The 71,408-nt window shown below is 42.7% G+C and overlaps 3 protein-coding genes and 1 pseudogene across 11 annotated transcripts; 2 read left to right on the forward strand and 2 right to left on the reverse strand.

Annotated features, from left to right (window-relative positions):
• Positions 1–2,788: 2,788 nt before the first annotated feature.
• On the reverse strand, positions 2,789–4,560 carry LOC107395613 (ammonium transporter Rh type B pseudogene; annotated as a pseudogene).
• Positions 4,561–6,846: 2,286 nt separating this feature from the next.
• arfgap1 (ADP-ribosylation factor GTPase activating protein 1) lies at positions 6,847–20,196 on the forward strand. 6 transcript variants are annotated; one of them, XM_015975022.3, is made up of 14 exons: positions 6,847–7,028; positions 9,222–9,292; positions 9,698–9,807; positions 10,353–10,524; positions 10,628–10,728; positions 10,792–10,878; positions 10,965–11,079; positions 11,158–11,214; positions 11,299–11,331; positions 11,471–11,500; positions 14,538–14,594; positions 16,276–16,335; positions 19,107–19,162; positions 19,237–20,196. In XM_015975022.3, exons 2-14 carry the CDS (start codon positions 9,233–9,235, stop codon positions 19,574–19,576), a joined length of 1,278 nt encoding a protein of 425 aa, XP_015830508.1. In that variant the 5' UTR covers positions 6,847–7,028; positions 9,222–9,232; the 3' UTR covers positions 19,577–20,196. The 6 variants fall into 6 exon arrangements, with proteins under 6 accessions (XP_015830508.1, XP_015830510.1, XP_015830509.1 ...); XM_015975024.3 differs by lacking the exon at positions 16,276–16,335 and having other exon boundaries at positions 19,113–19,162; XM_015975023.3 differs by lacking the exon at positions 11,471–11,500.
• Positions 20,197–23,095: 2,899 nt separating this feature from the next.
• elmo2 (engulfment and cell motility 2) lies at positions 23,096–57,500 on the forward strand. Of its 4 annotated transcripts, none has more exons than XM_015975018.3 (21): positions 23,096–23,234; positions 30,452–30,576; positions 30,713–30,753; positions 33,003–33,075; positions 33,165–33,215; positions 35,311–35,480; positions 35,610–35,709; positions 36,119–36,270; positions 38,151–38,229; positions 40,086–40,136; positions 42,184–42,306; positions 42,725–42,844; positions 42,944–43,048; positions 43,120–43,228; positions 44,415–44,551; positions 49,563–49,726; positions 49,929–50,041; positions 50,117–50,224; positions 50,370–50,452; positions 50,559–50,636; positions 57,160–57,500. In XM_015975018.3, the coding sequence occupies exons 2-21, from the start codon at positions 30,499–30,501 to the stop codon at positions 57,358–57,360; spliced, it is 2,136 nt and encodes a 711-aa protein (XP_015830504.3). In that variant the 5' UTR covers positions 23,096–23,234; positions 30,452–30,498; the 3' UTR covers positions 57,361–57,500. The 4 variants fall into 4 exon arrangements, with proteins under 4 accessions (XP_015830504.3, XP_015830506.3, XP_015830505.3 ...); XM_015975020.3 differs by having other exon boundaries at positions 36,119–36,264; XM_015975019.3 differs by having other exon boundaries at positions 23,176–23,234; positions 30,478–30,576.
• Positions 57,501–62,854: 5,354 nt separating this feature from the next.
• Positions 62,855–65,490, reverse strand: lrrn2 (leucine rich repeat neuronal 2). Its single transcript, XM_015975017.3, has one exon. It carries the CDS (start codon positions 65,342–65,344, stop codon positions 62,996–62,998), a length of 2,349 nt encoding a protein of 782 aa, XP_015830503.3. The 5' UTR covers positions 65,345–65,490; the 3' UTR covers positions 62,855–62,995.
• Between the last annotated feature and the right edge of the window lie 5,918 nt (positions 65,491–71,408).

Consider the following 71,408-nt stretch of genomic DNA (forward strand, 5'->3'; position numbering starts at 1 on the left):
AACAGGTCCTACTTACTACCGGCTATGCGGACCAAACTCACGCTCCTCTGGTAAAGGGACTGAATGGCCCTTAACAGAAAGCCACCCACCCCATACTCCTGGAGCGTCCCCCACAGGGTGCCCCTGGTGACACGGTCATAAGCCTTCTCCAAATCCACAAAACACATTGGTTGGGCAAACTCCCATACCCCCTGCATCACCCTTGCAAGGGTACAGAGCTGGTCCACAGTTCCACGGCCAGGATGAAAACCACATTGCTCCTCCTCAATCTGAGATTCAACTATCGATCGTATCCTCTTCTCCAGTACCTTGGAGTAGACCTTTCCAGGAAGGCTGAGAAGTGTGATCCCCCTATAGTTGGAACACACCCTCAGGTCATCCTTCTTAAAGATGGGGACCACCACCCCGGTCTGCCACTCCACAGGAACTGCCCCCGATGACCACGCAATGTTGCAGAGACGTGTCAACCATGACAGCCCTACAACATCCATAGCCTTGAGATACCCAGGACGAACCTCATCCGCCCCCGGGGCTCCGTCGCTGTGTAGTTGTTTAACTACCTCAGCAACTTCTGCCCCCGAGATCGGACAGTCCATCCCCAGGTCTCCCAGCTCTGGCTCCTCCTCGGAATGTGCGTAGGTGGGACTGAGGAGCTCCTCAAAGTATTCCTTCCACCGCCCGACTATAGCCCCAGTTGACGTCAGCAGCTCCCCATCCCCACTGTAAACAGTGTGAGCGAGTTGCTGCCTTCCTCTCCTGAGGCGCCGGACAGTTTGCCAGAACCTCTTTGGCGCCTATCGATAGTCTTTCTCCATGGCCTCACCAAACTCCTCCCACGCCCGAGATTTTGCCTCGGCAACTGCCACTGCTACACCCCGCTTGGCTATCCGGTACCCGTCTGCTGCCTCCAGAGACCCACCCTCCTTCTTCAGCCTGACAGCTCCCCGAACCTCTGGTGTCCACCAGCGGGTACGGGGGTTGCCACCACGACTGGCACCGGCCACCTTGCGACCACAGCTAGCAACAGCCGCCTCAACAATCGCAGAGTGGAACAAGGCCCACTCGGAGTCGATGTCCCCCACTGCTGTCGGGATGTGGTCAAAGCTCTGCCGGAGGTGGGAGTTGAAGACCGTCTCGACAGGTTCTTCAGCCAAGCGTTCCCAGCAGACCCTCACTATGCGTTTGGGTCTGCCAGGTCTACGCGGCATCTTCCCCTGCCATCTGATCCAACTCACCTCCAGGTGGTGATCAGTTGACAGCTCCGCTCCTCTCTTCACTCGGGTGTCCAAAACATACGGCCGCAGGTCAGATGATACGACTACAAAGTCTATCAGGTTAAAGATGCAACATGATTTTATATTTCTTCATCAAGTTGACGCAGTGATAGCTTGCTTCTGTTTTATTGTTGTGTGTCCCTTTTCTGCAGGTCTAGAAGCAGACTCTTGTTCATCACTGATGGTTTATTTTTGTGGAACCCCCCCTTTTGTCTCTTTTTTTCTCTTTCACCTCTGTCTCTGTGTCTGGTTGGAATTACAAGCATTCAAAAAACAATAACATTCATCCATCCATCCATTTTCTGAACCCGCGTTGTCCACACAGGGTGGTGGAGTGAATCTGTAAGGCTTGTCATCAGCATTCAGACATTAATTCTGTTTGCTTCACAGCCAGACAGGACACGGGGAAAAAATAAATAAATGAAAATTAAAAAAAATATGCAACGTGTAAGAGCTCTACAGTGCAGAAGTTCCTGTAAAACATATGTGGATATGTCTGAGCCAGGATGAGATTTTAATCCAAAATGATCATCCATCCATTGTCCATAACCACTTGTCTGTGCAGGGTCGCGGGGATGATCATCAGTGGCACAAACAAGAACTTTAGTCCTCTCCAGAATAATTCCTTCAAATGCTTTTGACACTATAGCAGCAAGAGCAGTAATTACTATATCCAAACTGCCAACATTTCTGGTTTTCCAGACTTCACAATCAATAACATGCTTATTTTTGACATTAACGACAATTTTAGACCTGCCCACTCCAGCTGCTTTGTTTCAGTCACATGACCCTGTGTTGTGTTTGCACCTGAACTGACCCGCTCAGTACCTACTCTGACTTGCTTCTGCTTCTGATCCTGATCCATAAAGATTGAATGAGTTTGTGACACAAAGGTTCCAGAGGGTAAAGCTTATTTGATTGTGTTAAAACACAAAATCAAACATTTTTCAGCTGTTAAAGTAATAAAGACAACACAGACTATTTACTGATTAGTTATTTTTGAAGAGATGAGTTTGATCACTTGACTTCAGTAAGAATCTGTTCGTGTTTAGATAAAAACATCAGTTTTACTTTTAGATCAAACAGCTGAAACTGCAAAAGACACAAGTGAAACCCAAATCTGTGCATAAAGGCTTTTCTCAACTAGGATGCATGTTTTTTTGTTTTTGTTACTTATTCTTATATTAAATGTATCTTCAATGATAACAGAACGTAAATATCTGCCATGCTAATCAAAACAGAACAGCATCATCTTGTTGTATCGTTGAAGCGGGAGTCTGAACACTTACGCCAGCTTCAGCTTCAGCACTAAGTTCCTCTGCTTTGTTATGAGATATGTCCAAGGATGCACCACATTTACACTGGATTTTAGAAACGGACACAAAGAAACTTAAAGAAAAGGCTGCTCTCAAATTGCGTGTGCTCCAACGAAAGAAAGCAACACGACTCGGTAGTTTGGTCAAGGTTAAATGGAAAACAGAAACGAGTAAAACAAAGCAAAGCCTGAGTAAAATAAGAGCAATGAAAAAACAAGACTGAAACCACATCCCTTGTACTTTAATTCTGGAGGATTAAAGCAAAGCAGCATTTTACAGAAAAACTCAGTATGTTTATTTCCTAAAACTAGAAAATTGCTAATTCTCCTCTGTAACATTTCAGAGATTAGGATTAAACATCCAAGTGCTTCAGACTTTGCTGTTCACAGAACCTGTTTTTTCTTTTTCCTCCATGCTTATAAAGTTCTTGAGCACCTGGACGCTCTCAAAGTCTGGGGGCATGTCAAAGAAAAGCTCGTCATCAAAGCAGTCTTCATCGGACGGCGACGCCATAAACGGCAGCTTCATGACCAGTCCAGTCAGCAGCCCGCCAACTGTGGAAGCTGCAATCGTGGAGAAGACAGCTGCGACCTGATAAAGAGCTTGTTCCTGTGCGGTGCGACCCAAGCCCGGCTTCAGCCCAGGAATCAGCTGCTGCAGCTCCAGCAGCTTTGGGTCTCCCGCAGGCGGCGCCCGGTGGGAGAAGATTTGATACATGCTGGGCCCGTAGGTCTCCTCTGAGGCCAGAAGGATGGCACAGATCCCTGCTGCGGACGATATGAGGCCTGTGAGGCCGTGGAGGTTGTGAATACCACACTGGTCCTGGATCCTCATGCGCTGAGCCAAAAAAGGGGTAAGGTACTTGTAACCGAAGAAGCAGGCAGTGCAGCCCATGACGCCCAAGGCGTACGCCGCCACAGGAGAGATCATCATGTCCACTGAAGCTCCAACAGTGACGCCTCCAGCCAGAGTGACGTTCTGAATGTCTGCCATTGTGAGCTTACCTCTTTTGTTGAATAACACAGAAAGCGCAAACGCTGTGATGGTGGACGAACTCAGGCCGATAAACGTGTGGAGGATTGCTCTGTGCTGGTCGTCACCTTTAAAGGTCAGAGCAGAGTTGAAAGAAGGCCAGAAGACCCAGAGGAAAAGCGTTCCCATCACAGACAGAATATCAGAGTGATAACTGGTGGTCTCCTTAGGATGTCCGTCGTTCAGAGTTGGACGATGGAGCACAAATGTCACCCCAAGGCCGAAGTAACAGGCAAACAGGTGAATAAGAATAGTGCCACCTGCGTCATTAATCCTGATGTATTTCAGGACCGCCCACTCCGTGACAGCAAAGACAGGGATCTCCAGCAAAGCCATGACCAGGAGCTGAACGGGACTGGTCTTCCCAAGCACCGCCCCAAATGAGATCAGCACCACAGCACAGGCGAACTCCGCGTTCAGCAGGTTGATTACCCCCAAGTGAATTTTTCCGTCGTGGTAAAACTGGAAGAATCCCTGAATCAGGATCGCCCACTGGATTGTGAACGTGGCTGTAAGAAAGTTGAAGACCATTCCGCCAAAGCCGTAGAAGCGAAAAAAGGCGAGGAGACAACCAAAGCCGATGAAGATCATCACCTGCACGTCTGCAAAGTACGGGTAGTCCTCATAGAGGGAGTTGTCCATTGGGTTGGTCTCATTGTTCTGCAGCTTGGCATCAGTGTTGTCATCATACGTGACAAACGCAGCATAGAGGGTTATCATCACAACCTCCAACACCAACACCAACACGGGTAACCGCAGCTTCAGATTGGTTGACGAGTTCATTTTGACGCACAAATCAAGGCGAGACTCCAGCTGCTGCATCAGCCGTCTTAAATAAGGCTCTTAGAGGAGATAAGAGCAGCCAACAGCATTGGTTCAACATCCTCCTCCTCTAGAAATAGGACAAAGTTATTTGACAGGTCAGCATGTCAGCAGAAATATACTTTAGTCCTCCGTGATAATCTTACCTTTTCTCAGGCTTTTAAAACTCCTGTTTGACATTCAGTCGCTTTAAAACGTTGGATTAGACGACAAAGAAGATCAAATCTGTGATTAAGTAAAAAAGTAAGTTTAAACTGACAATTTGGAGAAGTTCATCAACAACTCTGATGATGAAGTTCTCCAAATGAACCAAAAACAGGTAATAATTTCAAAATAAGAGTTTGTCAAAGTTATACGATAAGAGAAGAACACAGTAGGCTCTTTCATATGCTTAAGGAACAACGATGTGTTTAATGGGTAATATATTAAAAGTTGGGCTGCACAGTTGCGTAGCGGTTAGAGCTGTTGCTTTGCAGCAAGAAGGTCCTGGAGTCACATCCCAGCCTGGGGTCTTTCTGCATGGAGCTTGCATGTTCTCCCTGTACATGCGTGGGTTCTCTCACTTCCTCCCACTGTTCAAAAACATGACTATCAGGTTTATTGGTCAGTGTAAATTATCCTTAGGTGTGAGTGTGTGTGCATGGTTGTTTTTCCTGTGTGTCTTTGTGTTGCCCTGCGATGGACTTGCCACCTGTCCAGGGTGTATATACCCTGCCTGCTTTCCCGGAGTCTGCTGGAGGCAGGCACCAGCCCCCATGACCCGGCGTGGATGAGAGGGTATTGACAATAGATGGATGGATGAATATTAAAAGTTGATTTCCTAGTAAGTCAATGGCTGAAGCTAGCTTGAACAGACTCCTGAGCAAAATGAAAACCTGCATTTGACCAGATATTTTTGTAACCTTAATTCATGTTATATCTTCTCACCTGGAGTGTTGCAATGCGTAATCTGTTTTATGTGTCTTAGGCTTTCAAATTTTATGACTGTTTTTCAGTTTTTTTATTGCTTCTTTTATGCTTTGTGTCTTTTATGTTTGTGCATTGTTCTTATCTGTGCATCACTTTGAGGCAATGGCTGTTGCCATGAAAATGTGCTATATCAATAAAATTTGCCTTGACTTGACCTGACTTAATGACTTGTTTATTATGATCATCTTCTACTGTGTTATTCGTAATTATGTAAAAATGACATAAGTTCATAAGTTCATGTCTGCAGAGTTTATTTGAATGGATTGTGATTTCCATGGATTAGGCTCTGGTCAGTCATAGGTCATGAGAAGGATATAATCAATTTGTGTGCTTATGCTGATTGTTTTGCAGAAGATAATTAGAAAAAATGCTTCATCAAAAGAGTATTTCTTATGATATTTTGATAAAACAAAAACTTGAATTTGGTTCTACACTGACCAGGTTCAATGTTACAACTGAGTTTGCTATAGCTGACCTTATTTTGGCTCATCCTTACACCCAAACCCTCACCTGGTCAGGTATGGACTCAGCTAGACCTGTGAAGTTTTGTGCAATAAACCGCTATGTGCAGTGTGATTAAGCACTTGTCTATCAGAGGCAACATTAGGCCATTTAGCAATTTGAGCTGCAGCAGCATCTGTTGAGTCGGAAAAACTAGATCTCCTTCAATGAAACCTGACTTCCCATGCCCCGTCTCATTCTTTATTTATTTATTAGACACCTTGGGGGACATTGTGATTGTGGCAGGTGGACAGCATGCCACAAAAGCTGCAGTAAATCTCATTTCACATAATGCACTGTGTTCTGAATGTGTCTTATTTTGACTTTGACTTGGCTGTCTTTCATTTAACCTGCCGCTGTGTAAAGTTACATCCTGTTTCAGGTTCTTATCATTATCATCAGTCACAATCATTTTTCCTTTGAAACATAATGCAGTCGTTGCATGAAGCTGTGCTGTTATTATGTTGTAGCTATAGCTCCATATCAATGCACTGTAAAAAGAGTTTGCATTTGATTAGCAGTATCTAAATAGAGTAGTTTAGTAATGAAACAATCACATTTTGAAAAACTTGATGTTTAGTCACGTTTTTTATTCGAGCTCCAATCGTTTATTTCTTTCATTTCTGTATTGTCAGGTTTTCTTGATTTTAATTTTTTTAAAACCTTCATTGTTGTCTTTTCAATTATTCTAATGTGCTTGTGCAGCGCTTTGTGATTTTTATCTTGAAAAGTGCTTCACCATCATTATTGTCGCTACTATTACATCTATGACGTCTAATATCTGTTATTCTTGTGTTTTTTGTTTCAAGAGCAAAAGTAGTAACAATCTATCCTGACAGGGGGCAGTAGCGCGCACTTTAAACGCACTTCCGATGTAAAAGATCACAAAGAAAGCTTTACCCATGATGCATTTCTCTGCCAACGTATGCAAACAGGAACACGGCTACCGGCTTTTAACATCGGCGGTATTTTAATTACTCTTTTGTGGAGCCGATAGTCTCTGACAGCCCGACATCTGCAGCTCCGCGGCGACAGAAGAAAATCCTCCGGGGAGTTTATCAGCGGAGCCAACAGAGTCTGAAAGCGGCGTCCTTGTTGTTCACCAGTCTGTCAGGTAACACGGCTAGCGGCTAGCTTACATTAGCATCACGAATCTGCCAGCTCACTGAATTTTTATCAGTTTTGTGTCTATTACGAAGCCCCGCTTTTAAATATTACCCGAGATTAGGAGCATTAACCGCGTCACCAACTTATGTCAAGACGTTGCTTGATTTCAACATAACTTGTGAATAAAATCAAGACTACTAGTGAGAGGAAGCCTGACACGACTACAATTTACTGAGGAAAAATGGAATGTTACCATGACAGTCACCGAAATGAATTTTTCTGAAATTGGTGTTTTTTTACGGGTTACAGCAAGTACAAAAACATCTGTTGCGTTTTACATTTTAGTCTTGGTCGTTAAAAATTTTACAACAATAAATAGTGAAAGCTATTTTAACTAACCAAAAACTGTTTTCAATATGAATCTGAGAGGGAAACACGTCTGGAATAAGTAGTTTTCTGTAGAAAATCTGAATGTAAACTACATTTTTCAGTTTCAGCTGCTTTTTGAACGTTCTTAAATCACTGCTGAAAGGTTTATTATTTGACAGCCATTTGCGTTCTGATTCACTCCTGATAATCTGACTTCCCTCTCTGGCCTCTGGCACTTTAACATAAACCATAATCATTTGTGATATGTGGATATGCCATAAATTTGTAGCTTATATGTATTTTAATTTCGAGTAATCATAGTATTAATTAGCATCTGCCATTCACATTTTCATTTGTTTCTCGCTCCATCATTCTGTCATTCTTTGGAAAATCCTGTGGTATTCCGAGGCTCTACCAGGCTCTGGGAGATCTGTCGTTGGTCCAGCAGATTCTGGTTTTGTGTCCTCTTTAATGAGCTCCCCGCCTTATAGTTAAAGCTGAGGCCAGTAAAGCTGTTGACTAGAAAGCCAGTTTCACCACTTTGTTTATGGGATCTTGTTCTTTGAGTCATGATCCAAATCTCACAAGTAAAAATCACAAATGAAAACATGAATCTGGAGGGACCAGTAAATGGAAAGTTTAGCTTTTTGACTCAGCTTCTTCGTTACCACCACACGCTGGGGTAGAGTGTGTGTTTCTCCAGATGAAGCTCCATGCTATCATCACTTCTGAATAAGATATTGAGATATCGACCCCTTAATTTGAGAAATGTATCTTTTCCAACTTGGAGGAAGTTTTCCACCGAGTTCGTTGGAGACTTACTTGAGCTTACTTAACTCTTGGGTTTGTTTGTGTGTTGTGAAGCACAAGGTCAGATCTGTGCCAAAATCTAAATTTAAAGAAAGTTCATATTGGGTGCAGTGCTCAATGACAACACTTTGGCATTTACCTTCAGAGAAATGTACACACGGAGATGTATAGTGTGTCTGGTGAACACTGAGTAAGCCAGTAGCTTCAGGGTTGGGTGGAATTGACTGTTTGCCAAAAGTTGTTAATTTAGCCTGAAATCCACCTGGAAGAGGGCACCGTACGGTTGTGGCTCCTGGTTGAGTCTAAACTCTGACAACTCCTGTTGTGCCCCGAGGATATTATGATCCCATTCTCACTTAGCTGTTGCCAGTCTCTTCTTCCTCCTCTTTACCAGTCTTATTTTTGCCAGGGCGTTCCACTGACAGCGTGACAGGGAGCATCCCAGAATCAAGACTGCAATTAGTGAAACTAAGCTACTTCCTCTACAACTTATCAGTCCCTCCAGCACGTCAAAGCCTTATTATTATTATTATTGTTATTATTATTATTATTATTATTATTATTATTATTGTCCCAGCAGCTTAAAATAAGTGATGGGAGATCAGTGTTAGTCATCATATAATACCATTTGAAATCTGTCCGTGTTTGTTGGAAAAAAAACTCGATTTATTATATGTCAGCAGAACTCTTGAGTTATCTCCAAAAGCATGTGATCTGATGAGTGTTTAGGTGACTTATCTCCGGAAAGAATTAACCACGTTTTTTTAGCTGCAGCCAGCTGATCTCGTCTTCTTTCCAAGCAAGCAGCGATTAAATAGCAGCAAGTCTGCTGTCTGGAGTCGGTCCAGGTTTGTTTTAGGATGCAACGTCAAAACGAGAGTTTCTGTTTAGTGCCATCCAGCCGTTGAAGGCTTGTGGATCAATCACTTATAATTACAATTAGTGTGTGAAATACTATTGGTTTAAAAGTTACATTTTTTCCTTTGATGTTAATAAAAGATCTACAAAAATTCTCTTTCAGTGTGGGTGATCATGGCGAGTCCAAGGACCAGAAGAGTTCTGAAAGAAGTGAGAACACAGGATGAAAATAACGTAAGTGGCTTAAATTTGCCCCATCATGCCACCCTGCTGCTCTTCACACAGAGGGTAGCGTTTGGTTGGCAGACTTTCAGTAAAGCACCTTCTGCTAGCTCTTCAGAAACAGGTTCTTTCATTAACATTCAAATGAATGGAGAGTCATTTTGGACGGAAACATCTCTGCCAGGTGACATTTGGTTGGAGAACTTATCTGGTAGTTGTAGCAACTCATCTGTGTTAGATAACTCACTAAGAAAACAGCAATATTACCTTTTAACTTAGGAAAAGCTAAATATATTTTTGTAGAAATAATGGTTTTAATGCCAGTGTAATGCTAAATAGATTTTAAATAATGAGGTTATACAGGATCCGGGTGAAGGCTTCTAAACATCTGATTTACCGAATCTTTTCTCTTCTCAGTTGTGTTTTGAGTGCGGGGCTTTTAACCCTCAGTGGGTCAGTGTGACATACGGGATTTGGATCTGCCTCGAGTGTTCTGGAAAGCACAGGGGCCTGGGGGTGCATCTCAGGTAGGAGTGGTGGGAGGGTTCTTGGGTTCATTAGTCTGAAGCGACTGACGTGTTTTTTTTTTTGTGGTCGGCTAATGTTTTGACACATTCTGCTTTATTTTCCTGTTAAAATGCCAATGGTAGCAACTTTTCTAAACCCAATTGGTTTTTGATCTCAGAATTGAACAAACTCTTCATTTTGTGCTCAGTATTAAGATCAAACAATTAAGTAAGCTGTATAAAATGTACTAGACATTAAGCAGGTATTTTTAAGGAACATATATACACATTTAAATAAAATTCAAGAGCAACACTGGGCTACCCGCAGATGTGCCTAACTTAAAATCAGCTCTGCTAAAGAGGTATGGCAGCCGATGTATATAAAAAATGGTAAATATTGCTCAGCCAATATTTCTGTCAGTCGCTAATGCACAGAAGATATTTTGTCTTTATTAAAATATGAAAATGGCCTTAGTGTTTGCCAAAAACGAAAATAAATAAATAAATAAATAAATGTACAAACCGTAAACGAATTATGAAACGATTTTTATCTCCTTTCCTGTCAGCTTTGTGCGCTCGGTCACCATGGACAAGTGGAAAGATATTGAGCTGGAGAAAATGAAAGCGGGAGGAAATGGAAAATTTCGCCTGTTTCTTGAACTTCAAGATGATTATGACCCCAACTGGACTTTACAGGAGAAATACAACAGCAAATCTGCGGCGCTGTTCAGAGACAAGGTGGGACAGACTTGGTTTATTCAGTAAACTACGCTGCACAGCTGCGTTAGAAGGGAGATAAGTGCAGCATAGCTTCTGCTGAGAAGATATTTTTATATAACAGGTAGCAACTTTAGCAGAAGGGAAGGAATGGTCCATGGAGACATCTCCTGCTAAAAACTGGACTCCACCTCAGCCTAAGATGGGCCTTTCAACCGCTCACCGGTAAGAGAAAGCAGAATTTTGGACAGCAGTTGGAGATCAGCCATTAAAGCGTCTGTGTTTCAGTTCTGGAGGATCTGGACAGAACCCAGTAAGTTCTGGTGACAAAGCTTTTGAGGACTGGTTATCTGACGATGTTAACTCTTACCAGAGGTACGTTATTTTCTAAGACATTTTTACTATTTTTAATAATTGTTTATGAACTTATTTGATATTTATGTTTGTGTTTTCTTCTTCAGTGGTGGAGGTTACAGTGGAAACCAAGACAATCGTTACGTTGGTTTCGGCAACACGGTGACCCCAGAGAAGAAGGATGAGGACTTCATAAATAATGCCATGACCTCTATTTACTCAGTAGGTCATGGCCCAGATGTTTTAGTTGGGTTGGTCTTGTTGCAGAACCCCTCATGTTTAATGTTTTGTTCCTTTTAGGGCTGGAGCAGTTTTACAGTCGGAGCTAGCAAATTTGCTTCTATTGCTAAAGATAATGTGAGTGAATTCAACTGTAACCAAAGGTAATGTGATGAGTTTCTGTACTTGGTAAAACTCACTTGTGTGTTTTTTCAACCACAGACAACAAAACTGGCAAACCAGGCAACTTTAAAGGTAAGGCATCTCCTCGCACTTAAGTGTAAACGTTCACACGCAGTATGCTAGAGTGACTTTCTTTAAAAAATATGATGTAAACTTTGAACCTGTGATAACGTTGCTGCTACTAATATCTTTTTGCCTTCTCTGGATGTAGTTTAGGGGTTACAAAGCCCCTCCAGAACCGGTAAAGCAGCTCATAGTTGCATGGGGCTTCTCCATTTAAAGCTGTACCCATTGTTTTACTGTTATGTCAGCTAATTGTTCCTTTAATTGTGAACATTTTGCATCCTGCATGTGCATCTGGGGTCTCATTTATCAAACAATGCGTAGAATCCTTACTAAAATAAGCTCAGCTAAAAAAATGTACTTACGCCAAGTAGGTTTGTGATCTATCAAACATGGAGGACGCACAGCTGCACGCAATCTCCGCTTCATAAATCGGAGACTAACAAGAATGTTTTTCAGCTGCATTTTAGTCCCATCCCGCCCTCACCACGCCCACTTACTGCCATAAACAGTCAATGCAAAGTGCCTTGTGGATCTCATGCATATACATAAGCCGGCTGTTGCAGCGCTCCGCCAATGATGATGGCGACCGTAGATCAAGGCAGATCAAGGAAGCGCAATTTCACAGAAGCAGCAGTTGAGGTACTTGTGGGTGAGGTGGAGAAATGAAAGGAAGTGCTTTTGCAAAACAAATAAGAGAAAATGCACGGAGTGGCACAGCGTTGCTGAAGCCGTCAATGCTGTGAATTCTTCAGAGAGATCTGTGGCGGATATAAAAAAAATGGTTCAATCGGGATTCAATCCCCAGACTCCCAGGTGAAAGTCACGCGTGCTAACCAGTCACCCAAACAGAGATCTCCCCTGTACAAGTAGCCAGGGCGCATGATCAATCGGGTCACAGTGACAGGACACACACACTGTCACAGACGCATGACATTCTGTCTCAATCTGTCCACCTGCTGATGTTCTGCATTCCGTATTCTGCGCTTCAGGCTGTGTGTGCGCGTGTGTGTGTATGTGCACATGTGTGTGCGTGTGGGGGGGTCTTGTTCTGTGTGTGTATGAAGCAGTACAAGTGGTAATGCTGCAGGGTTTCGTAACTGTATCTTCTCAGCAGCAGCACCGCAGGTGCTCTCCATGTCCAGCATGTGCGTAAGCCAGGTCCTTAGTCAACTTAAAATTGCGCACATTTTTCTGCTAAGTTTTCTTTCATAAATCCCAAAGTTTGCTTGGAAAGTTGCTCACGCAGTTTTCCGACCCCGTTTTGTGCGTAAGCAAGCTTGATAAATGAGGCCCCTGGTTGTTAACACAACATAGTTTTGAGCTGGGAACTGTGATATAATTGTATAGTTGGCTGCTGTTCATTCTTATATGTTAAGGGTTATTCTTTCATGCATGGCTGTTTTTGTTTTATTGTTGCCAGTAGAGCTGAAGAGGTGTAATGGTTTGTGAAAATGTTCCAGCTTTGTCCACTGGATTCTGACTTTGGTTCAGTCATTTCCCACACAGTAGATTAAGAAGGAGAGAATAAAACATCAGTAATTTTAATGTTGCCGCCTGAAGTGAAAGAGGTTTGTTTCTGACGAAGTCCAGTGGTAAAGCAGCAGTAACACCGTCCTGGTTACAAAAGACAAACTGAATATTCTACCAAGTAATAAACCAGGGGGGGAATAAAATAGTTTGAAGGCACAACTTTAGAAGAGCTCCATCATGGTTCCTTATTATTAAAATGCAAGTTTGCCTTTATTTATTCATTTATTTTCTCAACTTTTTTCCTCAACTGTGGTCAAAGGTTTCCCCAAAGTTAGCATTTTTGCATTTTTAGATTTGACACGCATAAGTTTAAAGCCAAGGAATGTAGAAGTTGTTTATGACATGAAAGAAATGCAAAAAGTAATTATTTTTTAACTCCAAAGCCTTTTCAATTTATGTTGACATCATGTTAATCAACTCATGGTGCAAATTAGGGCTGCATGATAGTAGGAAAACCTGTATTTGCCACCAATATAGAATAGACGGGAAACTGTTTGAATTAGAAAAGCAACGCAGATCTACCTCGCACTGAACTGGCTTTCATGGACTGATCCATCTTGTCTCTCGATGGGGAAGACTGGTGTTGGTTTAGTGTCCAGGAAACAGAAAATCTTGGCTAGTAGAAGCTAACTGTTAGCATTAACAACTCCACCACACAGCAGAACTCCTTCAGGCTTGTGTTATTTGTGGAGGTAAAACATCAACGTTGCAAAGTATATGGAATCGGTGGTAGTCGTGTTGCTGTTAGCCAATCAGCGGTGAGAAATATCAGGAAATAATGGTGCGTTCGATTTGTCCTTGGAACTTGGAAATCCCGACTTCCAAGTAGAAAAAATTAAATGAAACGGCCCCAAAGTCGGACCTCCTAGTCGGAAACTGGGAAGAATTTCAGAACTTTGACCTAGACATCCTAAATGGCAGCTCTTCGTATCAACAACAGTTTTAGTTGAAATGTGTTTATTGTACAAGACACATAAGAGTTTGTTTAAAATCAATGGTACACGTAGCGCATGCAAGCTTTTCTCTTCAAATATGTTTTGTAGATTTATGTGTTTATTAGTCGTCTGCGTTCGTTGAGAACTGACAAAACAGCAGTTTTCCAGGATATCGCCATAATGAAATCTCGACCTTTCTGACTACGGCAACCAAAATGCGGTTTATTCGAGTGTGACGTCATTCCCAGTTCGGACTTCAGAGGTAAATCGAATGCACCATAAGACTCAAGTCTGCCATGTTCTGCTTCCTACTCTGAAACATGAGCGCCAGAGCTTTTTTTCCCACAGAGATCGTCTAACAAAGCATTCGTTTATGAGAGACCACTGCAATTGTGTTGAAAAACAAGTGAACTTGGTCTTTAACTCAGAACATTGACAAACTACACTGATTTATATTTGAGTCATTTTCACAACTTTTGGGAACAGTTGTAGAAAAAGGCTCTGATTTTATGTGAACCATAAAACCTGAAAGCCAGAGAATAATGAATGTTGATTCAGCGCTGTCCTTACAAAGTAATCTAATTAAAAGCTCTATCTTTTTGACCATTACACCCTCTAGAGGCTGATTTTCATTGTCTCTGTGAATAGAAATGTTCTTTCTCTTGATGCAGCTGAAGAACATCGTGCTGGAATGTGAACGTTAAAATGTTTTATTGAAGTAAACTCTCCTTTCTGACTCCCAACTAGGCCACAGAGTTAGGACAGACTTTAAATGAGAATGTTATCAAACCTACTCAAGAAAAGGTAACATTGATGTTTGAAGTTGTTGATTTGGTGGTGGGATGCAATGCTTTAGACAAGAAACAGCTTCAGATGTGAATGTGCTATTTTCTGCGTTGTGCTGCTCTTCATCTTTATCTCTGCTGTGCCAGCTTACATTAAAAGACAAAGTCTTCAGTCTTAAATGGGCCAAAAAAATTCTCCTGCCTGTCGGTGACTCAGCTGGTAGATTTGGGGCCAAATCCAGCTGTGAACGGTTTATCGGAGAACATCTGAGTCCATAAGTCATAACACAGTCCCTGGATTTAGCTTTAAATGGTTTTTGTCAGTTTTAAATACATTTTAATAACCGTTTTTAATTTTTACTTCTGAGAAAAAATCTGCTTTTTTATCATTTGAATGAGAGGCTGACCTGTATTTAAAGTAGAAAGTAATTTAGGTGTGGGATTATTTTATACTAAATGCTGTAAAAGGCTGATGTGTTTTAGGGCTTAATTTAGTTTTTCTATTGAACAGAGGAGATGGTTGATCTGAGCAGCTGTTCCACAGATCAACAAACCTCTTTTCCAGATCTGTTTTGGTTTATCCATGCTTTTGGTCCACACTTGTCTCATCTTACAGTTAATTTACTGTGAAACACGAGCTTTACAGTTCAGTGTTATTTACAAAGATACACTGGTGGCATTTAGCAAACATATTTTATTCAGGAATAAATTAACTGATAAGTTTTTCTAAATCAGGTTTAATCTTTAAATAATCTGCACCCTTAAGCCGGTCTTTATTGATCCCAAAAAATGGAAAATAATTTTTAGTTTTTGAGATTGTTTTTGTGAACTCTCTTTATATAAATAAACACAATCGGCAGCTCCTCGTTTGAAAATTGTACACTGATCGGCCGTAACGGTAAGGCCTCTGAGAGCTGAAGTCTGTTCGTTTCTGTGAGGGAAGACAAAGGTTGGTATTAACGCTGAAACATCTCTACAGGTTGATCACACCTCTGACATGGCACCAGCAATCCTCCATTTAAACAGCTACATGTATTTGCCCAACAGGGTGAAATGGGGTGGGTAGCAAACTGATCTATACTCCCAACAGTAGAGATCAGTACTCGGGGTGTTTTACATTCTGTCAGAGCCGGTTTGTCGGCAGCAGCGAGACACGGACACATGTCAGCTGATCTGTGTACATCTTTGCAGATGTTTTGACTTCAAACTTTCTCTACTTGGGTTCTTCTTTGACCTAAATATTACCTTACCATATAAGGTGATGGTAAATATTCTCTGAAATAAATACTTCTGCTTAACACCTTCAGTTTTAACTATCAAGTGAGAAGCTGCTGAGATGTGTTTAAATGGGAAAACAATGATTTTTTTTTAAATTAAACAAATACCGAAAAAGCACCTTAGAAGTGACTTCATGAAATTATGGAAAAAACAAAACAATCTCATTGGGTGCTTAGAAATCCAGAAAGATTAAGGCGAATAGATTTAGTCTTTTAATGTACAGCTGGCGTTGCTAACTAAACAAATGTGTGGTATGTGTGTGTCTACCTGTGTCACTTTTTGTCTTAATTAGTGCCGTTAAAACAAAATCACTTTCCTCATCTGAACAAGATAAATCTTCACAACAGAATATTTGTAGCAAACTTACTGACTATCAGCATTTGTGACTTTGAAAGATTTTAATCCTAATTTGGCTCATCCAGGTCAAAGATGGCAAATTGCTAGATGAAATGGCGGTCAGCATCACAGGGCTGGCAAACAAGGTAGGATGGGCAGATGTCTGCCACGCTGTACGGATGCAAATCCAGCCTCCTGAGTGAGAGGAGTCGGCACAGATTCAATACCATCTCACTTCACCCGGGCTTTAAATCTGCACCCGTGGTGTACCGATGGTTCTGCTCAGAGTTTTATTGGGCTTTCTTTACGGTATTTACTACCCTCTCAGGAGACTGGGTTTGTAGTGCTGATGATAATGAACAATGCTAATTAAATGTGATCTCTTGTGTTTTTGTGCTGCTGTTGATATTTTGGTGGTGAGTACAATGTTGAAGTGTCATGATTACCCTCCATTGAAGCAGAAATCAAAGAGTTTTTTGTCAGAAGGCACCATCTAGAGGTGGAAAATGCACCACACCTTTAAAGGGATACTTTGCAACTTTTTCATATGTTTACATGATTTTCTTGAGCCAGTATGTGCTAATATGAACATTTACAAGGTTAATGAAAGGCCACCCAGTTCCCATCGCCCCCTGTGGCCAAAATATTCCTTGTGCAGCATCACAGTTGCTGGTCTGGTCTGTTGTGACATAGGAAAAAATTGCACTGACATACCTGGCGCTGCAGTCATGCTCCAGCATGTTTTCTGCATGTTTTAGATCACGAACACAGCTAATTTGTTTAATTTAGTGATGAATCACTCCTGTAGACACTGAAGAATGCTGGGCAATGTTTCAGGGTTTAGATTAAGATGTTAAAAAGACGAACACACAGCAAGGAGATAAGTTTTGATTTTGGTTCTATAAACTGACACTAGGGGGTGCTAAAAGCAAGCCAAAACTGCCTAGTCTCTCTTTAAGTCCCTCTTCCTACTTCCATGATTAAAGCCTGATTCATGCTTCTCCGTCTGCGTCAGTGCGGACACACGCAACGCCATTATCCGTCCTTGCGTGCCTGACGGAGAGCTCCGCAAGGACGGACGGAGTCGAGCTCTCTTTTCTAAACATCCGTCAGTCGAGACGGACAACACAAGCTTGTGATTGGTCAGGACGCCGCTGTTGTTTACAGCACCGCCATTGCTCCCTCAAAAACATAAAGAGAGCCGAGGATCACAAGCGGCAGACACGGAGAAGCTTGAAGAATACCTCACGTAAAAAACTCTAAAAACATGAACGTTTAATTCCCCGTGACTGGAGGAGTGAAAAGATGCGCAGCAAGCGTTTTATTTGTGGACAGAAATGACAGGAAACATGGGTTTAGAGGTGGGGAGCGCTTGAAGAGGTGGAGAAGGATGAGAGACAAATTTGTCCGTGTTAAAAAGTCTCTCATATAAAAAAAAACACAATATAAACACACTATCTTGGACCGATACATGACAGGATACCACAGAACAGCGCTACACCCTCTGTTGTCCTGCCGGGCAATTGCTTTGCAACACTCTCCAGGAGACGAAGAAGTATGAGAGCAAAACTCTTCCGTCAATCCGTGCGTGTCTGTCCCTTGCGGAGCTGACGGAGAAGCATGAACCAGGCTTAAGGCTAGAAGCAACACCTTTCATACATCAATCTGCACCTCTAGCTGGCCAACAGAGATAAAATACACTGATTCACAATTATTCTCATTTATTTATTTATACTTAAAAGACCTGTCCATATGAAATGTCGCCAACTCTCCCGTTAGAGGAGAGGAGGAGGGAAAACGGTTAAGTTTAGCGCTCTTCAAATCCTTCAATCAGCAGGAAAGAACCACCATAAACCTAGCACAGCAGCTACGCTGGGGAGAGGAGATTCTGTGGGGATGTAAAATTAAGCAATGTGCCGACGTCTAATTTGTAGTCATAGTAATTCCGAACTTTTACAAACTGATAAATCTCAGAGTACGTGACTGGCCTGGTTGACACACTCCACTACTTCTCATTTAAATTGAAGTACAACATGTGTGATCCAGGGCGTAAGGCAAAGCGGATTAGAAAATGGCTCCTTTAGCCCCGTTGACTTGCATTTGTTTTTTCGTTCTTCCGGGGAGCCATGAGCCGACCAGAAAGGGAGGAGACTTAATGTACTTTCACATCTGGGCCAGCACGGACCATACTGGGTAGCTTTTAAAGTGTAGCCTTGTATTTCCAGCGCTCAACAAGTCAGTTTTTCAGCTCACATACTAAGGAGGTCTGTTTTGGGCTGAACAGGTCCAACACACCCACTACCAACTGATTGGCCGGCTCAAATACACACCTACAGTTAGGGGGAGCCTCTGATTGGTGAATAAAATAAAGCAGTGGGAGCTTCCCTCATGCACGAGTCACTATCATTCTGGATTCTGACTGAAGCTGCGTCTCTCCGGAGCCCACACACACATGCACGCACGCATGCACATGCGCACGTACCTTTCTGTGTGTATTTTGCCACGTGCAGGGAGATTTCCCCATTCCTGAGAAGCGTGTGTGAACTGAACCCAGACCAATGCCACCCAGTCTGGTCCGGTCCGGTCCGTGCTGGCCCAGATGTGAAAGCGCCATTAGGCTCCTTATGCTGAGCAGCACTCATTTCAAATTGCATGGGGCTCTACAGGAAAAACAATGTTTACATGTTGCCTACATTATACCAAAGTACTGGCCAAGACTATCTGGGCAAAACTCTGGATTACTGCTTTAATAAAATGGAATTGGCAAACTTTTGATTCAATGTGTTGCTAAAAATTGCATAGCAATAGTTTCACTTTTAAAACTCCTTTAGGCATCTACAATTGTATTTATTTTAGCTGATTGTGAGGTGTGAAGCAAAGTTTTTTTAAATATATTTATTATTTTTACATTTTTCAGATGCAGGGAGCGGGTTCAAAACTGACCAATCTGCTGTCCGGAAAACCACAAGATGGGTAAAAACAATTTAATCTAAAATAGCAAAATATTGTTTGTCACATTAATTAATTCCTTTGGGTTCCCTGTTCAGGTCTGGTGCAGAGAGCTACCAGAACATGGATGCCACTGAGGGGTATCAAGGCAGCTCCGGGCAGCCCATCTCCAGGGACTTCTGGGAAACGTTTGGCAGCAACAGCTCCTTAAAGGAAAAGAAATCTCCCAGCAGTGACAGCTGGACCATGGCAGATAATTCTGCAAAGAAGAGCTCTGACAGTTGGGACAATTGGGGCTCTGAAGGAGCGTCTAACAACAAACACAGCACAGGAGAGAGCTGGGAAGCCTGGGACAACAACTGGGAGAATGCAGATGGCAAGACAAAGAAGAGTCCCTCAAAACCTGTGAAGGAGAGCTGGGATGCTGCAGGCTGGTAGTGGTTTCACCAACATAGTCTCTCCTTCATTTTTCTCCTCCTCTGGCTTTTCCACTGCCTCTTTCTCTCCCACTGTTCATCTCATTAGCACTTTCTGGAATAGAGTTGCATTAGCTTAGTTCCTATTGATGCATTTAAATAGAATCTATTATTTACTCCCAAACCAGTCAATGACACCCAGAGATGAGTCCAGCTCATTAACACAACACCCTAAAAGTCTGTCTCCAGAGTTATATTTTATTATGAATTGCCTTCCTCACAAAGCATCGAGCATAATGAGTGTACATAAGAGGTGTGAATGACCCAAATATAAAAATGCTTGTAAAGGTGAGTCAGCGGTTTAGTGATGCTGATGAGTTTAAAACAGAAACTAACCATGCATGAGTGAATTATTCTGTAAATATCAATCATTGTAAAATGGACTGAACAGTCGGGTTAGGCCCCTAGAGCTTTTGCACGATTTGTAAAAGGAATTTATGAAGAGCATTTTTGACAGATTGCCTCCCATTACAAGCTACAGTCAGTGTTATGTTACATTATTATATAGGATCAAAGTTATTGTAACAAACTGACCTACGTTTATATGTATGGTGTAAACGAATTATCCAGTTTGTGACTACATGGCCTGCATATAGTGTTATTTGTTGTTAAAACTCTTGTTTTCCATAAAAACATACATGTGAATGAATTTGGGAAATCCCGAGAGCTGCTGAATGCATCAGCCTGATGAAAGGAAACGAGACGTTATCAGATCATCACTCACCATTTGGGTTGTACCAAAACTTTTTCGTTTTCCCAAACATAAAATTGTAGATTTGTATTTGACTTTAATTATATTTTTTTATTTGAAATTCAATTGAATCAACTATTTTCTTTCTGTATTTAATAAGCGTTCTGACCTGAATAAAATCCCCTCTCGTATATTATCCAATGCTAACTCTGGTTAGCACGTCTGGGCCGTTATTCTCGTTAATAACAGAACTAATTCACTGGTTTTGGTGATAGGTGTTGAGACTGTGCAGTCTGAATCCATCCATCCATCCATCCATTGTCTGAACCCGCTTGTCCATGTAGGGTCGCGGGGGGGGGGGGGGGGGGGGCTGGTGCCTATCTCCAGCGGTCAATGGGCAATCAGGCGGGGTACAACCTGGACAGAGAGCCAGTCCATCGCAGGGCAACACAGAGACACACAGGACAAACAATCACACACACACACCTGAGGACAATTTAGACAGACCAATTAACCTAACAGTCATGTTTTTGGACTGTGGGAGGAAGCTGGAGTACCCGGAGAGAACCCACGCATGCACAGGGAGAACATGCAAACTCCATGCAGAAAGATCCCAGGCTGGAAGCGAATCCAGGACCTTCTTGCTGCAAGGCAACTGCTCTAACCACTTCACCACTGCGCAGCCCCTGTGCAGTCTGAATGTGGAACTAAATAACTAACGGCGTGTTTCTGCAGAAACCTTCAGACCAATTCTCACCTTTATTTCAGCTCCACGTTTTTATTTTTACACTGAAACAAATTTCTTTCAGAATTATGTAATAAGGACTCTTATGTAGATGAATTAGATTTGTACCTATTTTTCAAATGCTTTCTTTTCGAGTTTGTAATGACGAATGCACACACACCTTATTACCATCAAAGGTTCTTTGGACATGGGACAGCTGCTTGAACTAGCTATCAGGATGTTCTATGAAAGCTAATTTGTGAATGTGGACAGGTGGTTATTGTAAACTTAGTTTAATCTGAAGCTGCAGGAATATTACTTCCTGGTCATATCTTTATAATTTAAACTTGGGCGATCTGAATGAGGACTAATGTTAATAAACTAAATGAACTTAATATTAGTACCTTTGATCTAAAAACAACCTCTGGTTTTACTCTGGTGAGTAAAAATCAACATTTCACACAGTAATGAAAACAGGGTTGTACTGTCCTTCGTGTTTAAAATCTGATCATTTGACCCTTGTTTAACTCTTGAGTTCATGTAAAAAACAAACAATCTTACAGCTCATTAATTCTCAAGACTGGTCAAAACTCCACGTTTTAATGTTTTATTCTGTGCTTTTATGCCTACATCTAAAGTCTTTGGTTTACTGTCTGGTTTGTCAGTGGAAACTGTTTACTCTAATTCCTCAGCGCTGTTTGATGCTGATCCCATTACTTTTGGTTGAACTTTTGTGTGGTTTTTGTGGGGTAAAACGCGCCAGCGAGACACCAAACTTGAGCCTACAGTGCTGATGTGTTTTCAGTGTCGACGCTGCGTGCCGTGGGGAACAAAAAAGATCACCCCTGTGACGTTTTGCTTGCTGAAGCTCTGCTGTTGTGTTCATAAATGGTGTTAAAGCCTTAAACAGCCTCGTTACCCTTCTGTTGATGCTGTCTGTGTATCTGTGTGTCTTTTATGCAGTGAGGTGTAAGTGTGGGTAAGCCTATTTACCCTCGACTTCCATTGTATTGTTGCCTCTATAAAGTGTGAGTTAATATTTGTTTTTGTTTACATACATTACATAAAACAGTAACGGTCCAGACATAAAGGGAAACATTTGTAATGTAAATTGTCAGTTTTATAAGGACAACCTTAATTTATTTAAAAATAAAGATAAAATCTAGTTCAACAAATCCAGGCCTGATTTATAAAAAGCGGGGCATGTCAACAAATCAACTGTCACTCATTATTTTTTTACAGCAACTGCCATCTCCGCCACATCTAAAACTTTAAACGGGTGATCTGAGTTTCTGTGCCTGTGCAACATTTGAGATGGTGCTTTTGTCTGTGGATCTAAATGTGTCAGATACTATTTTTGTGATGTTGTGCATGATATTTAAGATGGAAATGACCACAAGAAGTTGTTCCCTCTGTGAATTTAGGTACTGTTGTTTTCACCAGCAGCGTTCCTCTAAGATGAGCTTGTGTAATTAAGGCTGGACATTTTTCCCCTGTAAACATGGTTTTCTGTGTAAAATAAAACTGTCACGTGAATTTTTGTGTCTTTGGTGCATAAACTGATTGTTTTTTCCCACTTATGGTCAATGAGTACTTCATGAGGATATTTGGGCAAAAACTTGCCAAAGTTGACCAGATCATTTAATGGATGAATGTTTTTTTATTTGCTGTGTCTGTTGAAGAAACCCGGAAGGTTTTACTTTTTATTAGGGAGGTTATCCAGTAATCAGAGTCCAGAATCAACATTTTATTAAAATAAACATATGAAATTAAATGGTATTCTATAAAACGTGCATAATATTGAAAACCTACAACTAAGAATAAAGCATGAAAAGGTAGCAAAATGAAATAAGAATGCAACTAAACAAGATCTGAATCAAAATAATAAAACTATACATGTGCTAATTTGTTAAATTGGGTGACTAATTTTCGGACTTTGGTCTCAGATCTTGTCTGTTAATGCGCTCGTGTGCTTAGTTCTCACAGACCAACACATTCTCTCACCCTGACAGATGCAGTGTGATGTTCTAGGAGCAGAAACGCTTGCGTTGGGTCCACAGCTGGAGAGGGGAAGGGTCTGCCTCATTTGCAGACGGTGACATTTACATCGTGTCCCGCCTACAAGGCGTGGAGTCGTGCGTGCCTCATTTCCACTAGTCTCTCACCGGGGATAACGAGACCGACTATAGATGGCGCAGATACGGGGTGAGTAGCTCCTAATAATGACATTTGCCGGTTAGTGAGCTCTGATTAAACCACGCGGGTGAAGCTAGAAAGCATCGTCCCCCTCCGAGAGACGGGCTGCATCCTGTCTGCAATGGAGGAGCGGACAGGCTGAAATGGATGACTAACGAACGTCAACCCTCTTTGAAGGAACACCGCTGCTATCTGTTCTAATAGTTTTATGTATAATTTTCATAGACAGCATGATATAATGCAGCGTACTAACCACATATTTGACAGTGACAGGAGCAGTGATTGATTTCGCCACAGAAGCACCCAGCATCAACCTGTGAGCTCTTTCGTGGTTACCGTTTCAGTCCAACCTAATCGATCACTAGTAATCGATTCGAAGCATTTTTCTAACTTCAGAGTGTTTGTTAAGGCGCATTTATTTAGGCGCTGGTAACACAAATGCTAACAGGTACAGCCAACAAATGGTGTTTAAATGGGCGAGATGCTAACTGTTATCAAGATTTGGACATTAAATAGTCCTAAGCAGTTTTGATAAACCACTTTAATGTGAATAAGTGCAGCTAACAGGGATTAAATCTGTTCCCTGCCCAGAGCAGCAGTCTCATAATCAGCATCTTGTGACCGGTGGAGGCGCTGCTTATCCTAACCATGGTGAAAGTTCGGCGCTACGCAACAGTTTCTCTTGGTGGGATTTTTTATAGACGAGCTCCTGGAGGGGAGCCCCTCACCACATTTTTATAAAGGAGCACTAAAATGGCGTCAGAAACATCCGGGTCGTGATGAAAAGCAGCTGGTGGGGGACAAAACAAGTCTTTCTGAGTTGAGGCCACAGTGTTGGATTTCTTTTCACTCAGGACGTCCTTAACAGTTGTTGCTAAGCGACAGCGACGGCGCGTGCAGCCAAATTTGATGTTGACTGGCCCGAATTAAAGCCCCTCGCGAGGAAGAGAAACGGTTCCCCTCAACTAAATTACTCTGGAATTGTCCTCAGCACCTGCACCATGGTAAATGGAAAAGGAACAGAAGACATTTGGCATGCAGCAATACTACTACTACTACTACTACTACTACTACTACTACTAATAATAATAATAATCATATAGGCACCTTTCAACACACCCAAACTAACATAATAAAAATAGAATAAAATTAGAACAGCAATGTAAAACAGATATCTGTAATACTAAATTGTATAATAAAAGCACCTACTAAATTAATGAGAAAATGTTAACTGAGATTCATACACAGGAAGCGCTTTGAAAAGTGAGAATCAATAGTGCAGATGTCTGGAGGTAGACGGATTCATGAGATGATGGGCAGAGTGACAGTACAGAGGTACAGAAAGATGGATGGAGGAGGAATGTCGGTTGGAACGGGCAGGGATGAATCTGTAACAACTCACTGAGATTTGGTGGAGTGAGATTATAGATGGCCATGAATGTGAAGAGAAGGGTTTTTAAAGTTGATGTGAAGTATCACGAGGAGCCTGTGCAGATGATGCAAGACTGTGGATGTGGTTCAGGAGGATATGATGTGGGCAGTTGAGCTCTGGACTAACTGTAGTTTGGATTTCTAAAAGACAGACCAAAGTAGGGAAGGACAGGAATTAGGGGTGGGCAATATAAACGATATAAGGTTGAAACATACAAAATTGGGTAATGATAGAGTTTTTGGCTATATTACAATACCGCAATATCGCAATAACACATGACGTCACTAAGATGTGCAACCTGCTGACATTGGAACAACAGAATGGCAGTGACTGGAGGCCTATATGCCTCAAGTGGCATATATTTGCCACATGAGGATATTTTAAAGCATGTCATTTTGACATATATAAACAAAGAAAAAAATATATCGCAATATACCGTATATCGTTACCACACATGCTTCAGATTATATCGCAATATAGATTTGAGGCCATATCGCCCAGCCCTAACAGGAATCAATATGGAATGTTGATATGGAATGTGAGCAGTGTGTGTAGAACAACAACAGGTGTGAGGGATGGATGTAATCCATCGATGTATGCATCCTGAGAGATGTTTCTGAAATGATAATGAACTGTGAAGAATAAAATTCAGACTCTACTTGTAAAAGGGAAGCTATCAGATTTGGTTTGAAACCAATAAGAACACTGTATTTTGTAGCCACAATTCACTTGAAGGAAATTGTTACAGAATCAGAAAGGGAAGTAGGAGGGAGAGAAGTGGGTCTGTTGGAAAAGTAGAGCTTGATGTCATCCACATAGCATCAAATATTACTATTACATTTACAGGAATTTTGCCTGGGAAGTGGGAGTAGATCAATTATAAAAAGAAGAGGCCCCAGGACAGAACCTTGGGGAACACCAGAATTGACAGGAATAGTCAATTTATTCAGTTGGGAAAAGTCTTTTGCTTGTTGCCAAGTTTCTAACTCACCATTGCTCTCTTAAGTGAGCAGATGTTAAAAAGTCTGAGCTTAAGATGGCTGTGGTCTGTGATGATGGCATCAGTTGACCTGGGTAGGCTAGCTACAGTGCTAAGGCTGAGTGATCCATCATTCTCTGGCTGAAATTGCATCCTCAGAAAATGTGACCACCAAAGCTGCCCCCCCCCCCCCCATTTTATTTTCATGGTCCTGCTACAGCTGTTATTGTTTATGGTTGTTGTCATCTTTTGGAAACTATTTGCTGCTCTCCAATCTGTTTATATTCTGCCGCTCATTTTCTTCCTCTCACTGCATTGTTCGTATGTGTGTGAGGCTGATTCGCTGGCTTCCTGAAACTGCTGAAAGGGAAATCCCCATAATAACATCATGCTGACTTGAAAGCACAATTTCTCTTTCAAAATTTTTTTGTATGTTTCTGATGGCAACAACTGTTGTAGAGTTACACTAAATCAAAATAATAGATCACGGAGATCACTGTCTGATGAAGCCAACAGGACCACATCATTGCAAAAAGCAGACTCGATCCCAAGACCACCAAAACATAGATTGGTTGGGTGGACTCTCACATACCCTCCAGGACCTCCCAAGCGTGTAGAGCTGGTCCAGAGTTACACTGCCAAGACGAAAACTACATTGCTCCTGCTGAATCAGAGGTTTGACTATCCAACGGACCCTCCTCTACAGAACCCCTGAAGACTTTACAAGGGAGGCTCAGGAGTGTGATCTCCCTGTTGTTGAAACACCTTGCAGTCCCCATGTGGATATTGGAGGACAACCATCCCGGTCTGCCAATCCAGTGGAACAGCCCCCATGCGATATTGCAGAGCCCTGTCAGTCAACACAACTGTACAACATCCAGAGCCTTAAGGAACTTTGGGGGATCTCATCCACCCCTATGACCTTACCAATGGAGAGCTTTTCGATTACCTCAGTGACCTCAGCTCCAGAGATTGAAGAGCCCAACCCAAAGTCCTCAGACTCTGCTTTCTCACACGAAGACGTACCGGTGGGATTGAAGAGGTATTCGAAGTATACTGCCCACAATCCACAAGGTCCCTAGACAAATCAGCAGCACAATGTCCCCACTATAAACAATGCTGGTAATGCACAGCTTTCCCCTCCTGAGACGCTGGATGGTTCCGACTATACGACTAAAAATATGGAGTTGGAGAGCAGTGGCAGCCAAAAGTAGCAGCTTCCACACCAGCGTACTAAACATAATAATGGACTAGCGAGCATGTGACTCATATTCATGATCCATTGTATTAATAATGTTATAACTAATGACTGTAGACAAAGATGGACAAACCCTCTGTGATGTCACCCATAGCTTTCTGAAAGACTTATTTGAAGCCAAATGGGTGGTTCCCACCAGTGCCATTTTAATCATGTAACTTGTGTTGTCACTACCACCAAATCCAAAAAATGGGCAAAGAGGTGAAGCTGAAAGCGGAACTATGAGGATCTGATTTCTCTTTAATTTTGGGACACACACACAAACAATGCTTTAAATCAACACAAGTTCCACAAGGTACACAACACGTTGTACGTGTAGGGAAACAGTAAGTATATTTCCAATATATTTATTGCATTCGATACAACAGCTTGGACTTTGTCCAAACAATCCAATGATTAACATTTTAACACAAACAGACAGAGGACACAACTAATGTTGAGAGAGTCTAAATTGTTGAACGTCTGTTAACTTGAGACTGAGGCCTTCCACGGAGCTAGCCACTAGAGCTAACTCTGACAGTTCATGCTACCTGTCAATCAAATCTAATTATTCATAATTTCAAGCATTTAATTACACCTAAATGGAAACGTTATTAAAAATTCACCCCTCAGAGTTGTCATGACCTATTAAACTTGAAATGGTATTTTGAATCTGACATGTTTATGTTTATTTCTGCTGTGAAGTTGGCAACTTTAACATGAGTGTTAATGAGAATTAGCTCCTTTCTGGTGCCCCTAGTGGATAAGGGTGGAACTGCAATTTTTGTCTCTTCCAGTTTGGCTTCAGGTCTGTGATTGGGTTCCCCCTTGGTTACGCTAACAAATCTGAAAACAAGCTAGGTTTTGAATGTAAACACACACACACACCTGCATTCATGTCATGTCATCATGTGATGGTGAGTCTGCTTGAAGATGAGGGGGATGAGCCGTTTCTTCATCAGATGACAGGTTGGATTACAGTGACTTCTTTTTACTCATCTGCCAGGATGGTTTCTGGTACATTTGTTGTGTATCTGTCACCCAGGACCTGTCTCTGTTGTGATAGATTATGCGGAGAACACAGCTTGGCAGTCTCGCGATTCAAAGATTTGGAGATCAAAGTGTTCAGCTGCGTTTATTATTCATAGTATGACGGCTTGGGGTTTTATTTCAAGTTTTCTGAGATGTTTATACCACGTGGAGCTGCTAATGATGCACTGTCAACTGATGTTGCATTCTCGGAAGAATAAATCAGATGGCAAAGTTTTCTTTATTTCTCACCTAATCCAAGGGTAATACTGTCAGACACCACAGCCGTTTGTTGATAAACTGGCAGGTGAACTATTTATAGAACAAACATTCAAATTGAAAGCTTTTGGTGCGGTGTTCAAAATACTGCAACACTAATGATTATCGAGGGAAGGCTGTTGTACGTTTAGGGTTTTCTTACATGCAGCAGTAAGGTGATGAAAAAGCTTTCTCTGAAATAAGAGGCTGTACAAAGTGTTTGATTCATTTTTATTTTTATCTCGAACACAACCAGATTCCAAAGTACCATTTGGAGAACAGCCGTGTCCTCATCTCTTTTTTGTTTGGTTCTATCAAAACCCAGCTTTCAAATCATCATCCGTGCTTGTCAGCCATGTTTCTGTGCTCTTTCACTCTCTGAACAGAGGGAAATATCCTCCTGATGCCAAAAACTCAAAAACCTGTCCCTGCTGTTCGTTTTCCCTTTGAATTACAAACCTGTTGTTGCCAATTGTGAAATAAACAGTTAAGCCAAGGCAGAGACCATGAGTGTTATATGTAAGGTTTGGAAAAATAGACAAGAAATGTTCCTAAGAATGTGACTTTGTATAGTTTTATGGTTATAAAACCTGAAATGCTATAAATATGCTGCATGATGATGTCATGGTCTGTGTCTGCGTCTCCCCTCATGTGTCTCCTTGTGTTCTCCATCCCTCTCTAGGTTCTCCTTTTGTGTCTTCTAGCGCCTTCATGTGTCCTTGTCTGCATCTCTTTATGTGTCTCTTTGTGTTCCTCAGGTGTCTCCTGTTTTGCAGCCCTCTAGATTATCCCTCCCAGGTCCTGTGTTCCTTCAATCTTCCCCAGTCACCCCTCTGCAGTTTTTTATAGGCTCAGCTTCTCATTTTATTAGTCTCTTTAGTATGTTTTCCCACAGGTTTTTGTAGTTTCCCTTCCACCTAGAATATTGGTTAATTTTGCGTGCTCATCTTGTCTTTAGGTTTTTTACTCTTACGTCATGTTAGTTTCCTCCCTGATTAGTTAATTGCTTTCACTTGGATCCTCTCCCCACACACCTGCAGCCTATCTGCTTCCCATCATGCCCAGTGTATTTAAGCCCTGTCTGTGTCTCAAGTCTAGTCCACACGTAGCCGTTTTTTTTAAATGAATATCCGCCCCTCCAGAAACTTGCATCCACACCACCTCGTTTTAAAAAGAAACTCTGTCCACACGTACCCAGATAAATCCGTTGTTAAGGACATGCCAGACCTGTAGGCGGCAGTACTTCCCCCGTTCTTAACCTCGTCCTTCATCTGTGGTCTTCTGCAAGGAGCAGTAATTCCGCTTGCAAAAACAAACAAGCAAAAAGCGCTTGGACAATTGATAAAGCGAGCGCAGCTCTGAGGGCATCCATGCTGTTGGCTAGTGTAAACACAGGTCGCACACGTGATGTCAGCATTTTTTGACGCGGAAAGTGACGTTGCGGACCTTAAAACTCCGGTTTTGTCTGTCCACACGCAGACACCCAAAATGGAGAAAACGCAGATCTTCACTTTGGCCGGAGTTTTTAAAAAGATCAGTTTTCGTATGAAAAAACTCAGTTTTCGTGTGGATGACACGCCAAAACGTTGAAAAATATCTACGTTTTGGCAGATCCCCGGCTACGTGTGGACAGGGCCTCATTGTCTTGTCGGTTCATTGTTGTAGTCAGCGTTGTTTTGTGCTCTATGTGAGCTTTTGCTTCTCGTCTCTAGGTTTTGTGCTCTGTGAGCTTTTGTTCTCCTGTTGTTCAGGACTTTGGTTTTTGGCTTCCTGCCCTTTTTGGGTTTTTGTTCATCATCCTAATAAAAGGATTTACTTTTAAAACGCTCCTGCCTCGTGTCATCTGGGGTATCTGCATCTTGGGTCCTAACCACCTCCTTGCTCTCAGCGTGACAGATGATGAATACATAATTACAGTTAGAAGCCTTACATTCCTTGAAGGACTGCATTTCACAAGCTGCCTTTAATATCTTCAAAGTTAGAGTGTCTTATGTTGAGAAAGGTTTGAATTACATCTTAAAAATATAATTATGCAGTTTACTTTAACGCTGCCAGATCTTATTTTACAGACAGTGGTAACTACTGATCTTACAGTTAAACAAATATCATTTATTTAACACTTAGATTATATGATGAGAATGACTCTCAGCTACTAAAACGATTTAGCTGACTATCTGTATTGGCCGAGTGAATCGGTTTATCTCCATCTTTATAGCTGCTTATACAGTGTGCCAATAAAACCATACTAGTTACTAATGTCTCTAAAAATCTCTGTTGATTAAATTCAACAGAGGTTTTCTTTTCTCTTCTCCTGTAGGTTGTTAGCGATAAGGCAGCCATGCCCCCCCCAGCTGACATTGTGAAGGTTGCCATAGAATGGCCCGGTGCCAACGCTCAGCTCATAGAGATGGACCAGGTGTGTGTTCATCTGAAATATTAGTTTCACTTCCAGTTAGACACCAATAGGATTCTCTGATGGCCACTAAAAGCTGCGTTAAAGGATTATCCCCACCTTTTAATTTGTGTTTCTTTGTGTTTTTTTACTTTTACAGAAGAGACCTTTGTCCTCTATTATTCGGGAGGTGTGTGATGGGTAAGTGCCACCAGTATGACAGGCATTAAAAACCAGTACTGAACCAATTCAGACAGATCAAGTATTTGGTCAGTTGGCTTGTTTGTGTCAATCTACTGGAAAGCCTAATTCTAACATAAAAATCAAATCCACTTGTTTATCCTAACCAACCCTTCAATAAACCCTTCAACATGCTCAGAGACGCACAGAGCTCCGATCATTCTCAGCGGGCCTTTCAGGTGTTGAAACCAAGGGCCATATCTGAGGATGTTATTCAGAATTCTACAATGCTAAATACATTTAATAGTTATCATATTTTAACATTTACATCCACTATTACCATCTATCTACCCAACCATCCATCCATCCGTCCGTCTGTCCGTCTGCACGTACGTCCATCCATCCATCCATCCATCCATTTTCTGAACCCGCTTGTCCATGCAGGGGGGCTGGTGCCTATCTCCAGCTGTCAACGGGCAAACAGGTGGGGTACACCCTGGACAGATTGGCAGTCCATCGCAAGGCAACCCAGAGACACACAGGACAAATTACCATGCACACACACATTCACACCCAAGGATAATTTAGACAGACCAATTGACCTGACAGTCGATCTCTTGGACCGTGGGAGGAAGCCGAAGTACCCGGAGAGAACGCATGCATGCACAGGAAGAACATGCAAACTCCATGTAGGAAGACGCCAGGCTGGGATGCAAACCCAGGAACTTCTTGCTGCAAGGCAACAGCGCTAACCACTGCACAACTGTGCAACCCTATTCAGAATTCCACATTGTTAAATAAATGTAATAGTCATCATCACATTTTAACTTCTGGACTCCAGCCATCCATCTTCAGCTGCTTCTCTGGAGTTGAGTCAAGGGGGCAGCAGCCTAAGTAGAGAGGCCTAGGCTTCCCTCTCCCCAGCTCCTCTGGGGGAATCCCAAGGGGTTCTCTGGCCAGCTGAGAGACACAGTCCCTCCAGTGTGTCTTGGGTCTTCCCTTGGGTCTCGTCCCAGTTGGACATGCAAGGAAAACCTTATCAGGGAGGCATCCAAGAGGCATCATAACCAGATGCCTAAGCTATCTCAACTGGTTCCTCTTGATGTAGAGAAGCAGCGGGTCTAATCCGAGCCCCTCCCATATGACTGAGCTTCTCACCCTATCTCTAAAGGAGAGTCCAGACACCCTGCAGAGAAATCTCATTTCGGCCGCTTGTATCCGCAATCTTGTTCTTTCGGTCTGGTGACCATAGATGAGGGTGGGAACGTAGATCAAATGGTGAATCAAGAGCTTTGTCTCCCGGCTCAGGCCTCTCTTCACCACGAGAACAGTTGCTTGGTCAGTGTCTCCCTCTTTCTCTGGCACAATCCCTCACACGCTTGCCGGTCTGAGTGCTGCTGAGATCCTAACGGCGAGCGGTGGGGGATCAGAGGTGCTAGGGCCTTCGCCAGTGGCAAACACACTCTGACGGTGGCAAAACATCTTTAATTTTGCCTCCACCTTCAGATTGGACCATTTTTTCTCTCTGAAGAACTCACTGCATTGATGGCTTCAGCAACGCTGTGCCACTCTGTGGATTTTCTCTTATTTGTTATGCCACTGCTGTGACATCCAAAACGTATTTCCTTTCATTTTTTCCACCTCACCCACAAGTACCTCAATTTCTGCTTCGGTGTAATTGCACTTCCTTGATCTGCGGGTGCCATTTTTAATGGTGGACTGCTGCAACGAGCCGGCTTATGTATATGCATGAGATCCACGAGTCACTTCTCATTCTCATTGCATGAGTTTGCTCTGTACATTATAGCTGCCAGTTCAACTAGAGCTAAGGAGAATTCTCATACCCATCTCCAACACATGTATAAGGTCCATATAGCGCCTTATATAATCCATCCTAAGGTTTTCAGCTGTGATTTTAGGTTTTGAAGTTGTCGTTTTGCCTTGACATTCATGCACTTTAGTGTGGAGGTTTGCACATTTGATCTCACCCGTCCACATCTTTAGCAGGCTGCATCTACCCACTGCCTCGCTCTGTAAAATCTGAAGCTGAATATTTGGGTTTTTTGTGCTTTGTTGCAACCACCCACTGAATAACTCTTCCTCACATTTGCACAGCTTATCACTCGTGCAAACAGATTTCTGCTGGAAGCAACGGCCTGACTCGAGCAACCTTTTGTTCGTGCACGCTGGAGTGCGCTGCGCTGTAACATTCCCACATTTTGTTCCTGGCAATTACTTGTTTTGAATCAGTGTGCTGTTTGTGTCCTCAGCTGGTCTCTGTCAGGCTCCGAGCAGTTTGCCCTGCGTTACGCTGATGGTCCACAGCTTTATATCACCGAGCAGGTTTGATTCTTTGTTTTGTTTATCATCTCCTAATAAACAGATTGTAAAATCATTATGAATACAAACACCACTTCTTCATTATGTTTCAGAGCCGCTGTGACATTAAAAATGGGACCATCCTTCGATTAGCAATTTCCCCCGTAAGTCAGCTTTATTTACATATTCTGACTCTTGTAAACAAGTTTTTTTTATTTATTTATTTTTTACAAATAAACAACCAGTTTTAAAGATGTATGGATTCTTGTTACCATAACGATTTCGCACCCATCTACAGTCTGACCTTTTTATGCATTTGGAAATATTGAATCGGCTTATAGCTCATATATTTCTTGCTGCTCTGATTAGCAAAACTACATCGCTGCTTTTTAAAGGTTAAGAGGAGTGGATGTGATCTGTCGTGTTTAGCGACCCTATCCTTTAGCTCACTAATAATTAATGATAATCTGCTTTTTAAAAATTCCACCCTTCTGAGATTGTACTGGATACACTGGGCTGAGGATTGTGTTGTTTTTCTTCACTTATCAGATTTAAACCAGATATGCAATTTAAAATGTGCTAAAATACAGTACATATAATTCAATATAGAGTACATGTATTTCAGAAACAGCCATATGGTGCTAGAGCTGCACAATATATCAAAACCTTACTGATGTTGCGATTCAACAAGTCATGTGGGAAAGAATTGCAATAAATTGCAGCTGCAAGCTGCTTTTTTGGCCAATCAGATGTGCCTTTACTTCTCAGAATGCTCAGACTAAGATCATAGGGGGAAAGTGGTACTTTCAAGGTTTTTTAAATGCTTGAAGTTTGAATGAAATGCCTAACAGGGACATATTATGTAAAGCTCACTAGTTGCATATATTTTTTTTTGCTACGTTATGGGTTCTGATGCCTCTATAAACACTCCAAATGAGAAAAAACCTGTTCATCTGGGTTTCTGATAGTGTCAGGGGTGTGTCCAAAGGGGGAGCCTAAGGGGGCACAGCCCCCCCCCCCCCCGATCACACACACACACACACACACACACACACACACACACACACACACACACGCACACGCACACACACACACACACACACACACACACACACACACACACACACACACACACACACACACACACACACACACACACAAAGGCTGGCCACCCCAAAAAGTTAGACTGAAAAATGTTGTGAAATATAAACAATTATGTGCCTAAAACAAGCCATTTCAAAAAGTCCCTGTCTGTGATGTCACAAAGGGGTAAAGTAGAACAGAACCACCTTTCATGTGCAAGAGTGATCTGCTGCAGGAGAAGTAGCAGTTTTAGTCCGATCCCCGGTGTTTAGCGCTCTCTTGTTTACCGTGGGAGTGCACGTTCCGGTTTCAGGGAGGCCTGGCAGAGCGATGATAGCCGACGGGAGGGTTGAGGAGTTCTGTCACCGCATTTGTGTTTAAAAGCTAGCTTATTTTGTAGATTAGCCATTACAACTTTAAACACTGATATAAACAGACCAATGGGTCATTTTTTTGTTGCAGCCACACGTTCTAAATTGTTAGTTATTAAAAAAAAGGGTAATAAAACGTAATTTAAAAGATAAAAAATAAAAAAATCTGCGTTCTTTAAAACACAATACTATGCTTTAAAATAAAACAAGGAAATATAATGTTAGATCGGTTTATGTGTGTAAATCATCATCACTGCAAAATCTTGAAAGCTCCTTTGGAAAATGCTTGAAAAATGCTTCAACCCTCCCACTGTCTTCATGGGTGACCCCGTGAGGAAAGTTGACCATTGAGCAGGGCTGATGGTTTATCCCTTGGGTTCATGTGGCAGGGGTGAGGTGGTGCTCACTTCTCACCCCTGTCACGTGGACCCAAGAGATAAACCATCAGCCCTGCTCAATGGTCAACTTTCCTCACGGGGTCACCCATGAAGACAGTGGGAGGGTTAATTTGACTCAGTGAGAGGTATTAACCTCATCAAGCACGTGGAAATTGTCATGAACATCGTGATAATGAGAGAGGTAAATATGTTATTGTTACTGCGATATTCAGCGTTATGTAAACTACTGTTTTCCTGATATGGTGCAGCTCTAGATGCTGCCAAAAAAACAAGATCTCACATTTTCAGATTATGTAAAAAATATTCCCTATAAATTATAACACTGTTTTTAAAATTAAAAATACGCTAAAACAGTGAGGAACCATGGAAGATAACTATGCTTGGTGAGGATTTTTGGTCTTTGTCAGGCTCGTGCTGCTCGTCAGCTGCTGGAGAGGATCCAGTCTCATGGGATTGATGCTCGCCTTGAGGCTCTAAAAGAGCTCGCCAAGTTGTCCGCAGACCCGACCTTTGCCACAGAGTTCATAAACATGGAGGGCATTGGGACTCTGGCTCGCCTTGTAGAAAGTGGCACCCAGTAAGTATTTGCTCATGGGCCTGTTCGTGTCCTTTTTTAGCTGTAGGTTTTTGATACTCTGTTGTGAGCTGGTGTGTGTGTTAGAAAATGTTTAAAACTTTAATAGAGTCTAAACTTTCTCTCCTTGAGTTTTGGGGAAATGCTGGCCTTCACGCTCACCGCTTTCCTGGAGCTGATGGATCACGGCATTGTGTCATGGGATCTTATCTCCCTCTCCTTTATCAAACAGGTACTTCCTCTAGAAACAGAGAGCCACACATTTTACTTAACCTCCTCTCTACATGTAGCTTCTGTTTAGAAACTCATGCTTTTTTCCTCTTCTCTGTGTTCTTGGGTTTAATTGTTTGACCTTCCTTTCATCTCTAATGCCGGAGATGTGTGGGTGATGTTGCCTAGTAACGCTACATCCTGTAGCTCCTTCTGAAAAGTTTTCCTCCATAAACTTCTCAGCAACCTTGACAATCTCTCTACAAAAAAAAAAAAAAAAAAAAAAACTTTACAAACTCTTGATTCCTACACTTTTTGTTATGCAACCAGATTCCTTATCTTTTTAAATTTCAAACATTGCGGCCATGTTCTGGCGTTACACAAACACTTCCTGCTCAACAGGACCGTTGCTTCAGTTTCTCTCTGCTCAGATTGCAGGCTACGTGAACCAGCCCATGGTGGACGTGTCCATCCTGCAGCGCTCTCTCGCCATCCTGGAGAGCATGGTGCTGAACAGCCACAGCCTGTACCACCGCGTGGCCCAGGAGAGCACCGTGGGACAGCTCATCGGGCACCTGCAAGTGTGAGCACACACACACGCACAGGGGCCCCGTGCACTCTGATAAAAGGAGGAGGTGGAGAAAATGTTGTTTAGAAATAAACGTGCTGTTTTTGCTGTGATGTTTGGGTTTTTAATGATTTAAAGATGCAAAAATGTCACCAGATTTCATTTTGTGTAGAAATGCCATAAAATGACCAAAACCAACAATGTTAAAAATACATTACTACCACTATTTCATGTTTAAACTACCATTTCTAATCTAAATAACCATGTTTAAGGCAAAAATTCACACCATCACAACACTCATTGAAGTAGTTTAAAATTTCAACCCCTGTGTGTTACTATGGTGTATAACATGATTATTCTTCTGCTTTTACAATTTTCTAAAATATTAATTTTCATGCAGAAAATCAGAGAAAGGAAGTGGTCAAATATGGACATGGAAAAAAAACTATGAAAAAGTTAAATAAACACTATTTTTAAATAATATAGATAAGACACTTAGAATAATCTCGCAAATTTTAAAACATATCATTGTAGAATAATAAATATAACATGATTATTAAACAAAATAGTTTATTATTATGAAAAAGATTACTGTAGAATATAATAGAAATGTTATTGAACAATATATACCATTTCTAATCAAATATATATTATTAGAACATTTTTGAATATTTGAGGATCTGCCTCAGTGTCATCTTCCTCCTCTTCATCATCACTGTTGGTGAGATTGGTTGGCACATTAACAGTCCTCCATTTTCCATAGAAATCTTAATTTAAACCAGCAAAATATATTCATATTTTAACAGTTGTTGTTACTGTTACTGGGATTACGGTATGCAGATTATGTCTTAAAAACAAACAATTTTACTTAAAAATATACATTGTTTCTTTTAACTGTTCAGAGTGTAGGATCAAACATGGCAGCTTTGTGATGAGAGTTTCATAAACCTAGCACTGTTAGTTTTGGAGATCTGACCATAAACACGAGAGGAGACCGAGCAGTTTTCTGCTTCTGCAGACACGCCATATTTGGCCTGAGCATCATTGCCCCACGCTGATTGGTGGAAGGGCGCCATGGCACTAACATGACTAGCTTGATCTCTGACGACTGGTTGGGTGAAATCCCGTAATTCTAAGTGTGCATGAAAAGGCGAACAAACATGATTCATGATGAGAGCGGAAGTGCCTACATGCAGACGTTGACCTTATAAAGTTTTGATCTACAGAAGGTGGGGCGACGGTGGCACAGGAGTTAAGTGCTCGCCCCGTAATCGGAAGGTTGCTGGTTCGAGTCCCGCTCAGTCTGTCGCTGTCGTTGTGTCCTTGGGCAAGACACTTAACCCACGTTGCCTGCTGGTGGTGGTCGGAGGGACTGGTGGCGCCAGTGCTCGGCAGCCTCGCCTCTGTCAGTGCGCCCCAGGGCAGCTGTGGCTACATTGTAGCTCATCCCCACCAGTGTGTGAATGTGTGTGTGAATGGGTGAATGACTGATTGTGTTGTAAAGCGCCTTGGGGGGTTTCAGGACTCTAGAAGGCGCTATATCAAATACAGGCCATTTACCATTTACCATTTACCATTATGGTAGTGAGCTCCAGCCTGATTACACTGTAGCTAAACAGCCATTGGAACCTGTGTGGTAAATTATAAATTGTGTTACTTAGTAAATAATCCCAAACTGATTACATGCTGGTTTTGTTCTTTTTATGGTATAAAAAAAAATAAGGTTTTCAAAATCCTCCAATCATCCCTGAATTTGCATCAGTGGTGAGGAAGCCTAAATAAGTTGTGGACTCACTGAGTGTAGAATAGCTGTTAGCTGTAGTTTAAATGAATGCATGTACTTTTTAGAGCATGGTGCTTCTAACTGGTTGTTGCACTGCTGGATATTTCCTCAGGTCAAATCAGGAAATCCAGACATACGCCATCGCTCTCATCAATGCTCTTTTCCTGAAGGCCCCAGAGGACAGACGGCAGGTCAGTGAGCTGCACTCGCAGCACAGACCTAACAGACCACTAACAGGAATACTAATGCTTCGTCCTCATATGACACTCTAAACAACACTACTGCAAACTCTGAATGGCTGCTAATTTTTACAGCAGTTACAGCTAATGTCTGTCTTCAGGCGTTCGTGTTATGGTTCCTCCATAAATCAGCTTATGTTTAATTACAGCTTTGTCAAATTCACAGTTATGGTTTTAGCTGTCTGTGGGATTTTACCCATTTCAGACTGATATGGAATAGTTCTTAAAACTCCCTTTAGCTGAATAAGCAAACATTTAGTAAACCCCTTAAGGGACAAATAAGGAAAAACTAAGTATAAACGCTTGTTGATGCACACAAGAAAACACCTTTTTGTGCTACTGGAAAACTGGTGGGTCTTAAACATCCCTAAACATAGACAGTTGTCACTCAACAACAAAAGGAAGATGAGTTAAATGACATCAGTTTAGTAACACCCTACATTCTAAATGCAATATTTAAACCTTTCTGATCCAGGGTGATTGCATACCCGCTTTTATTATGTGTATGAAAAACAGATTTCTTTTTCTTCAGTGTCCTTACCACGTTCTCTCGTCTGTAGAAATAGATAAATAATGCATGAAGGAATTTTCACAAACATTCAAAATGAATGAAAATAATCATTGTGTTTGATATTTAACCAAAATTAACTGAATCTAATATATTTTTAGCATATATATACAAGTAATGAAGGAGAGCTTCTGTTTCTGCCATTTTTATATTCAGTTTCTATAGTAAACTGTAAGTTAATAATGAAAAGGAGCAGTTAAACTGATATAAAACACTTTAAACTATTGTTGTAGTAATTATGGTTTTATTCTAATATAAAAAATACCAAACCATCAGTAAATACAGCTTTAATCAGATGAAATTTGATATAAATGACCTGATATTGACTCTGCACTTTACCTGAGCATCAGTGGATCAGATAAAGATGGTAATACATGTAAAAGTAAACAAAAATTTGATATTTTTTAACAATAAGATACCAAAAATAACCAACTCTGCACTGAGCTTGCTGCTAATCATCAGGTTATGCTGAATTTAAGCCAATTAAATTATAAAAGAGTGCAGTGTGTTGCTGTAGAACCAGGTTTGACGTCCTTGTTCAGCTGCTGTTATGGGCCACTAGAGGGCGAACTGAGTCAGTTTTAATGAGACAAAGCAAAGGAAATATCTGATCCCACAGATGAAAGACTGTCATCATGAACATAAAACACCTCGTTTCGTAAAAACAATCTGAAGACTCTCTTTAAAATATCAGTTTTGTTTTGCCCCCTCTAGATGAGTCATTGATAAGATGAAAACAGGTGGAAAATCAGCCGTTTAGGGTTTGATTCAGTTGGACAACTTTTATGTTTCAGTTGAAGAAATGAATATTTGTGCAGCTGCTATCAGCATGAACCGCTACATCGTGACTGCTTGATGTTCCTATTTGACATGAATCACCTCTGTGCACGCTGTGTGTCTGGATCTCATGTTTCTTGTGCGCACTTTGCAGCACCTCACTTAGTGTACGCATCTCTCAGCAGCTCATACCGCCCCACAGCACTTCTCCTTCTTCACTCTGTAGTTCTTACTTGTGTCGTGGCCGATTGTTGCATAATCCATTCAAATTAGGACAGAAGCGCAGCTTGTTGCAGCGGCATACAGACTGTGCTGACTGAATCAAGTTGAATGTGCTTTTTTGCAGAATGTTTGAAGGCTTAATGGTTCAAACCAGTGATGAAAATGTAGCTTTAGGGGATTAAAAAGCTCATTTGATGTCAGCATCAACTCTTGTTTGATTTTGACTTGTGTGCATCTTTAGGAAATGGCGAGCACTTTGGCTCAAAAACACCTGCGGTCCATCATCCTAAATGTAAGTATCAAGTTTAAGTTGCAGGAATGAAAATATTGGAGCTGCACTCGGACTCAAGTTCACCGGGAGATTGTGCGTCTTTGCATGTGCACATTAGGGTTTCACACCTCCTTCCAATTTTCAGAGGCATTACTGAGATACATTTGCCCCATTTGTTTCTGTGCTGCCCTCCAAGCAGCAACTGTGTGTGTGTTAGTGAATTTTACCCATGTTTAAATAGGGTGTACAGCTCCACCCCTCCCAACAGGCAGATCATGTGCGTAGGGCCCTGTGATCCATGGGGGGGCACATCTTGCACAAGAGGATGCATTCTCGTCCATGAGGCGCTCCGTGCACTTAACACTTACAGATAGCCAGCCCAGGGAGGAGAGAGAAGAAAGCGAGGAGTCTGACACGGCGCATGCAGTTACTTTCTGAAACAGTAGTGTGAGAGCTTTTTTCCCACAAAGACCATTCATTTATACAAGTGACCATTGCAAATGTGTTGAAAAGATGAATGATTTTGGAGTATCAAAGTTCCTTATCCCAGAGGTTACCAACCTGGTGTCTGCGTGTACCATGGTGCCTGGTCCCTCCCCTGGCCTCTACAGCAAAAGGAATGAATGGTTCACCAGAATGATTGACAGTTATGCGGACCAATGGTTCAGATGATCCACCCAGAAGAAAAAGATCCTCCGTTATTCCTTTAATATATATTTTGATTTATTCTTCTCAGTGGCCTAGTGTTGGAATGTCCGCCCTTTGACTGGGAGTTCCGGGTTCAAATCCCAGTCGGGTCATACCAAAGACTTTAAAAATGGGGCCCAACGCCTCCCTGCTTGGCAGCTTTAAGGTGTTGGATTGGGGGGTTAAACCACCAAATACTTCCTGAGTGCAGCCACAGCTGCAGCTCACTGCTCTCCACAGGGATGTGTCAAATGTGGAGATGAATTTCGTCAGTGTGTGATGATGACTGCAGTAACTGCAGTATTCTCTAAAACAATAAATAGCTTTATTAAACATGAACTTTAGTTTAACTCTGATATATTCAAGGTCAAAGGTCAGTATTGTAAAATCCTGGTAGCCCTCTGTATGGCTCAGTACCCGTTAACTAACCCTCAGCTTCACAAAGGTTGGTGACCCCTGCTTTATCTGTTAAGACCCTGAAATCAGGCTTTTTGGCATTTTTATTCCTGCTATTTTGGTGCAAGGAGTCCATATTTAGATTTCCCAGCAAGGACAATTGTGATCAGATAGAAAGAAAACAATAGCTCAGACCAGCTGAATTTCAGTGGTGCGCTCCTCATTAACACTGTTGCTTTGCTGCTGAGGCAGAGCAGATAGCAGGCGCCAATGATGCGTAAAACAAGAAGCAAAAACCAGGCACAATGCATTCTCAGTGAGTCAGTGTCTGTCGCTTTTTAGTAAAGCTTTATTAATTCTGTGTTCTTGGATATTTTGTTGATATTTAAAATAAACAGCCTTTACCTAAAACTAATTTTTGGTCTTCCGCTTGAGAGATTGTGTAACTGTCGAGCCCGTAGCTTCATCCCTGGAAATAAAAGTTGGTCAGAATTTGTAATAAATAGGAAGCTTTTCTGACTCAGAGGGCTGTGACACAAAACCGGTAAATGTGATATGACACCAAGCCCAAAATCTGCTCAGAAAAAAGATTCCTTTTGGCGTTTGTCAAGAAACGCTCGCCTAAACTGGCTGCAAACGTTAGCGAGGAGAACGCTGCATTCCAGTGTCCTGGAGCGGTTCCTGTTCTGTTTGCTTTCTCAGAACAAATCCCTGAAATTTGAAGCACTTTTTAATGAGACCAGGTTACCGTAGCAGCTCACTTATCTGCAGTTTTCATTTTCGCTTTAATAAACAGTGTTTTCTTTTGTTGTATCTAATCTTTGCAGCAAACAGTTGTGTGTGGGATTCTAATGAAGATGGAATGAAATGAGGCTTTTTATTTTAAAATGCTTTTCTGTTTTGCATAGTCTCATGTGGCATCCTTTTAGCTGTATCCTTCAAACTGTGTCAGCATAGAAGATGATCACAGTTGGTTCTGTTCCAGCATGTCATCAGAGGGAATCGACCAATCAAAGCTGAAATGGCACATCAGCTGTATGTGCTGCAGGTCCTGACCTTTAACCTCTTGGAGGAAAGAATGATGACCAAAATGGACCCTAATGATCAGGTACAATCTGAAGTCAAGACGTCTTTGTACCCATAATGACACAAAGTCCCGTTACAACGAATTCCAGTTGCCTCTAAATGTGCGTAAACAAATGAACTGAAAGTAAAACACCCTGTGAGCAATCCTCCGAGGTATGTTTAAATGAATAAAATGTTTAATTGAATGGTAATAGTCTGCATGCTGTGAGAGTTTAATAGAGATAACCTCCTACCAGGGGAGATGACTTTCTGATGGATCTGCTTTGATGGTAACAAGCCGAGCAGAAAATTAAGATTTTGCTGTTTTTGCCAGTTGAAAGCCATCTGCTCATCACTGATTGACCCATCTGTTTTATAGCCTCCTTTATTATTTCACTGCTATCATGTTAAATGTTTTACTCTTCGTGCTGGTAAGCTGTTGAATTGGTTTTCATTTACAGTCTCAGAGAGACATCATTTTTGAGCTTCGTCGGATCGCCTTTGATGGAGAAAGCGATCTCACCGGTACAGAGAAGAGGAAAGCCATGTACACCAAGGACTACAAGATGCTAGGATTCACTGTGAGCAACAGATTTCACTTTCACAATGTAGTTGTTAAATGCTGCACCTTGCTAGTTTCAAAAAGAAATATTGGGTTGATGTGCTGACTTCTAACTCAGAACCACGTGAACCCAGCCATGGACTTTACCCAGACTCCTCCTGGGATGCTGGCCTTGGATAACATGTTGTATCTGGCTAGAGTGCATCAGGATACTTACATCAGGGTTAGTGATGGTCGTTACAGAATTTAAAAATCATCAGATGGACCTTAACAAAATTTCTTTTCTTGTTTCAGATCGTGCTGGAGAACAGTAGCCGGGAGGATAAACATGAATGTCCGTTTGGTCGCTGCGCCATCGAGCTCACTCGAATGTTATGTGAAATACTTCAAGTCGGAGAACTACGTAAGGGGATTTGTATATGTTATGCTGATGTTTATCTCAATGAAGTATGATGTTGAAAAAGTTTAACTTTGAGAGAAGATGTGTGCTTATATTAGCGTGCGAGTAAATACCTTGTTTAAAAAGATTAGTTAGCTTAGTTAGAAAATGTACTGGCTATCTGACCCTGTTCTGTGGTATAAAGTAATCTTTATTTCCCCAAAGTCTCTCCCCTTGCCTCTTCAGCAAAAGGAGCCCAAGAGGGAGCTGTCAGTGAAAGAGAATTTGTCCCAGTCCCCAGCGTGCTCCGCATGCCCCAGTCAGCTTAGCACACCAACCTAGCTTAAATGCTAACTCAACCTGCATTAAATTAATGTCAGTCTGTAAACTTCAAGCTGACTGTGGAAGAGGGGGGAGGGGAACAAAAAGGGATTTATCTTTTGTGTATTGGAGCTACGCAATTAGCATAGCGTTCACCTTTACGCTACTGTTGTAGCATTAGCAGGGTTGTCTGATCCCTGCCGGTTTTAGATGCTTCTCTGCTTGAACTCTGCAGATTCGTTAACAGCGAGTGATTAGCTGCAGAACTCGTAGAAGGCTGAGGGGCTAATTCAGCAGTTAGAATTAGGTGTGTCTGAGCAGGAACATATTGAAAACATAACGTGTCCATTAGCGCTAAAAGGCTACTTGCATGACCATGTACGGTAGGAGGCGTGGCTTTCAGCTCTTTCCAGAAGGGGAGGAGGAGCAGGGGCGGAGCTATAGCATTCAGATTTCTAAATCTCCTCTCTTCAATGACATCACACTACAGACTCCAGCTTTAATGAATTTCATTGTTTTTGTCTCTTTTAGGTTTTTTGTCAATTTAGTTATAACTTAATAAATTGTAACTGAAAAGCATTTCTGTCAATCCTAACATCAGTTACCTCCAGATTACTGGGCACATTTCACAAAATAAACAAATAAATATTAGTAAACCTCATAAATTTCAAGGAAACTTTATTGCAGAAGAACCAGGATGTCCCACATAAATATCAGCCTCCACCTTCACCTCACGTTGTCCTATTTCCACACGACAGGTGCAAACATTAACGTCAACTACAGACAAATTAGATGGTCTATGTGTGTTTGTCTGGTTTCTAGTTTCACTGCAGCATATGGTCAAACCATAGTTTTCACAATTAAGATACTTTCTGTTAAATATTTTTAGCAAATGAGGGTTGTAACGATTACCACCCCATGTTCTTCACCCATGACCGAGCCTGGGAGGAGTTCTTCTGCGTCTGCATTCAGCTGCTCAATAAAACCTGGAAGGAGATGAGAGCTACTGCTGAGGACTTCAATAAGGTCTCAGTCTTTCCATTTACTATTCACATGTTAGCTTTAGTTTTGCTGTTAGGAAGAAATCTCAAACTTAACTGGTGGAAAATAAAAACAAGTGTGTTTGTTTTATGCAAACGTTGCTTTCCCTCTGTTGAAATTTGCATCTTTCTGAGCCAAGGTCTTGAAACGGCATCCACCTCATTATCAGACAATTTTTTATTTATTTATTTGGCTTCAAACCAAAGTATGCCCATGGGGGATGTGCTGCTGTTTTTGCTTCAAAACAACAAATCCATGATGTTAATGCCAATAGATTATCAGCTAAATGCAGCTATTTAACAAATAGTAATGAACATACAGTTGTTTGTGTCTGCAAGCTGTTTTTATATAACCCCAACATTTGTGCAAAATGATCACAGTGTGCTCAAATGTTTGCTGTTAGGCGACTATTAAACTGTATTTGTTGTATTTAGTGTGCAGCAGCTCTAAAATCAAACAGAGATTGGCACCTTCTGGTCCAGTTATGATGTGTGTGTGTGTGTGTGTGTGTGTGTGTGTGTTTACAGAAAACAGTCATCATTAACCATCATCTCTCCAGATGTTGGTTCTGCATGAGAATGAGAACTGTCTGGCTTCATACAGACATGTACTGCTGTTCTGCTGTTTGTTATGGAACAGCCCAATGAAGCAGAAAGGCAAAAAAAAAAAAGTTTTGGTTTGTTAAATAATGCACGATTATCACTAATACACCAGACTTTGAATATTTTAGCTTTCAACTCAACTCGACCCAACCTTTATTGCTGTAAAGGGGTGGGGAACCCTGGTCCATTCAGCATATTATATTTTCAACCCTGCATCATCACACCTGATTTCAATCAGCAGGTGATTAACAGGCTTCTGCAGAGCTGATGAGCTGCAGAACAGGTAGACATGCAGGATACCGGCCCTCGAGGACCAGGGTTTCCCATGCCTGCTGTAGCACATTACAGATATGACGTTTAACACCAGATTACTGTACAGGAATGAGAATAAAAACAGATAAAACCAACAAAGAAGTACAGATTAATAGGTAAAATCATATAATGGCAACAGCTAACCTACAGAGTTAAAAACCAGATCATAGAAATAGGTTTTCAGCCTCAAATGAAGAATGCTGAATGGATAATGGAAGCTCGCTCTATAGTCCATAAGGGAACCACCACCAAGAATGCCCAACCCTTCCTCGTCTTCATCAGTCCTGGAAGCCAAAAGCAGCATCTGGTGTTCAGAGCGGAACATCCGAGCCGGAACATATGGCTGCATCATGTCAGTCAAATAGGCCGGAGCCAACCCATTTAGGGGTTTTAACACCAATTAACTCACTTTTAAACATGTTCTAAAAGTGACAAGCAACAAATATAAAGTAACTTGCCCTCCAAGAATCTCGCTCCAACATTCTGAACCAGCTGCAAGTGAGCTAGACTGCTCTGACTCGCACCAAATAAGACAGAGTTGCAATAATCTGTGCAGGAAGTTATAAAGACATGAACATCAGTTTCAGTTCAGTTCAATTCAAAAATACTTTATTAATCCCAGAGGGAAATTAGAGATCCAGGCTAGACAAGAATAGCTTTACCTTAGCCAAGCGTCTTAAACTATAAAAAGACGAAGACACCACACCATTTACCATGAGCTTCAAAGCAAAAAGTCAACCTCAGAAGCATCAATATGACCATCCAGTCCAGAAAACACTGCCTTTGTTTTGCTTTCATTAAGACACTGGAAGTTCTCAGCCATCCATGGTTGTAGTAATTTTTTTTATGGGGGGCGGCAGAGGGGACATGTCCCCCCTCACTTTTTCCAAAGTCAATTTTTGTCTCCTGCACTTTTTACTGTACAAAACAGTATTACGCTGTATTAAATAAACACTAGTTGAGCATTAGGACCAAGTGGAAAACAACCGCTTGTGCTGAAGCCAGTTTCCTATTAGAACGGTCCATAAGCTCATCTATTGGCTCTGCTGATGCTTGCTAATGTGTGATTGCCCTTTCCTGCCACCTGTGTACTCGACAATTCTGCATTTCTGACATTACATTAAAGAGCCTCTAGGCCAGTGGTCCGCAAATGGCGGCCGGCGGGCCACGTCCGGCCCGCGAGCCCTCTCTTTGTGGCCCCCAAACCCCGCGCGCACCCCCCACCCCCGACGGCCGACCAGGAGGTGTAGGATAGAGCTGAGGAAAATGATCAAATAATCAATGCATGAGATGCTGGCATAAAAGATTTTGCATCATGGAAGACCATAATCAATGATAGTGGAATGTAGTTGTGTTATTTTAACGGCGGCACCAGCGCAGCATCCACATTTGTCAAAGCAGTGTTCTCCATATTTACCGGGTAGGAAACTTTGATCTGCCTTTATGTGGTACTGCAGGGCTGAGCGCTGGAGTTATAACCTGGGACCGAACCTGAATCAAATCAGCCCGACCGGTTCTGTTGGATTTGGGCCGTAAATTATGTTAACTGAGCGGGTTGTCGCGCGGCACGCTCCGCTTGCTCGATCAGCGACTGAGAGAGAGAGATAGAGAGAGAGATTGTCTGCTCACACATGAGAGAGGATTGAAGGACGCTCCTCCAAACACGCGTTATTATTTTCATAATTTCATTATTGTTTCTCCTGGAAGTGCTCAGTCAGACCGAGGGCTGTGATGTCGGGAGGTCCGGTCTTGGGGAGAGAGCGGGTTGAGTGACGGCGGCTGCAGCGTGATCGTCTGTCTCTTTTATTTAGGGACACGGAGAAGTTAAAAGGAGAGATAAATAGAAGATAGAAGTTCTTGTTCCACTTTATTCTTTTGTTTCATGACGATAAACTAATGTTAAATTCAGCTTAAAGAGAAAGTGGGAGGAAGCTTTGGTTCATTTTAGGTAACAGGAGATCTCGTCTCCTATCTGCTCCTCCAGAGACAGCATGGACATGAGGGTTACATGGTGAGGGTCCCACAGGACAGGTTAGTGCAGTCACACAGCCGAGCAGGAGGGGGAAAGGTGTTGTCCTGCGTTATATTGCAAGCTTGTGTGTAATGTGCATTACAGCTGCATGGTGGCACAGTTGTTAGCACTGTTGCCTCGCAGCAAGAAGGTTGCAGGTTCTAAACTCGGCTGCGGCCTTTCTGCGTGGAGTTGCGTGTTCTCCCCATGCATGCGTGCCCTATAGGTTATAAATTGTAAGTCGCTTTGGATAAATGAATAAACATAAACATAAACATACAGCTAGCAATCCAAACAGCAGCAGCACCCTTTTTGTGTGTGGCCCTCGGACCATTATAATTGAGGACCCCTGCTCTAGGCTGTAGTTTTATACACATTTTTTGTATACTTACTGTATATACACCCCCCAGTCTTCATGCCGGTTGTGTCCCCCCACTTCTAAAGTCAAAACTACGTTCTTGCAGCCATCCATGCTTTGACTTCAGCCAAACAATCCAAAAGCTTTTGAATAGAGATCACCTGTGTAATGATTTAAATTACATTTATTTAATAAGCCATAAGTCATAGGATTCCATAGGAAATATGAAATCCACCTTATGGATCTGTGTTATTTTAAACCAGAATATTGGAACTTTTTAATGCAGGGATTAGACAACAGCTTCGTATTTACTCAGAGACGACAGAAGAGAGAGAGTCAAGTTAAAAAGTTTAAAAATGTATTACTAAACAAATTTAACTAGACTAACTCTAAACACTTAATGTATGGTGTAACTAAGGTGAATGAGACGGTGAATGGGGTGAGGTGTGATGTTGCTCAGAACCAGCAAATCTAAAGAAGCGATTAGTTCTGATGGGAACTGAAGGTGATGTCTTCGCGTTCAGCTTTGGTTAGGAGATCCATAAACACATTCAACGCCATTTTGTCAGTCCACATACCCTGAGTGGAAGTCCCCGTCTAGATCAGGAGGTGTAAAGGTCCAACTTGACCTTATGGAGCCGGAACCTGTAGAAGAAGCCACGACAGCCGACCACCAGTCTTGAGATACTCCCAGGTCACGACAATTTTGTTGGCGTCTGTGAGACCCAAACCTGGGTCTTGATGGTTCAGCTTTTATTCTGAAAGGAACCGTTGCAGCGGTTGTTACAGCAATGAATTTTCCAGCTTGTCGTTGGTTCTTTTGGCTGAAGAGGAGAGTTACGGATTGGCCACTCCGACAACTTCTCTAGAACGCTTTGAACTGGCGTTAGAGATGACGTGGGCATAGTTTTATACTTCGGATGTTTTGGTTTATGGTCGAATGAACAGATGACAGATTTACCAAACACCACCAAAACCACACCTCCATCAGATCTGGCAGATTCTGATTGGATCAGTGAAAGCAATGTGTCATGTCTTTTAACGCCTCGTGAGATCAGTCCTAGTGGAAGCATTTAAAGTCATATTACTTATTATATTCTATAGGATTATAATAAAGTAATTAATATTTTGATTTCACAGATCGGTCACATCTTATTTATTGACTAACACTTTGCGTGATTAGCTTTATTAAAATAGAGTTCTTTGATTAATTAAAAGGAGAGAGTCCATTCTTCTTTCTTCTGTTGAGCTGAAAAGAAGCAGGTTAGAAGCAAATGCATGAGACCTTGAGGCCATATCTCATGCAGACTAGTTCTGTGCAGAAGAGAGGGGAAACAGTCATTTCATTCCGTTTCACCTGACTTATGCAGAGGTAAATTTAGTTGGCAGTCCTCTGCGTATACTAGATGGAATCCAATGCTACACTTATGCAAGATGTCACCCAGTAGCTAAATATAAAGAGAAAAGAGCAGGAGCCCCAGTATTGAACCCTGTGGGATCCCCCAAGGTAGATGGAGAAAAGGCAGATGATGAACCACCCATCCTCACACATACCACCCTGTCAGAAAGATACTATGTAAACCAACTCGAGGGCGGGCCATCAAATGAAAACATTTGAAATTGAGCTGTTTGGTGAGTTTATTTTAGCTATTAAATCGTTTTATTTTACCTGCCCTTTACCATTTTCTGTGTGTGTGTGTTATGATGACCCAGGTGATGCAGGTGGTTCGTGAGCAGATCACCAGGGCTCTGGCCATGAAGCCGTCATCCATAGACCAGCTGAAGAATAAACTGCGCGGACTCAACTACTCAGAGATTCTGCGTCTGCGGCAGTCGGAAAGAATGAGCCAGGATGACTTCCAGTCCCCACCTATCATGTATATCCAAATTTAAACTGAAGTGTTTAGTCTATCAGGTCTAAACCTGGTCAGTAATGATGCACAGAGTGGTTTTCTCAGATGTTTTTCACTGCTTTGATCAGCATCTGTCTCGTTCTCGGCATTATATAACAGCACACACTGTTTGTCCACATGTTGATCTGTGTTTTTCGCTTCTTTCTGATTCTGTGATTTGCTGCAGAGAGCTGCGGGAGAGAATTCAGCCTGAGATATTAGAGCTCATCAAACAACAGCGACTCAACCGGCTGTGTGAAGGAAGCTGCTTCCGGAAGCTGGGCAACCGTCGAAGGCAAGGTACGTACCGATGCCTGTCTTTCTGCAGAAATACCTGGTTGCTAATCATTTAAAGATATTTTTCTTTTCTTGTAGAGAAGTTTTGGTTCTGCAGGCTCTCCCTTAATCACAAAGTGCTGCACTACGGAGACTTAGATGAGTCACCTCAGGGTGAAGTGCCTTTTGAGCTGCTGAGTGACAAGAGTAAGACACACTGATAACATCGCTTCTCCAAGTGTCCTCATCACTCAGCCAGCATGTCATTTTAGGAACACGTATGGTGATCGTGTTGTCCATCAGAAGGCAGACAAGCTGAATTTCTCTAATTATTCTCCCATTCTCCCACCAGTTCCCATCTCCGATATAAAGTCTGTGCTGACAGGGAAGGACTGCCCTCATATGAAAGAGAAAAGTGCTCTAAAACAAAACAAGGTTGTAACATTTTGTTTTTCGTTTTATTGTCATACATAATCAGTCGTTTCTTTCTGTGGGCTCTCAGAGTGGGTGCAGTATTGCTGAACTTGTTTGCTGCCCTCAGGAGGTGCTGGAGTTGGCCTTCTCTGTCCTCTACGATCCAGACGAAACGCTCAATTTTGTTGCGCCCAACAAGTATGAGGTAAACCCATTTGTACTCAATGAAAGTTCAGTCCTGTTTTTCCGTGGCCTCTGTATTTGTTTGCATGCAATGTCTGTTGAGGACAGCACATTTACAGCATCTGCTTCGATTTATTGTTCAAAAGACAGTTTGGTCAAAATTTAGAAATCTGCTTTAACAAAGGAAATCAGTCCAAGCATGAAACGATGATGTTCTGCAAAGGCGCTTTCTCGTTCTACAACACCATAATTCAGGATCAGAAGGAAAAACTGTGACCATATTTCACACTTAGTCACATGCTGGTAGAACTAATTTCACACATGAGTACCAGACATTTTCCCAGAGAATGTGCAGTCCAGATTTTCTCAGCAGTTGTTATTCACACATGCATTTCACAGCAGGGGGTTCTGTTGGTGGAGACGGAGGAAACGTGAGGGCGGGGCTAAAGTGTGGAGCTAGCAGGATGTCCTAAGTTGTTGTTGAGGAAGTCGCCATGTTTGCTTTTGGGTTTACTTGAGAGTAGCGAGATGAGGCTTCTTCACAAGTTTTTGGGTTGAAATCAGTGATTTTGCTAAATCCGTTTCTATGTATTATTACTCAGCACGAGTTATGATTGACTTTCAGTGACTTCCACATGAAATTTGATCTCAGGATCTGTAAAACTCTGAGTTCTAGCCATTTTATGTATGTCCTCAATTTGATTGTCTTTGGAAATTCTATTAAATTCAGTTTATTTATATAGCGCCAAATCACGACAAGAGTCGTCTCAAGGCACTTCACATAATAAACATTCCAATACAGGTCAGTTCATTAAGCCAACACTGAGCAAGCATGTAGCGACAGTGGAGAGGAAAACTCACTTTTAACAGGAAGAACCTCCAGAGGATCCTGGCTCAGTATAAGCAGCCATACACCACGACTGATTGGGGATCGAGAAGACAGAGTGCACACACACACACACACACACACACACACACACACACACACACACACACACACACACACACACACACACACACACACACACACACACACACACACACACACACATACGGCAGTGATCTTGAAAGGGATCAATTCCAAGCATTATTCAGTATTAGATGTACATTTAATGATTAATTTCTGAAATATTTATGAAAATCTATCAAATGGTTTAATGAGACATTTTGCTAACAGAGAAACGAACACACACACACAGGCAAAAACAGCATGCAGGGCATTAATGAAATAAAAAACAATATTGTTTCAATGAAAGAACTGGTCTGCATTTATTTGTGAACACAAAGATATGTATGTCCATTTTTCATAATTTTTATGATTTTGCCTATATCAGCTTTACGTAATGTTCTCCCTACACATCGGTCTGAGCTTTTATGAATACATATTATTTGAAAGATGTTTTATTTTTGAAAAGAGTTTATTTTAAAGAGGACATTAAACAAAACTCACCTTTTGCATCCATTTGTGCAGCCATGTGTCACGAACTCCTCCAGCTGACTGCATTCCATTCATTCCTGCCACTAACGTGGCGACTGACGTCATCACGCCGACACTACTTAAGGAAGTGCCGGCGTTTCATTCATTGCTCAGTCATCGTTCTCACCAGACTTTGCATCGAGTCTCCAGGCTTACCAGCCCTCTAAACCCTCAAGCTACACCTACAGGAAATAACCACGCCGGTTATCTCCGTCTCTCCGCGTCTGGGCAACAGAACTCTCAGTCACGCTTCAGATCTGCCAACGAACCTGACAGGATGACTGAGCCCAAAGTTGACCCAGCGGAGTTCGCGCGTCTGCGTGCCGAAGTGGCTCAACAGCGCGCAACCTTGGATCAGCATACGGCAGAAATGAACCAGCTCCGCGCCACAGCTGATCGCCAAGCAACTAAGATCGAGTCACTCACCGAGCTAGTACTCCAGCTGACCACCGCTCTGCAACGTCAGACCGCAGCTGTTCCTGACAGGATGGAACCACGCCTCAGCCTTCCAGAGAAGTGGGACGGAACCAGGGGATCCCCGGAGGGCATGTTGGCGACCCTGGCCATGACTTTCGAGTGCCAACCGGCACGTTACCCCACATCCTGCTCTCGTGTCGCCCTGCTGACCTCACTGCTGACAGGTCGAGCCGGTGAATGGGCGGCGGCTCTTTACAATCGGAAATCTCCTGCCTGCAATGACTATGAGACTTTTGTAAAGGAGATGAAAAAGACGTTTGTGCACCCCAGCAGCGAGGTCTCGGACGAGACGCGGCTGCTTCAGCTTCGCCAGGGCTCCCAGACGGCGGCTCAGTACACCTCTCGCTTCCGGACGACAGCAGCTCGGTTGAGGTGGGATGACGCCGCCCTAAAGGCCGTTTACCTGGAGGGACTGTCACCGAGAATCCGGGAGGGCATGATCGGGCACGAGGTCCCAACCTCCCTGGACCTGGCAGTGGATCTGGCTCTCCAACTGGACCGCTGCATCCTGAACCGGCCGAGCACCATGTCAGCCCCCGTACACACCAGGACGTCACCCCGCCGGCCGGCTCACCAACTGACGGAGGAGCCGATGCAGCTGGGACATCTTCCCCCTGAGGAACGGGCACGGCGCTACCAGGAGGGAAGATGCGCTTACTGTGGGGATTTGGGTCACCACCGTGGCACGTGCCCAAAACGACCGGGAAAAGGTCCCTCCGGGTCGGAGTAGGAGCTGTCCCACCCGGAGTCTCCACCTTTCCGGCTCCACACCGAACCACTCTCCCGGTCTCCCTCCACCTGGACCAAGGCCCGACCAGACTGGAGGCACTTTTAGACACTGGGGCTGCGGAGTGTTTTATCGATCACGGACTGTTTACTCGGCTCAAGATACCCCTCACCGCCCTCGACCGACCCATTCCCGTGACCTCTGTGGACGGCCGGCCCATCATGTCGTACCCTCTCACCCACCGAACTCAGGGTCTCCACATGACTATTGACCAACACCGGGAGACCCTCCACTTCCTGGTCATCCAGGCTCCGGCCACGCCACTCATCCTGGGTCATTCCTGGTTCTGCCGCCATGAGCCTCACATCTCCTGGTCCACCAGTAAAGTCCTGGCCTGGGGCACGGGTTGCCATAACCACCGGGACTCCCCTGCACCTCGGACCAGAGCAGCCACTCCCACAGACGTAGACCTGACGCTCATCCCTCCTCAATACCACAACCTCGCTCATGTCTTCGCTAAAGAACCCACTACCAGGTTACCTCCTCACCGACCCTACGACCTGGAGATCAGGCTCCAGCCCGGCACCACCCCCCCTCGGGGTCGCCTGTTCTCCCTCTCTCCGGCGGAAACCCGGGCTATGGACAATTATATAACTGATGCCCTGCAGAAGGGATTCATCCGACCCTCAACATCCCCCGGGGCCGCGGGGTTTTTCTTTGTTAAGAAGAAGGAGGGGGATCTCCGGCCCTGCATAGACTATCGAGGGTTAAATAAAATAACGATCAGGGACCGTCACCCTCTCCCTCTCATGGGCACCGCTCTGGACGCCATCACACAAGCCGCAGTGTTCACTAAACTGGATCTGCGCAGCGCCTATAACCTCATCCGTATTAAGGAAGGTGAGGAGTGGAAGACCGCTTTTATCACGCCCACTGGCCACTATGAATATTTGGTGATGCCTTTTGGACTCTGCAACAGCCCCGCCGTCTTCCAGCGGTTCATTACAGATGTGCTGAGAGACATGTATGGCCGCTGGGTCTTTGTCTATCTAGATGACATCCTCATCTACTCCCGCACGGCCGAAGAGCACATCCGTCATGTTCGAGCGGTTCTGTCCCGCCTCCTGGACCATGGACTTTACTGCAAACTGGAGAAGTGTGCGTTTCACCAGGAGTCCACCTCCTTCCTGGGTTTTACCATCTCCTCCCAGGGCCTGAAGATGGACCCCCAGAAGGTTCAGGCCATAGCTCAGTGGCCTCTACCCACGACCCTGAAGCAGCTGCAAAGCTTCCTGGGTTTCTCGAACTTTTACCAGAGGTTTATACGCAACTTCAGCTCCCTCGCAGCACCACTGACCTCCCTCACCAAAACCACCAATCAGCCTCGCCCTTTTCGCCTTACTCCAGAGGCTGTCCGTGCTTTCCATGAGCTGGTCGGACGTTTCACTAAGGAACCCATCCTCCTCCACCCGGACCAGACCCGGCCCTTCGTCGTGGAGGTGGACGCCTCAACGCTTCCTGGCCTCCCTCCAATGGCCGTTGGAGCAGTCCATACAGGCGGCACTTCCTGGCGATCCAGCGCCGCCGGAGACCCCACCGAACCGTCTCTACGTTCCCGCCTCCTGCCGGCAAGAGGCGCTCACGTGGGGGCATTGTTCGCGGCTCGCGGGACATCAAGGACAAGCCCGTACCCTCCAGTTCCTCCGTCGGGCTCTCTGGTGGCCGTCCATGAGGAAGGACGTCCGCGAGTTTACAGCTGCATGTGATGTGTGTGCTCGCTCCAAGTCCTCCAACCGACCCGGCGCTGGAGAGTTGCAGCCTCTCCCTGTGCCCAAACGGCCGTGGTCACACATCGGGCTGGACTTTGTCACGGGACTGCCGGTGGTCGACCACCTGGACACTATAATGACTATCACGGACCGTTTCTCCAAGGCCGTGCACTTAGTAGCCCTGGCCGGCCTCCCCACTGCCAAGAGAATGGCCGAACTGCTCCTGGAACAGGTGGTGCGGCTCCATGGTTTCCCTCAGGACGTGGTTTCCGACCGAGGACCCCAGTTCGTCTCACGCTTCTGGAAGGCGTTCTGTCGCCTGGTCGGTGCTTCCACCAGTCTGTCCTCTGGATACCACCCGCAGACAAACGGTCAGACAGAGAGAGCTAACCAGCAGCTTGGACGCTACCTGCGCTGCTTTGCTTCGTCCCAGCCGACCTCCTGGCCCCGCTTCCTCCTGTGGGCGGAGCTGTCACACAACCTCCAGACCTCCTCTGCCACGAGTCTGTCTCCCTTCGAGACCTGTTACGGTTATCAGCCTCCTCTGTTTGATCATCAGGTGCCTGAGGTGGAGGTGCCTGCTGCCCAGACGCTGGTCCGCCGCTGTCGGCTCGCCTGGATCCGGGCCCGTGCGGCCATCACCCGGGCCAACACGGAGTATGCCCGTCAGCATCGCCGCCGCCACCGGCCTGGCCCCGTCTTCCGGTCTGGCGACCAGGTGTGGCTCTCCTCCGCTAACCTGAGGATGCCGGCTGGCTCCCGGAAGCTCACTCCTCGCTTCCTGGGTCCGTTCCCTGTCCTCAAGGTCATCAATCCAGTCACCTGCCGTCTACGCCTCCCGGCTACTCTCCAGATCCACCCGGTCTTTCACGTCTCCCAGCTTAAGCCGGTGATCTCCTCTCCTCTCCACCCTCCACCGGTCCGGGTGCCTCCGCCCCGCGGTGTTGAGGCGGATCGCACCTACACGGTCCGCAGGATACTGGACGCCCGCCGCCGGGGACGAGGTTGGCAGTACCTCGTGGACTGGGAGGGGTACGGGCCTGAGGAACGCTCTTGGGAGCCCACGAGCTCGTTTGTCGATCCTGCCCTGCTAACAGACTTCTGGGCCCGCCGTCCTGGGACTTCGGGTGCCGTCCCTAGAGGGGGGGGGGGGGGGGGGGGGGTCCTGTCACGAACTCCTCCAGCTGACTGCATTCCATTCATTCCTGCCACTAACGTGGCGACTGACGTCATCACGCCGACACTACTTAAGGAAGTGCCGGCGTTTCATTCATTGCTCAGTCATCATTCTCACCAGACTTTGCATCGAGTCTCCAGGCTTACCAGCCCTCTAAACCCTCAAGCTACACCTACAGGAAATAACCACGCCGGTTATCTCCGTCTCTCCGCGTCTGGGCAACAGAACTCTCAGTCACGCTTCAGATCTGCCAACAAACCTGACACCATGTGACTCTCTGCTACCTTTTTAAACACTCCAAACGTGGAGAAAAAAACATCCACATGCTTTCTGTCAGTGTTTTGGTTTAGGAATGAGCTGTTTCAAAAAATCCCTGTTTGTGATGTCACAAATGGGGAAATTAGCATAGGACCACCTCTCACAGGCAAGAGAGAGCTGCTGCTAGTGTAGCAGAGTCCTTCTTGGACATAAGAGCTTCTCAGCTTATAACAGTTTACCAGGGGATCGGTGGGCATGGCCAGCTCCAGCTTGTTTTCTTAGATTGACAGAGCCCTAAAATGGCTCATTCTGGAATGTACTGAAAATGTCAAGAATTAAACTACTGAAATTGCTTTATGTGCAAAGCACCTCATAAACATGTCTTGTTTTGACCAAAAACTATTATAACTTAAGAAAAAAAATCATAATTTGTCCCCTTTAAGAGATTCTCAGGATATTATTATGTGGTAAGTTTCTTTTTGGGGGGTGATACAATTGTTTTGTCTAATAGTGACAAAATATTATTTTTCAAATGTGTGCTTGTTGACATGAATGTAATACTGAAAGACAAAATCCCTTAACACATTCACATTCTGACCAGAATATTCCTCTTTGTGTGTGTGTGTGTGTGTGTGTGTGTGTGTGTGTGTGTGTGTGTAGTACTGCATCTGGACCGATGGTCTCTGTGCGCTGTTGGGCAGAGAAATGGGCAGTGACCTGACACGCAGCGACCTAGATACCCTCATGAGCATGGAGATGAAACTCCGCCTCCTTGACCTTGAGAACATCACAATCCCTGAAGCTCCACCTCCGGTGCCAAAGGAGCCTAGCTCTTACAACTTCACCTACAACTACAGCTGAGATGTGTGAATGTTTACGTGTGCATGTATATGTAGGAAAACGGACGGGTTTTATGATGAGTTTAGCTGCATACGCACACCCCTGAAAAGGCGTTTTCCCCCTCTTAAAGGTTTTTGTGTTTGTGACGCCATCATGGTTGGCAGATGAGAATAATCAATACAAAAACTACAGAACAGATTCACTGAATAGTTCAGTCTCAAAGCAGTTTTTAATATTTATTTTTTCTGATTTAAATAGAAACAAAATTGGAATAAAAGGATCACAATTTGCAAATGAACTTTCACTTTCTTTGTCAGATGAAATGAAACTTGTGTTTAGTGTCCATGGCAACTGAGAATGAAATAGCTGCATTTTAACTTTTGTGTTTACTCAAACACTCCCTCCATTTTTAAAGAGGAACGGAAAATGATCAGTTCTACATTAATATTGTCATCTCATCAAGAACTCAGTGATGATTCAGGGCCAGGATGGAGGGAAATCTCTTCATAAGGCTCTTTGTCCATTGGGCTGGGAAATGTGTTGGCAGTGCTTTCATTTTCCTGAGCTATTAAAGTCTGTAAATGGGCCTAGAACTGGTCCAGTCACCGGTGCTGAAACCTTTAGTATCTTCAAATTCAGATTGCACGTTCTAAAGTCGTTATTGAATGTCCTGTTTTTCAGCTCTAATTCTGACTGAATCTGTAACAGTTACTGGCTCGGTGCTGGCAGCGAGCGGATGCCAGAACACAGCTGAGTCCTGCTGGCCCAGCCTCAACTGGACCAGATCCTCTACATTTGTTTTGCCAAATATTGTCACTCACTTGCTTCATCATACAAATGCACCGTTTCTTCCACAGTTCTACAACATAAACCCATTCATTAAATAAATACATCAGAATTACGTGTGATAACATTGCCTTGACCTACTTTAGGTACTTGAGGTTTTTGTCGGAATGTAAAATCCTTACATGTTGGTTTTTATTGACAAATTTAAGGAATAATCTTAATATTTTAGGAGTGTTTTTGCTCATTTAAATCGAGAACAGATCTCTGATGCTTAATTAACCTGAATAAACATGAATGATATAATCATGCATTATCACTCTGACATGAAATATTTGAATATTTCAGAGAATTTAAAGCTACAATCCGAAGTTTTCCCCCTTTTAGGAATTCTTTATGATTTTTTCAGAAATCCATAAAAGTGAGAGTCTTTCCCACTTCTGGGATTTAATGTAGGTAGAGCCCCATGCAATTTTAATTGAGCCCCGCTCAGCATTAGCTTCTTACTTACAGAATTATATATATATATATATATATATATATATATATATATATATATCCAATTAATATGCATACTAGTGGACTAATAAGTCTGAATTAGTCATTATTAAGCTGTTATTAGATTCTTATTACCAATGTTGTAATTTGTGTAAATTGTGATCGGCAGAAGCTTTTCTGGTTCGTGCCTCACTTTTTTTACAGCAGCGGCCCAAAACGATCTCCTAACACATGGATCTTCTGCTTCCTGGTCACTTGACGTGTGACGTACGCGGATGAAGATCGGCTTTAGAGCTGAGATGTTCTCACGGTGCGGTGGCTCGTTCCGACGCCCACATAGTAAAAAAAATGCAAATGACAACTTTAGTTATCAATGGCAGTGCATGAGTTAATAATGACTAGTTCAGGCTTAGTAGTCCACTAATATGCATGTTAATTGGAAGCTATTTAATGGTTAATTTGTATTCCCTAAACTAAAGTTTTACCGAAAGGGTAAAACAATGTTCCTTTATCTCTGTTGGCAGGCTAGAGGGGCGCATTCATGAATGAGAGGTGCTGTTATCGGCCATTAACGCAGAAGTGGTGAGAATGGCTTGAGGTGTGATACATTTGTCAGCCTCTAGATGGTGCCATTGGATAAAAATCTCAGGATTTGTGATTTAAGCTATTTACTTAGTTACATAGGGAATTCTTTTGATCTGATAAAGTTGCAATATGTAATGGTATCTTCATTTTATACCATAAGTTGAGGGTGAATTATAAATACATAGCATTTAATATTGATGTACGTCCAGTTTTGCAGGTAAAATTTGGTTTTCACTGCTGACACCAGAGTTAAACGCTCATCTTACATTAGTTCAGATAATATTGGCTGTCAAAGAACCCAAAGTAAACTTTTAATCGTCTTCTGAAATCAGCTACAACTGCATTATATTGTGTTTTTGTTAGGAAAAGTCATGTCTAGTTTGGTTTACTTAAACTTACCTGATGTTCCAACATGACAAACCCCCCTTGCTTTCATTAGTTACTCAGCAGATCCACAGGTTTTTTTTATTTATTTATTTTTTTATGTTTTCTCACGCTCTGCACAAGCCAGCAGTGCCAAAGAGTGGATTTCTGATCTTCCTCCTGTTGGGAGCCATAATCAGTAAAGCAGGCCTGAAACAGCAAAGCACTCCTGCTCCTGTCTACTACACCATCGATCCTGTCAGCTTGTAAATGAGAGCTAATCCCAGCTTCTGTTTGTTAATGCACTATAGATTTATATTTTTGTAAATGATCGTCCATATTGGTCAGTGGTGAAGAGAGTCAGCATGCTCGTTTTACGCTGGAACCATTTATTGTACCGTTTTTGGGATCAACTCCAGCACCTAATTATGATGTCTCCTTGTAATTAAAACTGGAAATCGCCTTTACTGTTAGTGCTGTGAGAAGGAAAGCATATGAAATTTGAGATTTAGTCTGGTTTTTAACTGATGCTGAAGCTTTAACTGGTTGAAAATGTATTTTGTTTTTCTGTTTTCACGTGGCCCTGAAAGATTTTTTTTTTACTGCGAACAAAAAACAAGTAAACAAACAAAAATAACACACTTTCTATTTAATAGAAGTTAAGTAACCTTGGTGCAGAAGGCTGTGAGTTTGTGTGCTTACTAAATGTTTTAATAATTACTGAAAAGACTTTCTTTGTTTCCTTGTATTCATTATATCTGCACAGTGCTCTGAGCTCTCAGGGCCACCACATCAAACTTTATTCAAGTCAGTTACTGAACCGATTATCATCCTCAGTTAACACAGGACAGCACAGTTATTGAGGACCAGCGGCAGCGCCTTGGATGACTAACTGAGGTTAACTCAACTGGTCCTCTTTTACCAGACCTGCATAATGGTTGATTTACTCTAAAACAATGGCAGAAACTCTGTAAATATTTGAATATGGTATAAATCGAGTTTATTGTATGTATATACAGTATTGTCTTGCTTTACTTGGAGATATGTATTCTGGTTTGTGTGAATAAATACTTAACAAATCCCCATTGTGTTGTCCTACATTCTCTGTTTCCTTACTGTGAAATATTTAATAATTAATTCAAACTGATATTTAAAGCTGAATTTGAGATCTGTCCCTCAAATATTTTGTCTCTGCTGCTACCAGGATTGATCTTTAAAGAGGATCTTTGGGGAAAGTAGAAAAGTATGAACTAAATACATTCATATTGTCTAAAATGTTATAATTTGAATTTGAGTATTTACCAAAAATTGTAGTCATTTCCTGATTGGTTTATAGCACACTAAATACACTAAAAAACTGCTTGTTGACTAAATGCGTGAAAAATGATACATCTCAAAGTTTCTTGTTCTTCACAGTGAAGTGGTTCCATTGCTCTAATGTAAAATAACTAGTGTCAGGATCATTTTCAAGCAGTGCTGAAACAAATCTTCGAATGGATAGATTAATTAAATCCCTCAAACCTTTGTTTACTGATTTGAAGCTTTGTTAACTGTGCGCACCACAGTCACATTTTACTAGTGGACAGTGTGGTAATCTAGGTGCTGCTGAGGAAAATAGAGAAACCAGCAATGACACAAATCGTTGTAAAAGACAGAATCAGTCCAAAGTTTTGGATGAAGAGTTAAACTACGAGCAGGTTGGCTAATGCCAATGCTTTATTATTATTTTTTATCTCTTTTTTTCCCCTTTATTTATTTATTTATTCTTATTTTTTTCTAAATAAAACAAATATATCCTTTTTTCCCCCATGTCCTGTCCGGCTGTGAAGCAAACAGAATTAATGTCTGGCTAATGCCATTGCTAGCATGTAGCATGCTTACGATCAAGTGAGCAACTTAGCTACTTGGCTACTACTCTGCACACAGATGGAATCAGCTTTCTCGTGAAATCACATGTGCCTCATTTAAACTTTTAAATCAAAACTGAAAACTTTCATACTCATCAGCTGTGGAATGATTGTTTCTTGCTGCACCGTCTGCACTGTAACTGCTCAGTCTTTCTTGTTGCCCATCTACTGTTTTATGTTGTTATTAATGTTTTACATCTTGCCGTTCTTGCGTCTGGAAAGCACATTGAATTGCTTCTGTATGGAATATGCTATAAAATGTTGTCCTTTACACAGCTCATCGTTTCACACAGTTAATCTGGCAGAAATGTGTTTTTACTCCTGTTGCTCCTGGGACTGCAGCTGCTGCTGTTTGTGCTTCAAAGATCTATAGACTTAAGTAAACAAAAAATCATACTGCAACACTGACAGTGATGTAGCGTTTTCTAGAATAGTGTTTGCACGAAACCCTATCAAACGTTTGAGATAGAAGCTGTTCTCTAGAGTATCTAATGTTGTCCCCCTATGCATACGTCACCCCATAGACTAAACCTGTTTACTTCCCCCTAGATCTTTATTAGAACATGTCAATAAACTAAATCCCAAAGCTAAACTCAGTTCCTCTCTCACAAGTATAGGTTCTGAGTGAGTAAATAAGATTCAGTGATCTTTGAGTCCATTTTTCTTGAACATATAGCTGCTGTTCAGTTTCATGTCTTCCCCAGCAGGGGACACACCAAGTCTTGAGTTTCAGTGCAGAAGCATCAGATGACCCAATCTATAATTATGCTGATTGGTGCAGTGGAAAAACTGTAAATACGGATAAGGAAGATGTGACTGCAGATTAACGAACAAAAGGTGTTTACGTCATCAATTACTAATCACTAATATAACCTCAAATTATCTAAAAAAAACAGATAAACGTTTTCCACAAAATTCAAGTAAGACCATGTCTTTTTAATCACTTTTATTTTAAAACTGCATTTGAGATGCTTTACCGGGATCTGCATGAGTATACATATATGTACTGCTAACTGGACAAACCAGTCTAAAGTAGCAGGAGCTATAAGCAAAAGCATTGTTTACATCAATCACTTTGTCTTAAACTGTCCAAACAAGCAGAAAGGTCATTCGGCATCAGTCACAATGCAGATGTTATTATTTATTTTTTAAATCAGCTTGGAGAGAGTATGCTTCAGTCAGTGGAAACATGTTGACATTAAACGGATATAAAACCCTTGAGGTTCTTGAGCTTCTCTGTGAATCTTGCCTTACATCAGACTCTCTTAGTTTCAGTCCAGTGGTCAGCTCAGGCTCAGTGGTTCATCCTGTGTTCAGCAGGAGTGTGATTGTCCAATTTCATTTCCCCGGTTAGTAGAGAAGCAGTCTTTACAGCATACCCCAACACAGAAACGATATATACTTTGTACTGTATATAAAATAAATACAAATCTCTCACTAAACCGTCAGCTGTGGTTCCTCTACTGTTGTGAGTTTCAGGTGTACATTTGTAATGTTTCTTGTGAGGATGTGCAATGAGCTCAACACTTATGCGGCATCTCCCTCTGATCTGACTGATATTTGTCATTTTCTTCTGTCTTTTGGTATATGATAACAGTCTTGGGAACCTTTATGTCCACATAGAGGGTATTGCGGTGATTTCCTGCCTCCCCGCCAGGCTCGGTGTCCCAACCCTGCCCTGCTAGCAGCAGTAGGAGAGCAAGGAGCAGCAGTGTGACCGCCGTGGAGGTCAGCTGGGGGTTCAGCTGCAGTCTAGGCTGAGGCTCTGGGACTTCCTTTGTCCTGAACGAGATGCACTGAGGCTTTCTGCTCTCGCTTGATCTCTGACTTGCCTGCTTGGTGCTCTCGCTAATCCCCAAATGCAGACACACTCGGTAAAATGTCTCCGCCTGCAGGTGAGTCAGGTTGAAGCTTTGCGTGCCAGCGAGGACGCGTGTGGTGTATGTTGGCGAGTGGGAGCTTGAGTACACGGCCTGCCAGGATAAACGGGTGGAGGGGAGGTTTTGTCCACTCTGCCAGGACAAGATAGCGTAGTGTTCTCCAACTTCTCTCAACTCCAACTTGACATCTGCTCTGATCGCTTGGAATTTCTTTAGTTTGGTCAGCATGCCCCTCCTTCTGTTTTTTCCTCTGTTGTGAACACCCACAGTAACACTGCGTGTATCCGCTCCCAGGGCATTCTCAGCCACGCAGGTATACAATCCTGCCTCTCTTGGGGAGATCTTGATGATCTCCAGAGTTCCTTCGGGGAGCAGCTGGTAGTGTCTGAAAAGTTGGCAGGCAGCTTCCTCTTGAACCTGGACACTGGAGGCAGATGAGTGGTGAAGTCCATGAGAAGTTGTGTTGTTGCAGTGAATTGTGGACGGTAAAGCTTTGGAGAGAGGGTTTGGTGAAGGTCCAAGTTTCAGGCCAGAGGGGGTCACCCAGTAGAGTTGAGGCTCCGGCTCTGCAAGTGCTCGACAGTGCAAAACCAGTTTCCCCCCTTCTTGGACCCCTGCATAGGAAGGGAGGGAAGCAGCAGGAATTGTGGGCAAACAAACGGCGGACATTTCTCCAGAAGACACTTCACGCACTCTGCGGCCTCTCAGTTCTGGAGGATCGGAGCACAGGGTTGCCTGAGGCTGGATGAAACGCACCGTGCGGGCTGTTGGTGTGTTTGTTTCCTTCTCAAGGTGAGGATGAGCGGTGTCTCTGGCAGCCCAGTGAAACAGGCAGTCACATCGCAGTGGGTTGGTGTGTAGGCTGACCTCCTGAAGGCCTGGCAGGGAGAGGATGATGTTCTGGTGCAGAGCACTCAGGGAGTTGGAGTTGAGCATTAGGCTCTCCAGCCTGCTCAGCCCGACAAAAGCCTGAGGATGGATATATGACAATCGACGGTTGCTGGTCATTTCGAGCTTAGTGAGCTCTGGGAGGTTCTCCAGGGCGGCTTTCTCAATCGACACCAGCTCCTCCATATTATTGAGACCGAGCTCCTTCAGGTGGACCATACCTTTAAAGTCTCCTGTCTCGATTAGTTTGATGTGATTCTTGTTGAGGTCGAGAAACTTCAGTCCTGGTACCCTCTTCAGGGCTTGTCTTGGGATTTTAGTGAGTAGGTTGTCATAGAAGGAGAGGCTTTCTAGACCCTCGAGCCCTTCGAGAGCTTCCTCAGCCAACCCTTTCAGACCCATACTCCCAAGGACGAGGCTCCTGAGGGATTTCAGAGCTGTAAAGCCCCTTTCAGGCAGGGCTTCCACAGGATTACCTCCAAGCATGAGAACCTCCAAGCAAGGCAAAGCCCTGAACCATAAAGGATCCACGGTAGTGAGTCTGTTGTTGTTGATGTGAAGGCGAAGGAGAGAGTCGAGACCAGAAAAGGCTCCAGATGCTATTGAGTGTAAGTTATTATGGCTGAGGAAGAGTTCCTGCAGAGCTGTCAGTGAGGAGAAAGAGGCTTCTGGAAGGTGACTGAGATGGTTTTCTTCCAGGTGTAAGGACAGCAGAGAAGGCAGGGACGCACTCTGAGTTACCATTCTGACACGGCTGAAGAGGTTCTGGGAAAGGTCCAGGTCGGTGAGGTTGGGGAGCCCCTGCAGAACTGCAGTGTCCAGCACTGACAGCAGGTTGCTCTGCAGGCGCAGCGTGTGTGTGTTTGGTGGTATGGGCAATGGGAGCTTGGTCAGCAGCAGGTTGTTGCAGTCCATGGTGGGAGCTTCATGGTAGACGGAGTCCGGGGAGAACCACGGCTTGATCTGACACACACACCTCACCGGGCAGGAAACATGCCATGGCAGTGCAGGAGGCAGTGAGCCCACTACAACGAGCAAACACACACCACTAAACACACACAAGAGACAATGTGATTGGAAAAGCACTAAAGCCGGCCTCATAATCCTCGCAGATCTCAGGAGCCGACTCAGACAAGGTGAGGAAGTCTTTGTTACGGAGAAGAGCGACAAATCATTTGGACGAGTGATGTGAGAGCTAATTGTAGCTGGAGAGCAAATGGTTCACTGTCATCGCTCATAACAAGAAAGACAAGCTTCTCTGGAATGTTAAATATCTGAAAATTATCTTCTGATGTTGGAAACCTCTAAACAAAGTCTCATTTTGGCTTTAATTGTAGCAGGAAGTGCACAGCAGCTGGACGACAGCCTCTGATGCCACAGCGTCTGTCTCAAGAGCTGACCAAAGGTGGACGGCTCAGTTCTGGATCATTGCTGTCAGAAACACAAGAGCAGAAAAACAGAGATTCAAAAACAGACCAAAGGAATCAGCTCACAAAACGAAATGCACCACTTCCTCAAAAACCCGTGTTTGCACATCAGTTCACATTTGGATTTCAGTATTATTGTAACAAGGTCACAGGAGTTAGTTTGAAGGGTGTTTTATGCAGTCATGAAAGCTCAAATTCTCTTCAGTCAAGAACAATAAAGGAGAGCAGAAGAGGAGAAAACAGTCAAGAACGGATAGAAAAATCTGAAATAGAACGCAGAAAGGAGCATTTATTGTGTGTAAAAAAACATTTCACTGTAAGAGTCCATCTATACACAGGCAGCATGTCAATGACAGCAATCACAGAGACACCAAAGCGATTCTGGGATGATTCTGGTAGAAAAAGGCAGAGGAAGATCATGTTCTGTTGTAGTCTTTAGTGTAAATTTCAGCCAGGAGTGCGGGAGTGATGAAACCACGTAGCAAGTATGTTAATATTTCATGTGAGTACTTCACATTCTGTGTTAGTCAGAGCATCGCCTCCCACAAACGTTATTCATTATGTAACGTTTTAAAAAAGACCCCAAGGATCTTTTATATTATCGGTCTTCTGTGTTTCAGACTTTAGTGGGAACGACGGTGTGAATAGCACACACACACACACACACACACACACACACACACACACACACACACACACACACACACACACACACACACACACACACACACACACACACACACACTCAAACCGGTGTTGTATCAGCAATGGAGGAGATTTAAATTAAAAGTGCTAAAATTCAAATTAAAATAATCCCACCACTGCTTTATAGACAGTTTGGCAGTAATCAGAGCATCTCAGTAATAGACTGACTGTGAAAGGATTCTCCCCGCAGTGGAAAAATAACATCATGCACTTTTCTCAACCTGTTATTATTTTAATAAAAAATCAAGAATTTCTTTTTAATAAGCTCAAAACTCCAGTTTTTATAGTGTTTTTACTCCAACAGAACTCTAATATTGTGTATTTTTAGACATCCTGTTGCAGTGGTGTCTCTAATGTTGAGCAAAAACAATGAATAAACACTGCATTTATATAAATATGCATCACTTAAATGAAAGAAAGTATTTTTTATAATTCATGTTAGCCAAAAGTTACAAAAAGTGACAAGAAAACCATGAATTAACTGCAAAAAGGTAAGGTGACATCAGTGATTTCTCTCAAGCTGTGAGCAGAATTATGCTAAAATAAAAAGAAGCGGGCTGAAATTCATGACATGTAGAAAAGAGAGCAAAGTTAAATGACTATTTTCTATGAAAATCCAGCATTTAATTAATTTAAACAGAAGTAAATGTCTGACCTTGATGGAGCAGTGCTTGTTTAGTCACTCATAAAACTTCAAGTGTTTCTTTTGAAGTAAATTTTCATTCCTCTCACACAGATGTTTATGACAGCAATTAGCAAGAAAATCAGTTATATTTGAATGCTGGTGGCAGTTTTTGGTGCTTCGTATTTACTTGAATATTTCTCAGATCTCAGTGTTGAATTGGCTTTTATTATTGACAAAGGCAACTGGTTTGCAGGGAATAAACACAATTCAATCCCAGTATGAAGGACAACAGTTTCCAAGAGAACATGGACACATATTTAGTAAGTTGCATCTATTTTCATGTCGCCATACCGGGTGCATGTTTATGTCACCACGCCCCGAACCAGCAGAAGTGCACATGTGGGGGCTTCCTTAAACAGGAGTTCTGGCAGAACACTGGCTCGTTCCAGTGGGGATTAGCCGACGTTCTGGCTGATTTCTGTTTGACAGTATTTCCTGACAAAAGCCCTTTTGGGTTAAATGAAAATGTTTTCAATAAATGTTCCCCTTAGATAAAGACAGTGATCTCTCTTTCCCTACTGAAAACAATAGCATAGGCCACCACACCCTCTTACCAGCATTGGTTGTGTTTTGGTGCTCATTTAGCTGCTAGCCCAGCATGCTGGTCCAGGATTAGATGCTTGTCTAGCATGCTGGTCCAGCTTCCAATCCCCAGAATTCCATGCTTGACCAGCAATGCACACTAGACCAGCATACTGTGCCATGCCGTTCGAAGGAAATAAAACATTTTTTCCATGCCTAAATGTCATGCCCCAGAGCGTGGATTTCCGTCTTGGTTGTCTAGGTTACCCATGGCATTGAATATTCATAATGTACTTTACATTGCCCATTTATGGTATAAAACGGGTGTGATGGAGGTGGGATGTGATCCAGAAACACCTCAGCTCATTTCTAGGACAGGTGTGATTTATAAACCAGAAACTGAGTGGAGCCGTCATAAGCAGTGTTTAATAAGTTAGAAAATTTGTTTAACAATTTTTTTTTTTTGCTTAGCTTAAATAGGGTTTTAGTAAGGATTATAAGCAACATTTTATAAATGAGGACCCTGGACTGTAAACACTAACAGCCACTCTCTCTGTGTAGCTAGCATAAAGTATCTAGTCTGTACTTTAAATTATACCTAGAAACCAAAAATGCGTTTTTGTCTGCAAGAGTAACAGGATCCCTCTCCATTCTTCACAAGAGTTTAATCAGCAGAAATGGATGGATTTTATCTCCAGGAGCTCTCAAAACGGAGCTAGAATCTGACCGTGATTTAACTGAATTCTTGTTGAACCCCCACTACCAAGGTAGATTTTTAGATGGGTTTCTAGTTCAAATCAGCCACCAGGAAATGACTCGCAGCTTCTCATAGAAAGTTCACCTTTTGCATTTTGCGTCTTGAAAAAGGTGCTTTGCTAGGGGTCATATCATGAAATGGGTGTAATTCACATGAGTGGAGGCATGATTTCATGGTGTCTTATTTCCAGATTGACATAATCGCCTCTGTCAGTGCGTCTCAGGGCAGCTGTGGCTACTTTGTAGCTCATTTTCATCAGTGTGTGAATATGTGTGTGAATGGATGAATGATACACTGTAGTGTAAAGCCCTTTGGAGTCTTCTGACTCTGAAAGGTGCTATACAAGTGTGGGTAATTTATCAAGATGTTAAAGTTAAAAGTTAATGTCCCATTAGTTGTCACACACACAGGTGTGTGTGCGAAATTTGTTCTCCGCTTTTGACCCATCCCCTGGGGGAGCGGTGAGCTGCAGACACAGCCGCGCTCGGGAACTATTTGGTGGTTTAACCCCCCAATCCATCCCCTTAATGCTGAGTGTCAAGCAGGGAGGCATTGGGTCCCATTTTTTTCAAAGTCTTTGGTCTGACCTGACCAGGAATCGAACCCCTGATCTCCCAGTCTCAGGGCGGACACTCTACCACTAGGCCACAAGAGAATAATATATATTTAGGAACAAATGAGATTTCAATCAAGCCAACTGTAATATTTTATAACATTTTGTCCCTGTTGTTGTTTTGGAAGGTGTTAAATAACATGACACGGGCCCTTTAACAAAATCATGATAATTTGACTTGAAAGGTTAGAGACACAAATGTTACAATAATACACCTTAAATACTAAAGTTCTATCATTATTAATTATCATTCAAAAATAATAATAATGTTATGCTACAGGGCAGATTGATGTTTTTAAATTAAGTCCTATGAAAGATCATAGAAGAGGCGTAACACCATGGAAACACCATGGAAACAAATCTTCCAGGCTTAATTGCTCCTATTATTTATTGTTAGGATTTGCTTTGCTTGATGTCATCTGTCAGGCTGAACAACTCAGCTGGTTGAGCTGGGACCAGAAGTTATGGATCAATGTCTTATTTGATCCAGATTCATGTTGTGCCTGTTGCCGTCCAAACCTTTAGACATTTACCCACCGCCATAACGAAGCCGCCTCTGCCTGGACTCCCTGTAAATAGGGTGCATGTACCCCACAGGGGGAAAATATATATTTATTCTGCGTCATCCTTCCCAAATATACAGTTAATTCAAAAATCTGTAGGAGCTGAGGAAATAATCTGTGTTCTTTTATTTCTGATAATGAAATAGGATTCAAATGATTAGACGTTAAATCTTATTATTTCTGAAACAACAAAAGAGCTTTTCTGCATTAAACTCTGATCTGTTCTGTGTCTCTAAAAGAGTCAAAGCATGTTCAGGAAGTTGTAATGAAATCATTTTCTAACATGTTCTGACATTTGCACAGCTTTTTAAGTATTCTGTCATCTTCGCCGTTTCTGACTGACAGGATTTAATGTAAAACCTTCCAAGCTTTGAAGTCAGGTTTTGGTTTTAGAGTGAGGGGATCATGCAGAGAAATGCTCCTGGGTTATGATCCAGGTGCAGCATCCTTCACAGATTTTATTTTTTAATTACTGACATGCATTAAAACACAGTTTAGCCTGAAAACGTTTATTCTGGCTTCTTTTTAACAGCCAGTCAGTTTAACGTGTGAACAGGAACACTTTCCCCTCCTGGGACTTGTCATATCTCATTCGTCCGCTTTAATCTCCACTCCCTCATCTTTCCACATCCAACCTGCTCAATAATGGATTCATCATTTCATTTTGATGTTCTCCACTTTAAACGTTTGCCTTCAAACGCTCGCAGCGTTTACGGCCATGTCAGAAAAGCAGAGTTGTGTACGGATGTGCGCCAGTAGAGTGTCTCCTTGCATTTTGAATTGCCCACAAAACGGGAGTTGAATTGGTCTGCATGAATCAGTGGCTGCAATCTGAACACTCTACAGTCTTTAGATTAATTGAGAATGTTTTCGCTCTTGGTGGCCATTAGAACTCCGCTGACGCCTCTGAGTCAGATTTCTGTGAAAGTTTTTTTTAAAAAGTCTCACAAATGATCCACAGCAGGATTCTCAGAAGGGGGAGTAATAAAAAGGATCCTTAGTAAATGTAAATAATTGCCGGCTGTTTTTTAACGAACTGCTTACGTAAAGCCAGATGAATGCTGATAGAAATGTTAGAGAATTAGATGGATCATTTTGTGATTTCTTAGTGCTAAACTCAATCGACCAGTCCATCCATTTTGAGGAGATTCCAGATCTTTTCTCTCCACTGCAGTCGAGACAACTCTCTGCAACATTAGATTATTCTACTTGGATATTCTTGAAATAAAGGCGAAGGTTATGCAACATATCCTCCTCCTCTTTTCTTTTTTATTTATCTTTTCTTTTACTTGTAAAATCAGCCTCAGTTAAATTAGCTGTGAAAAAAAACACAAAAACAAATAAACATTTTTTTTAACCAAGTTAACAGTTAACTCTTACCTGCAAATGTCAGTTTGAACAAAAGCATAACTTTATTGACATTCCGGTGGACAAATGTAACACAACACTATGTTTCAGTAAAAGTCCATTTATGACACAGCTTCAGAGATGAGTTGATAAAAATGGAAAAGTCAGACTTTGAATTTTATGTTTCTGCAGTTCTTTATGAACCACACTCAAAAAAAGTGAAGTTTTAAATTTGTGGTTTTAAACTTGAGGACTGAGAGCCTTTAAACGCCTCTCCACTCACCTATCCCACCAGATATAGGCAAATCTGATATGTCTTAACCTCGATGTTCTCAAGATCGTCAAGCTCTTCCCAGACCTTTTGCCTCAGCTTCTCCTCAGTTTTTGCAGCTTCTTAGTAGAAATATGGATTAACCAATACATCTAGACTTTACCTGTCCCATTAGCATTGTCTCTAACAAAACCAATATGAGGTCCACATCACTGCAGGCACTGCGCCAATCCACCTCTACATCCACCCTCCTTCAGTTCAGCATGAGACTCAGA

The sequence above is a fragment of the Nothobranchius furzeri genome, chromosome 3 (assembly GCF_043380555.1).
Source record: "Nothobranchius furzeri strain GRZ-AD chromosome 3, NfurGRZ-RIMD1, whole genome shotgun sequence".
Lineage (NCBI taxonomy): Eukaryota > Metazoa > Chordata > Actinopteri > Cyprinodontiformes > Nothobranchiidae > Nothobranchius > Nothobranchius furzeri.

Excerpts from the sequence above, each read along its gene's own strand:
- arfgap1 (XM_015975022.3), top strand. The coding sequence starts at position 9,233 with ATGGCGAGTCCAAGGACCAGAAGAGTTCTGAAAGAAGTGAGAACACAG. Across the intron at positions 11,080-11,157 it reads CCATGACCTCTATTTACTCA|GGCTGGAGCAGTTTTACAGT; the intron begins GTAGGTCATGGC and ends TGTTCCTTTTAG. Across the intron at positions 11,501-14,537 it reads ACAAAGCCCCTCCAGAACCG|GCCACAGAGTTAGGACAGAC; the intron begins GTAAAGCAGCTC and ends ACTCCCAACTAG.
- elmo2 (XM_015975018.3), top strand. The coding sequence starts at position 30,499 with ATGCCCCCCCCAGCTGACATTGTGAAGGTTGCCATAGAATGGCCCGGT. Across the intron at positions 42,845-42,943 it reads ACAAGATGCTAGGATTCACT|AACCACGTGAACCCAGCCAT; the intron begins GTGAGCAACAGA and ends CTTCTAACTCAG. Across the intron at positions 50,042-50,116 it reads GGGCAACCGTCGAAGGCAAG|AGAAGTTTTGGTTCTGCAGG; the intron begins GTACGTACCGAT and ends CTTTTCTTGTAG.
- lrrn2 (XM_015975017.3), bottom strand. The coding sequence starts at position 65,344 with ATGAGGCCGGCTTTAGTGCTTTTCCAATCACATTGTCTCTTGTGTGTG.